Below are 69442 nucleotides of genomic sequence, written 5' to 3'. Positions count from 1 at the left end.
TGGTAATGACCCATTTTTCTCCTTACTGCGTTTTGTTTTACCTCGTGTTACGTTAAATTTAATAATGCAAACCACCATAAAAACGGTTGAAGAAATTCGAATGCACACGGCATGAAGCATTTACTACTTCCGCTGTTTTTATGGACTACTTGATAATGCAGATTTGGCCTCTCCCTTCCCTACAATTCAATTACAGGAAATTCCGCCTCATGGCGTTTCCCGTGACAACGTCATCGTAGACTGTTGCTTAAGTACTAGTCCACTTTAAGAATTTATCAATTTAAAAGTCTTAAAATCTTTTAAAATTGATAATTTCAACATGGATAGTTTGAAAAATTTAGTACGTGCATTCTTAAATTATCTTAAGATTGGATCATTGATAAATTTATCGACGATTCCATTGCAATTTAGTTACAAAAATGTACATTTCTTTGGGATCTACCCAAAGTCACCGTATCTTAACTGAGGTTAACGGTAATAGTAAGTGTAGGGAGCTGTTGGCTCGCGTGGCATGAAGGGCTTGCCACCACCCTCCTACGCATTGTAACCCGGCTACCTGAATTAAAGGCAATAAAAGTCGCTATGGTGGTGCCTTGGGTATTAGCCTAGCTGATTATTATTAAATTAACTAAGGATCGGATCATTGAAAAATTTGTCGATGATTCAAATTCAACAAATAATGTAACTATCTAATCAAACAGTTAATTTGGGACTTACCCCAAGTCACCAACTTCTTTAATTAACAGTTCTTGAGAATTTAAGTCAATTACTTCTTAAATTAACTAAACAAGTTACGAATCAATCATTTATTAATTTATCTCCGATTCAATTTCGGTAAATATTTAAGGAAACACTTCTTTGGGGTTTATCGCAATATCTCTAAAAATCCCCTCCCCCCCCCCCTCCCAATTTTTTAACCTCGAATTTCGGGTCCTAGAGTGCACCCCCTCCCTCCGGAACGCACAATACTTCAAAAAAAATTCCCAAACATAAATAGGTCCGGATTCTTAGAAACTTTATCATATTTCGTATATCTTAATGGTGGGAACTCCCCTTATGGCATCATATAAAAGGGGTTAAGTACATGGTGGTAATATAAAATCACAAATATTAGTTCCGATTTCGACGTGTTTGGATCCTCTAGGAGTCGATTTTTCGGTGAGACATAAGTATAAAATTTGCATGAAAAACGCGACCTCAAAATAAGCTTCGAAAGTGCCGGTTGGTTAAAAAGAGGAATTCAGGATTGAAGCTTGCCTCTCAACGGAGCAACTGTTGAAATTTGAATATATTACGAGCCCCGTAAGTCTTAAGTAGGTGACCCACAGCGTTCGAAGACCCGATACTTTCTACGCACGCTACTATTTGGTTATTTGCGAATGTGAAACCACCCCCATCACTAGAGAGAATCTAGGTGTTTCGCGTTTTGGGAAAACCACCGTCTGATCTAGGTCGGTGAGAATATTTTCTAAAATTGGTATCGTCAGATCGTAGGTTCAGTTCGTCGCTTTCTTTGCTTGGGTTTTAGATAGTTTTCCCCCAGCCGCGCTGTAAAATAGGATGTTGAAAATCGTGATTTTTTGTAACCTAAAGAACCGAACCGGATCTAGTAACAGGTTAGTTTGAATAGTAGCCAATTATTTGGGTTTTATATTATATAATTTGTTTGTTTTTTTTATTCGTTTAATCGTGGTTTTAACAAAAGGTTAGTGTAGGGTGTTTAAATCCACGAAGATAATGTTTGAAGTAGTAGTGCTGGTGTGTTTACGCGAATTTCAAAAGCCAAATGAATTCTTCAATATTAAACACACATCCGCGGTTTTTGCGGGAAAATCGTTTGATACACTTTCGATTTAATCTATGGCGAAACACATTTCTTTATATAATATCTATATTACTCATCTATTTAGATAATTTAACGTCAATTAAATTTTAAAAAATGACGGATATATTTAAATTATTACCGTACATTTGACCTTCGCTGGGAAATATTATTTAGATCCGTTATAACTATGTTATAATGAGAAGGATTTGACCCTCAGAAAATACCACCAGATGGCGCACGCTTGTTTCAGATTCAAAAAATTGTACTCCCAGACACATGGAATAAAAAAATAAAATGTTATCTAATTAGTTATCTATTAAAAATATCGCCCGAAAAAAAATTCTCAAGGTGGTTCTCGACAATTATTTTCAATTTTCAACCCTCGGGTATCATTGTAAATTCTAATTTGGAAGATAATAATATTTTTCGAATTGGTACGTATTTTGAGTACGGGTACAAAACCTTATAATTTTTGAAGTATCCGGATTACACACCTTTCTGTTTATAGCCGCTGATTGGTAGTCGGAAAAAATTTGGCGTCTTCAAGTCTGTTTTTACCTATCAAGGTCATTTTCGCGTTTTGTTAAAAGATCTGAAATTCTTTAGAGCTTTTTAAAAACCAAGCGTGATACGGTTGAACGTTTCCCGCTATAGGGTGTATTCTCGTGACGTCATCATCGCTGTAGTGGAAGGCTAGTGTCATCCCCCTTTTCCCCATAACTATCTACCTTAGAGCAATGGCCGCCATCTTCTCGTGAATACCACCTTTTAGATCATTGTGCCGTTTTGTCAGAAAATGATAAAAAGTTGCAAAAAATTCCATTTCCTTCATTAATTCACGAATGTTGCCAGACAAACCCGCTGAAAACGCCCTCCGAAACTTTCCTGTACTTTCTCTGTAAAACTAAAAAAAAGAGTTCATCGTATTGAATCCCGGAAGCCGTCAATTAATCTAGGGAGATGGCCTAACGGTTTTAATAACGTCATTTCCGTCAAATTTCGAAATCGTCTTATTTTTCGGTGAAATAATTCTTCCTTCCTGATGTTGGTCGGCCGGTTGATCATCTTATCTTCCTAATTAGACTAGGATTTTATGTTCTACATGTACCATCGTTTTATCATGGAAGAATTCCATGGTTTTATATTTTTAACGGTAGCTGTGGATTCAAACTTTCGCAATGCTTGAGTACCCCCAACCGACTAAACCAGAAGCAACTTTTCGCGCCTTTTTTATGGGGGGACCAGTTCTTTTCAAATTTAACGAGGATAGAATGTGCATTTCTATAAATAGGTCCCTGAACCGAACCAATTTAAGCGAAACATTAGGGTGAAGTTCAATCCGGAACTAAATTACGGTTGATGTAACGCATTAGGTACCATGGGAAATTGTTTAATAACACTGACTCTTTTTTGTTTTTGCAGAATGTCATCTACAAGAATGGCCAGTATATTATGGAGTCTGGTGGCGCTTATATCTCTAGTCCCGTTGGTCACGCCTCAATGTTTGACCTCGGACGATAGCCCCAGATCGCCGGAGGTGTTGAGGAAGACGATGGAACAGCTGATCAACGGAACCCATACGTTCTCGTTCGATTTGTTACGGCTGCTGCAAGAGGAATCCGGCTCCGACAGCCAGAAGCCAGGTATCTTCCTTAGTCCCTTCAGCATCTGGTCGGCCTTGGCGGTCACCTACATGGGTGCTAACAGTTTGACGGAACAGGAGTTCGGTTCTATCCTGGGCGTGTACGGCGCGGACAAGGTGGCCGTCGCCAACTCCTTCGACGCCTTGCAAAAAGACATCAAATCCCCAGCCGGAAGTAACGGTACATCCGAATTCGTCAACCGACTTTTTTTTCACCGATTCCTCGAAGTTCGCAAATGTATGGAGAGTCGTTTCTCCAACAATATGGCGTACGTCGATTTCACCAACCCCGAATCGGCCCGTCTCGGCATTAACGCCTGGGTGGAACAACAGACCGGAAATAAGATAAAGAACTTTCTGCCAGCCAGCAGCGTCGGTTCAGCCACTAAAATGGTCGTCGCCAACGCCGTTTACTTCAAGATGGATTGGCTGAACCAGTTCAATCCGGTCATGACCCGACCCGATCGTTTCACCGTCTCCCTGACTGAAGAATTAGTCGTCAACATGATGAGAACCAAGGGCAACTACATGTACGGAGTCAGCGAGGCCTTGCAATGTACGGCCTTGGAAATCCCTTACACCGGAGAAGACTTGAGCATGATCGTATTGCTCCATCAAAACCGCGTTTTCGACATGAATTCCTTTATTCTTCAACTATCTCACGAACGAATAGTAGAATTGCTAGAATCACTTTTCCCCATCGAAGTCTTGGTTTCTCTGCCCAAATTCAAGATGGAAGATTCCTTCCAGTTGGCTTCTCATTTGAACAAGATGGGTTTGAAGCAAGTGTTCGATCCGGCTACATCCGATCTGTCGGGTTTCACCGGCAAGAGGGAACTGTCCATTACCGACGTCCTCCACAAAGCCATCATCGACGTCAACGAACAAGGAACCGAAGCCGCCGGTGTCACGGCCATTTTGGCTTCGAGGACAGCTCGTCCCGCCCAACCCACGTCCTTCGTCGTCAACCGACCTTTCATCTTCTTCATCAGACATCGCAAGACCAACATCATTTACTTCTTGGGAGTTGTCAACCGACCGACACCAGCCAGTGAAGAATAGCCCGCTCTTTCATTGACGCATAATGACTCTTATCCAAAATTATTTTCCCAAAGATTATTAAGGACGCTCCTTTGTAGATAGCTTTTGCGTAATTACTCGCCGTCTTGTCCATTTTTGTCGTCTGCGCGTTCGTTTCATGATTTCCTTTCATCACACTTAAAAAAATCTTTATCAAATCTGAATTGGACTTTGTTAGAACGATGATGGTGTAATATTAATTTAAATTTAAGACTTATTTGAAGATAATTTTAGTTCCACTTTTGTAAAAATACTGTCATAATTACGATCGTGAATGTTTCCTCATAATGTAATTGATTTTAACTAACGTGTTTGTATAAACACAATTTATTGTAGGTTGTATAAAATGCTGATATATTAAACTACATTAATTTATAATTTCATGCTTACTCATTAATTTCCTTACTGCACCGTTTTCAGGGCCCCTACTAAAATCTTATTTTTTTTAAATAGGAAAAATATGATTATATTGCTAAAAATTTAGGACTTTATAGGGGCTATATATGCTATTTCATTTACTAACTTTTGGCATTTAAAAACAATATATTTAGTGAAATAAATCTTTGATTTTCACTTAAATAGAAACTATTTAACCATTTTATCACCAAAATATACTAGTAGCTAACCATGTTAACAATAACAAAAGTATAGACTAGAATGACTTTGTATAGGCCAAGGACGTATATAAGGGGGGAGGGGTTTAGGGGGTTCAACTCCCCCCCTTAGGACTCGATTCCTTTCTTACGAAAGAAGCGCAACAATAAGAAATAAACAGTAAGACGTAAAAATGAATTTAAATATCCGCAACGCAGTACAGTAAAATATATTAATATATTAAATATATTAATAGGATCATTAATATTATCATTTTCTCGCAAATGTTTTAAAAAACTTCGTTTGATACACGTGCGGAAATGTCATTGTCACTCGTCCCGAGTCTAGCCAGTTCTTTAAATATGCGTTATTGCTAACGAAACATTTCGCGCTCGCGATTTCATCTGGTTGTGTTATAACCCGTCCCCCCCTTAGACTTTCTATATCTACGTGCTTGGTATAAACATTTAACTTAGAGCTAAATACACTGACAATGTGAGTGGCGGGATTTGAAATGGGCAAAATATCAAAATTATAGGAAGTTTTGGGGATTTTGCTAAAAATATAGGAATTACAGGACCTCTGGGAGCCCTGCGTTTTAGATATTGACCAACGGTCATTACATTACAAATCAACAGACAAGCGAGCTGCAAAGTGTTATAGAAGATTGCACTTAAAGGAAGTAACAAATTGCATTTTTATGTTGTATCAACTATTTTTAAGTTTTTGCCACCAGGCTTAAGACAAACTAGGGATTATTGGCGCTAGTTACGTTAAAAACCAATTAAGAATAACGTACTATCATCAATGAAATCATAGAAAATTTAGAAGAGGGATAACAACAAGGTCTCGTGGTGCAAGCGACGGAGAGTATGGCGAGTGGTACAAGAGAGAACAGCAACTGGTAGAGAATTCCCTAGATCGATGGTTCGGTGGGAAAAATGCCATTTGCGCAGGGTTGTCTTGGTCCTCGGTATAAAGATTTTGGCATCGTGTCCTCGAGTGTGATGTAGGGAGTCAAATCGAAAGAAGGAGTTGGGGACTGATGAGGCGCCTTTCAACATACTCCAGAGTTGTAAGATATCTGTGTTTGGGGGAGTCGAGTTGAAGTGTGGTGTCACGGTCATCGGGGGAGTTAGGCCTAGGAAGGCCGATGCCATCTAGTTTGATGGTGGTTGAGGGATTATGTTTACCGAGATAGAGCGCACAACTCTTCTGGATGTTAAATTACATGCAGAGATTCTTCGCCCAGGTGGAAACGGCATCAAGATCTTGCTGGAGGAGAAGGGAAGGGTGAAGGAAGACAGTTTCATCCAAGAAATGACGAATGTGTACATCCGCAAGTCGCTCAGAGGTTCGTGCAACATGGCTAGTATATATTAGCAATGAGTCTGTAGTTAGAAGGGTTGGTACGAGTCCCGGCCTTGTGGATTGGCGTGATAGTGGTTTGTTTCCAGGAGCCTGGCACAATTCCCGTACTATAGCTTAAGTTCATTATTGTGGCGAACGGGTGGGAAAGATATGGGGCTAGTCGTTTTAACAGGTAGGGGTGTAAGTCATCGGGCCCAGCCACTTGGTTGTGGTTCAGCAGTAGGAGTTGTCGAAGAACGGAATCACCATCACAACGGAATTCGGTAAGTACTCTACTTGTTTCGCTGGTAAACGGGAGTGTGGTTGGTGACAGAGAGGCCTGGTTATAGGATACTGCGATAAAGTGTTGGTTGAGGATATCAGCAGTAGCAATAGCAGTAGCAGTGGTACCATCAGGAGCTGTCATTTCGCTCATAGTGAATTTGGTATTACGGAAATATTCACGTGGTTAAAGAAAGCTTTGGGATTGGCGGCGATTTGGTTCGTAAGGTGGATTTCAAATTTCAGTTTAGCTTTACGTGACGCATTGGTAACGGCGTTGTGACGGTTGTGGGCCTTCTTATATTCATTGTGGGTAGACTCTAGTTGAGGAGTTTTATATTTTTTCAGGCAGCAGTTTTGAATTGGTGAGATTTGGCGTACCTGAAGTTAACTAGGGTTGTACGGGATTGTTTTTGGCGACGGAAGGGCACATAGAGACTGATACCGTGATATAAGGTATAGTGAAAGCATTCCAACAGGTTTCGACATCATTGTGGTACAGCTCCTCATTCTAATTGATGGATGAAAGGTAGCTCACAAAATTGTCACGACAAATACGTATGGGTTGAAAGGTGGCTTGATTGGTGCAAGCCAATTTAAACGTTATTATATTATTGTCACTTTTATCAAAAGAAAATGAACCAAAGTTATCAGACTACTCCCCATGTTGGAAGCGTTTTCCTTATGAAGTTACATTTTGACCTCGAATTTGGAATTTTGCACGCTCCTATGTCTAATAAAAAACGTTTTTGTTTTTATGAAACCATTTTTTATTCATAGAAATAGCTATACCCACCATTCCCAAGGGAAATTTATTGCATCAAAAGACGGGGATGGAAATTAACTTTTATTTGACTCGATTTTATCATAATTTTCATAAGGAAAACGCCCTCCAATTCTGAACGCTTTTTCGATAACTTCGGCTCATTTACTTCTGCTTTTATCTAATGGTGGATGTTGGAGAACGTCGTAGATTAGGTGCAGGTGGGGTCAACTGAGAAGACCAAAACGAGAATACTGGGTTTCTGGGAGATATGTCCAGTTCTGGTAATTTCGTGAACGGATTGGATCAGATACTGGCTGTGGATATCCTCAAGAAAGTTTTTGGTGGCACTATCGGCTGTGGGTAGGGGAATCCCCAAAGGCCAAGAGATATTGCGGTAGTTGAAGTCTCCGAGAAAAAGTATAGCATATAGTTATTAGAGGTACAATACATTAAGAGGGGAAGGTGTACTGCACTGTCAGGATATCAAGACCAGGGAACTCAGAAAAGTTGTTGGAGACTGATGACGGGATGACCTCCACATGGTTGGGCAGACAGGGTGGTTGGAAGAAAGAGCGCTACACCACGCACCTTTGGTTAGACCATGGCTGTCACGTCAGAGGATGTTGAAATGTGGAAAATTGAGTTCGCTATCCATGCCCTCGGGTTTCAGGGCAGTTTCAGTAATTGCCAGTATGTTAGAGTTGGTGGTGTTAACTACTGCAGTTAATTCCAAGCGCTTATGAGGGTGCTAGCGTTTGTCATTAGGACAGTTATATCTTCCGAATGGTTGGGTGTGGCATTAGTTGAATAGAGACAAACGAGTCAAGTGAACAGGCTGGTCCGTGAAAGTTAGTGACCATAGGTTTGTATTTACAGTATTTACAATATTTACAGGTGGTGCGCGTGGGTCAGGTAGTACGAGCTCCTGGCGCACTATTGGTTTTTTTGAACTGGAGGAGAGGCACCACTGGTAGCAAGGTCCGCACGAAACATCACCAAGGATACTGCATCACATTGCCATTAGACATATAAATAAATTAGACCAATGCTGTCATCTATGTATTAAAACTGACTTCTGTAAACTATTTTATTTATCATAAAAATTAAAACATTTAATATTTAAATCTAAAACACTTTCTATTCTATTAATATATGCGCTATTTTAGCTGCTTCAAATTTAAATTTGTTCATAGATGGCATTGTAATGTTTATTTTTGACGATTTTTTCAAAGGAGGCAAACGTGTTTTTTTATTTCGATGCGGATCGAACCTCCTTGATCGAACGATGGCTGAGGAATATCGAGCGAGGTAAACCTGCTTTTATATTTTTTATTTGTAAATATTTTTTGTAATATAATTTATGTAGTACAAATAGGTTCAAAAACGATATATCGAGAGAGGTTTGATTGTTTTTCTAAGTAGACAATAGTTAAATTTAATGTTATGAAATTGGGCCTTGGGTTTAAGATCCTCCCCTCGGTGGTTTCTACCTTGGAACCTCTCAGGGCAAGGGTCAAAAAACCCACCCATCAAGGGAATGCGCTAATTTATTTGATTTAGTAATAAAATCCGCGTTTTAAAATTTTGTTTTTTCTTCTCTTTCATGAACATTTATAAAATGGAATTGAATGTTTGTTTTATGTTATTGTACTTATTAAGAATGCATAATTTTTATTACTGAGTTCAATAAACAAGTGTTATTATTATTTTTATAGTGTTGATCCTTATGGTTTTGAACGAGGGGAAGATTTTGATCACACTACCTACGATGAATTTGTTGCCAATTACTTGAGGGTTTTAGCCAGAAGAGCCCATAAATGGGAGTCTGTTATTAATCAAAGCAAACACACTAAAAAGGGGAACAAAGGTACTCATTCCCCCAAATTTTTTTTAAATATCGCAACAAAACATTTATCTTATAAATTATCACAGTCAAAAGGTATTGTCGTAAAGGAATTCCCCGAGAGCATAGAGGTTTAGTATGGATGACAGTCTCCGAAGCGGATGAGCAAAGGGAACAAAATCCAAATCTGTACACTCAACTTTTAGAAGGTCCAAAAGACCAAGAGATATTAGAAACAATTAAAATAGGTATTCGTGTCTAAAACGTTTCCAAAATGTAGGCAACTCTAACTTGGTATCATTTTACAGACATTCCACGAACATTTCCTGATAATATTCATTTTCGCGAAGTGGCTGATGGCAAACGAAGGCCTTTATATAATGTCCTAGTTGCTTTTGCCCACAAAAATTTAGAAATTGGTTACTGCCAAGTACGTAACTTTACATTTATAAATAAATGATTGGCTTTGTAAAACTTCAGATCTGACAACTTAACATTTTATGTAGGGTTTAAACTTTATCGCTGGCATATTACTTTTAATAACCGAAGACGAAGACACCACCTTCTGGTTACTAGATCGACTGACTTCCAAAATTCTGCCTGATTATTACGCTAAGGAAATGCTAGGCCTTCTAACTGATATGGAAGTAATGGCCGAGCTTGTTAAAATCAAAGTTCCTCAAGTTTATCAACATCTGAAGAATCACAATGTAGCCTGGCCGCTAGTGGCCAGCAAATGGTTTATTTGCCTCTTTGCCGAAGTTCTACCGATTGAGGTAATAAAAAATTTTATGCTCAAAAGGGAGGACCAAAATAGGCTTATCGTTGTTACTAATACCATGTGTTAATTTTCATACTAGAAAATTAATTTCACTGTGGGGAAACTAATTGGAATCTTGTGGTTTGGTTTTTAAAAGTTGCATCATAGATTGCTTTAATTTCTTTCCTTATCGGTGGTTATATTTTAAATACCTCTACGTATGGTAATAACCAACGTAGATATTATCTCTAGTGTCATGGCAACTTTGTATTGCCTCAGCTGTTTCCTATAGTCTTATCCATTATCATAAACGGGAATTTTTTCATTGTAACTTTGGTACTTCTACAAACGTTGATAAAGAATACGGCTCAAGTTTCATTGTTCTTGTTAGATTTCGATCACCACCCTTTGGTGATTCGTTTTGCGTCATCATGCCGGTACAAGTTTTTCAAAACTGCAGATAGAAGAGATATAATATTGACTTGCGTTTTTTTGAGGGGGCCCTTTTATTGCAATTTGATATTGGTTGATAGGCCGTTTCTACTTGTCAAGAAGTTCAATCACTGTTTATTTTTAGGTACAGAATAATAAACTTATATCATGGGGGTGTATTTGAGTAGTAATTCTTGTATGATATATCAGATAAATACAATCCAAAAAACTATGACGTATAAGATATTACAAAATTACGTAAAAACCCCTTGCGCAACATTGGGGTTGCGCTTTTTTTATGAAAGCCCTCTTAATTTTTAGTATATTTACTATATTATTAATCAAATAGATGAAATTTTAACTGATGCGAACACAAATTATTTGCTTAAGAACTTGCTAAGAATTATCCTAAACTAAGTTAATCAAGGCATTAAATGTTAGAAGATTCATATCAAAATTAATACTACCTAAAGTTAATGAACCGAAGTTACCAGACTGCTATACTTCCCATGTTGGAGGCGTTTTCCTTATGAAGTTACAGTTGACCTCATATTTGAAATTTTGCGTGCTCCTAGGCCAAAAAAAAAGTTTTTGTTTTTATAAAACGAGTTTTTATGCATAGAAATAGCTATACCCACAATTCCCAAGTGCAATTTATTGTGTCAAAATATGGGGATGGAAATTCGCTTTTATTTGACTCTATTTTATCATAATTTTCATAAATAAAAAGCCCTCCGATTCTGAGCGCTATTGCGACAACTTCGGTTCTTTTACTTCTGGTATAACATATTGCAAAATTATTTGTAATTGTGCTTTTGTTTATGAAAGCCCTCTTAATTTTTAGTATATTTACTATATTATTAATCAAATAGATGAAATTTTAATTGATGCGAACACAAATTATTTACTTAAGAACTTACTAAGATTTATTCTAAACTAAGTTAATCAATGCGTTAAAAATACTACTAATCACTTATTGCAGACAGTCTTGAGGATTTGGGATTGTTTATTTTACGAAGGCTCAAAAATTTTATTCCGTGTCTCAATCACGATGATTATGCTGAACCAATCTAAGATCCTAAATGCTGGTAACTTTGCCGAAATTCTAGAAGTGTTTAAAGGAATTACGCATGACGAGAAAGTTATGGATTGCCACACATTTATGCAGGTAATATTTTACTTTTATACTAGTCTGTAAGCCCACATCACATTTTACTCAATAACTTGCACTAGTTTTGTTTTGGCAAAAATGATATTGCGTACACATTTTTAACTCCCCAACCTCCATTGTAAATTTGCAAGGCTATCTTCAGAGAACCTGGATCATTTCCAATGGCTCAAATTCTAAAGTTGCGTGCTCAGTGCCGTCTAAAAATGCAGCTGGAACAGGCAGAACACAATAAACAGGTTAAGGAACATCAGAAAGTAGTAGAAGAGCAGCGGCAAAAACGTATTGAATTGCAAAAACAGAAAGAGAAAGAAGAGGCTGAACGCAAAGAACAAGAAGAAGAGAATAGAAAGATGCAGGAAGCCGAGGATCTCTTATCGAAAGAAAGAGGTGACTATGATCAGAAAGATGAGACTGTCGAGGTTGCGCCTGATGACGCTGCTAGTGACCAAAGGACAGATAAAACCAAATTAATTGAATCACCTCATTTGCAAGAAAGCCAATCGTCAATAAAACCTTCCAATGGTTTAACCAGCAATAATATCTCTAACGGCGACATAAGTAAAGAATCTACGAATGAGCCAACTACAACACAGTTAAAAGAAATTGAAAAGTCTACGTAATACTAAAGATATGTTATGGTTAGAAAACGTTTTTTACCTTTTTTGGTATATGGAGTTAAACGAGCTTCCAATTTAAACTTTGTTAGTAGATTTTCGAGGTTTAATTTGTAGACGTTGTTATTATTACTTTGATAGTTGAAATCTTATACGAATAACCATTGTTTATGTTTCTGGTGGTGAATGAAAAAACTGCTAAACAATCACTAACGAGGAAGTTACTAACATAGTTGCCTTTTTTTAGTTCAGTGTCCATAGACGGAAACTAATTTTAGTTGTATTTGTTCAGTTTTTAATACTTTTACAATTTAAGGAGTTGGTACGGATATAGTTGAAGGCTTATTTAACAACAAACATAAATTTAAAAACTAGCCATACTTCTCCAGTAGGGGGTAATAAGTAACAGTATTGAACATGGGTTTTTCTACACATTTTTTTAACACATAAATCAAAGATTATCTTTTTACCTGAATCACTCGGGAGGAACATCATTCAAACTGTCGAATATTCCAAGAACGAGTCTTATTTGTAGTTTTTAGCGTGCCAATTAAGAAAATGCTCAAAATTCCTTAGCACACAGTGAATCTATTTAAATTGGGATTTTTTAGACATTGTTGAGGTGTTAGCCATTTTTATTTAATCCTCAATATGAGCTAAATAGGGTAATTATATTTTGAAGGTTAAGAAAGCATTCCATATTTTTGGACTCTCACAAAGAAGGAAATATTACACGGAAGTGAAACATTGTAGCTATATGCAAAACTGAAAATGGTGCTGCTAGCAATATATATATATATATACATAATTTTTAATTTTGATTTGACGTTTATACATAATTCAATTTACATAAAATTTTTTCTAAGAGAAAACCTTAGACTTAATGACAATAAGCTCTTTGTGTGATAATTTTCATGATTTTATGAAGTTCCTTGACTTATTTTTTTTTTGTGCTACAAGTATAATTTTTTTTGGTAGCACAAAGTTGTACTTGAATACGCATTGCGAGTAAGATAAACAAGTACAATATATATTTTTGTGGTCAATTATCAATCTTATTTACAATAATTTGCTTAGAATTTGAGAAAATTTAAATATATATGTATTTTTTCAGTTATTATCAATTTTATAATATACTTGTACTATATTTTATTGCTATATTTATTCTAGTCAATTTTTTTTGTACATAATTACTTTTTCATCAACTTAAAAAATTGTCCATTTTGTTTAATGCTAGCTTACAAAATGTAAGTTTATAAAATTTACATTTTGTATTTCGTAATCTAGCATTCTTTCTTAGTTTATATTTGTAAATAACAAAGTTGTGTTTTTAGTTAATGTAAATATAGGTACTCTTAAATTTTGGCTAGCAAATTTTTTGCCTACTTCTGTTTTATTTTTGTCATAGACAAATATAGTATATAATAAAGATAAAATTTGCTGGCCAAAAATGGAAAAGGCAAAAATATACTTTCAGAATTAAAAAAAAACTCCACCCAAACAACGAAATAAAAGTTCATAAATACGTTAGGTAATTTTCTGTTATACTTTAAAATTTGTTACAACATTATTAAGCAAAAGCTCTATTTGTAAATAAATAGGCTTTGTTATTGTTCTTAATAGTACGGTTGACTCTCCAAATTTAAATGAGCGAGAAACTAAAACCCAGGCTAATCTTATTAAAGTCACAAGCAATATATAGCTCTTTCAAAATGGAAAAGAAATACTGAAATACAAATATCAACATTTCGTGTATAAGAAATTTATAGCTTCTGTGTTTGTTCAGTCTAGAATGTGTATATATAGTCTCGTGACAAATGGAAAACATTATCTAAAAATATGATAAAGCCATTGTTTTTGTAGGTTATACTTTTGGGTTTCATAGGTCCTCTATTTATCTAAAGATAAACCAGAAATCAGTTGTAGATAGAGATTTCCAATATCATTTATAGTTGCGCTTAATTGAAAGTTCTAAGACAAACCTAGCAATGATGAGTTTATGGTCTATGAAATGTATACAGTACTTTGGTTTAAACATATGTTTGATATGATTTTGAAATAGTTTTTTCTCTCTCACTAATGAGGACAAAATTGCCTTAACACCAATCAATATCTCACCCCAAATAATTTGGTGTTATCTTTTGACATTTTTCATTTGTCCAATAAATGAACCGACTTAATTTTGAGTATGTTCAAATGTATGTTAATAAACCGAGCATATAACCCACTAATATTGAGTTATACAAATTGTTTAGTGCTTCCCTGATTACTTTGAAAATACAAAACATTTAGATATAAACTAGCTTGTATAAAGTTGTCTTATATGATAAATAGTTAAAATATTATTTTTGGGGTTAAATGATGCGATATTACCATAAATGTAGAGAAGTAAATATTAATTTAGGCTTTTTCTATTTTAATTATCAAATATGCAATGGTAATGGATTCAAAATAATCTTCAATAAAATCTGTTCTAGAATAAGTGGAACAAGGTTATAGGAATGAATTTCCCTTCAAATCAGCTTAACCCTAAGGCAATTTTTACCCCTCCAGTTTTAATTGTCGTATCATAATTTAATATACTCTTGATGTGTATCACTGATTTTATAAAAGTTTAGTTCAATAAACTGTGTCAAAGTAAAATATAAAAGGTCCCAGTAATTTTTTTAAAGAGAAGTTATATACATATCAAATAACTTTCCCAAGTTGTTATCTGAATTGTTACTATAAAAAAATATTTTTTAATTATGTTTAGTTTTAAGAAAATTCCAATTAAAAATATTCCATTGGTTTTGAGCCGTATTTTACTTAAGTTTCATTTCAAATATGCCTATAAAATTAACAAAGTTATAATGCTAATCGTTCAAATTGTGAACTAGAAGTTAGAAATCCTCAAAAGCATATTTAATATAGGCCAATTAAGAAATTATTAACAATTTTTGGATAAAACTAACAATACTATAAAACTTCCATTCCAAACTTAAGATTAAAGACAACTCCAGTCTCGTTTACCCTCTCTGTCAAAAGTTATCATTAGTGGATTATGGAAAAATATCGTATTTCAAAATTTACTAAGCACTTGGTACTCGTACTTTGTTAAATATAATCAGTATCTCAATCTCAAGAACTAAGATTATCTATAGATAAAGGTAGTAACTCCTAAGGCATTAATTGTAATATTCCATTGTGTAGAAGGGGGAGAGTCAGTTTGGGGTCATCTACATCATCTTCCTGATGTAGATTAATTAGGCTATTAGCATTTAAACAAATAAATCATGAACATAATTTACATAGCATATTTTTATTAAAACTAGCAAAATTCTTGTTTGTTACAATGATGTTTGGACACTTATTAAACTTGGGGAATAATTTTTTTAATGAAAAGAAACATTGCATGTTTTTTACCCAGAAAGAGGAAAATTAATCATTCTATCCTACATTGAGATTTTCACCAAAATAATAAAAACCACAACAAAAAATACATATTTACATTAAATTCTCGATTCCTAGCTTAGTTGAAATATCACAGAACATTGTTTGAATGTTCTTTCTGAACCTTTAGTTAACATTGTAATCAGTATAAAGAAATTATATAAACCAAGAAAATACCAAACCATTTTTTTTTAAAGAGGAATAAGTACAATAGGATATTTGAAACATTTTTTTTAATTACTAAAAAAAACCCAAAAGGTTAACAAAAAAAACTAGAAATTGGTTTAACTCCGTAGTTTTACTATGACTTGAGTTAAAGTAGCCAATTTAATAAAATAATGTCGTTAAACTGCCGTAAATCCAGTTTTTATACTAGGAAAAATATCTTGGGTTGTTTTTTTACGAGTTGATCATAGGCCTTGGCTTCTACGAGAGACATCAACAGTGAAGCAAGAAGTATCCATAAACACGGGATAATGACAAACGAGTAAATGAAGAGAAAAAGAAAAAAGAACAAAATTTTAGTTTATCGCTTCATGACATCTGGATCTTTCTTTTCTTAAACACAAAAGTACCCCACTCCAGTTTTTTCTACTTTATTATTTATTTATATAAAATGTTTTGCTCAAGATTTAAACCGACTCGTATCCACGTTGGCGTTTGTGTCTCCTTCCAACCAAGTAGGCTATCAAGACAATCACTACGAGTCCAGCCAAGGCACAGCCCACTGCGATAGGCACAATATTACTGACATCACTGTCACAGTCTTCGGCTAAAATTTTATTTAAAAAATCATTACAAACAAAATTAAGAGCGCAATTTCAAGTTTTACGCATGCTCAACCAATGAAGACATCGTTTCAAAGGCAATGAAATTAGAAAGTTAAAAGACCCAAACCCGAAAATAATTTAATTCCCCCTATCAAGGCTTAACAAAAATTTTCTACCCAGAGAAAACTTGTCATCAGTTGTGCTTCTGAAAGCTTCGATTTGCAAGTCGGTGAAAGAAATGGAATTTTTATCATCAGACGCAATATTAGTTTTGCTGCAGAAAAAAGAGTGTCCACTAGTTGCGCTGAATTGAGTTAGATTTCCCCAGTCCAAAACTCTCCCTAAAATCAATTTTCCACATGGTTAATAAAACTTACTACCTTTATAATTTATTGGTGTTTTAAGCCTTGGCGTGAGGATACTGGGTGTCTGATCTTGGATTAGTAATAGGACTACTTATTATTATTAATCCAAGGTCTGATCTATTGCAATGCTTGATCTTTTGATGGATACCAAAAGCCAAGGCTATAAATTGCTAATTAATGCAAACACTTTACTTTCAGTTTTTGACTCTGGGAAAAACTGCCTAAAATTTGGAAAATCCATTTTAATTTCATTTAAAATGACTTTGTCTCCATCTTTCTTGAAGGTTAGAGTTAGGCTACTGTCATGTACGAAATTCAATACTAAAACTTGAGTGTCGTTGCCGCAGCTGCTAGCTGTTTCATTTACAGTAGCGTTGCTAGGTAAATCAATAACGCCATTTTTGGACTAGGGATAATAAATAATTTAGTACCCACTTTTCTAGAGGAGATTCTGTAACTTCAAACATACGGATTTATCTTCCAAGAAATATTCAATATTCATTTGCGCTCCAAATTTGGCCACTATGCACACATCACCCGATTGGTTTACAGCCCACGGTCCAGACTTTGGAGCTTCTGTTGTTGTAGCAGGGGCTTCGGTTGTTAAAGGTGGGGTAGTGGTTTTGATAGTTGGTTCAGTGACGTTTGAAGGATCTAATGTAGAATCGCCAGTCTTTGCTGTATCTGAATTCGCAAGATCAATAACAGTCGAGTCTGACTGTGAATCTAAAATTAAGATTAATTTTGAAATTACATGAAATTGGGGGATGACTTTGCTAAAATCGTATCAATGTAAACACTATGATTTATGACTTTAACCCTAAGCTTATGGTACTTACGGACAGTTCCGACGACAACCAAAGTTAACGCAACTACACATAACATGATCTTCATTTTTATTGTCAATCGCGTTAGGAGCAAAAACCGAATGAATAGTTAATAAAGTTAATATAAAACCTGATAATTTAATTAAAACCTAAAGTTATCGTTTCAAGAGCGTTGGATGGAAGAACAATATCTACTGCGAACTTGTGATATGCGAAGTTTCCAGAGAAAGAAATAAACGCCCGTTTAGCGGCCTCTCTATCATGTGACAGTGAGAACTGAGAAAGGTCCTTCCGCCCCCCACGTTTCTTGTTTATAAAAATATAATTTTTTTAGTTTTATCTATAACTTAGCCTGAAAAAAGACAAATAAATTTGTAAAAAAATATACTGTTTATCAAACTTAAGTGTATTTTTAATATTTTTATTGGTATTGGTATTTATATTTTGTAATATGAAATATTTGCTGTGTATCACTCCGCCGTAGCTTATCAACTCCCCCCTTCTTGACGTTTATGTCTAGAATTATTTGCGCAAATTAATGACAATGACATCTAGCGGAATTTCAGGCGCATTTTAGTGACCTTTAATCTAAAGAATATCTTAAGTTGCTTAATGTAAGTCTAATTTTAAATTTTTGTACTGGAACTAGTTTTTTTGTGTGAAATCTATGTTATTCTGCTTTTAACGGTTAGCTTAGATTTATCTTAGGCAAAGCTTTGGTTTTGCTGCTACGTATTGATATTTTATAAACAAGGCTTATTTTTGAACATGGATGAGGATGACCAGGGCTCGCCAGAGAAGGTTTTTTAGACAGTGTTGTCATAGTGTAATTTGTCCTTGTCAGCTTCACTTGGCCTTAACAAACATTATGCGTCGAATTAATCGAGGGTGCCAAGTGCAGTTGACATAGACAATAATCTGCATCATTCTGATGCTTCCAATTCCATTCATAGCCACTGCCTAGATTGTCTCAATCAAAAAGCACCAGTTTAAAGTATGAAAATGTAGGTTTTATTGGAACCTCCAGAGTTGAAACCAAAATATATGGCTTACCTAGACCGTCTAAGGGGTATTAAAAGGTTCCTAATTTAAATTTTTACTGTTTTAATACTCTTAAATTATTTTCTCAAAGGCCAACGAGTATGGTTAAACCAGGAACAATAGTAGGTTGGTATCCAACACTTTTCTACTGAAATAACTTTTATGTAATTTCTGTACTTTGACCTTGATAGCTGATGAGATGTTCCCCGAGGGTGCAGGGCCTTACATGGACTTGGAAGAAGCTGGCGGATCTAGTGGACTTTTAATGGACTTAGCGGCTAATGAAAAATCTGTTCATTCAGATTTTTTCAATGGTAATCTATTGGGATGGTTAAAAGGCCATAGATTTGTTAAAATATCACTAGTTTTCTGGGAATAGGGCTGGAAAATGATTAGTCGAATCTATTCAGCTACCTGAAATTGGGGCTTAATTTTTCAAATGATTCTTTGGCTCTTTAAACAGCCCTTTTTTTAAATTATAGTCAACTTATTGTTATAATGATTTGCTATAGATTTTGATGATCTATACGATGATGAAGATCTTCTGTAGTTTATTTTCTGTTGTACAAAAATATTGTGTAAAAATAATTTTATAAGTATAACATTTATCCATTTAACAAACAAAATTTGGTGACAATTCCAAATTAAATATTGATCTGAAACTGAAATTTTTAAATTATTTAACATAGACTTTAGTTAAACATTAACTTGTAGTTTTTTCTTGGGTTTCTTTAGTCTTTCATCTCGCAATAAGGGAATAAATAATGTTAGTCCTCCAAGAGAAATTAAGGTTCCACATATGTAGAATCCAACATCATACGATTGAGATATATCGTACAACCAGCCTAATATAAGAATATTTATTATAATTAAGAAACTTAAGTATAGAGAGCTAAATTTAATATTTTCGAACCTGTTAATGGAGGTCCTATTAGACAAGCGATTCCTCCTAGACCCGATAGTATTCCAAAAGCACTGGTCAGTTTATCCATGCTTAGAATATCAGCTAAAATAACTGATATCAAGCTAGCATAAGCCCCTTTAAGGAAAAATATCTGAATTAAAATAAATTTTTTCAATATTCTCAAGGTAGTTGTAAACTGTAACTCTGTAATATGTAAGCCATGCCAAACTTCGGGTGAGATTTAAAAATATTACGGAGTTACGTTAGAGAACTGAAGAGTACCTGAAGTGATGCCCATCACGATGGCATACGCAATCAATGTTTCGTACGTTGTGCAAAAACAACTGATAATTATACTGCCACCACAGACAATGAGGCAAACATTGAATAGAAACAATCTGTTACACCAGGGTCTGTCCGATATGAAGCCTAGTACAATTTTACCCACCATATTTCCAAATCCCATTATCGACAACAGTACGGAAGCTTCGTACTCTGATAGTCCCAGAAGCAGAGATCGGTCCTTGTTGTAAACGAAAGGAACAAAAAACCCGATACTTCCCATGAAGTTTGATAACAAAAACATGTTAAAAGTTGAGTCTTTAAACAAATCTACATCAAATAAATCTGAGCACCGGGTCTTTTTACTTTTTTTCATAACTTGCAAACTAACCATACTGGACACTCGTACATTTAAATAACCTATGCCATTCTGCGTTTGTAAACCGTTCTTAGAGTTTGTCATGTTAGTTAACAATTCATCTTCCGGAGAAGCGCTGAGTTGAGTATTTGGTATATAGTTCACTTGGTTAATTTGATAGTTGTTCTTTTCGTTGTTCAGGGTGTTTAATTTAATTTCTTCAGTATTGTTCCAGTGTGTAACTTCTGGAATTTTGTCTAGTTTTGTAGTTAGAGGCTGTATGGTGGGTTTATATTTCTTTGGCATGTGTTTTTCTACTGGTCTAAAAAGACAACCAAACACGCAACAATTGAGAACCATTGCCCCCAAAAGTATAGAAGCACCTTTCCACGTGTAAATATCAACAAGTTCTTCTGTCAGAGGGGAAAAGAGAAAAGTTCCAATCCCAGCTCCGCAAGCTGCAATGCCCACTGCAATTCCTCTCTTTTTATCAAACCAGCTGTTGACGGAAACTATGGCTGGTATATATATCAAGCCAAATCCAACTCCTGAAAGAAATTTTCTTATTAAAATATTCAATCTTATTTCAATTTGAAAGTTTGTAGGTAAGTGTGCCTTTAGTTTTGTTCTGGCCTTAAGCACGTGTATTAATTTTATTATACATCCATGGTGCCCCAGTCTATTGAAATTTATAGTGAAATTCTTCACTGCTCACATAGGGTACCCTGGTTGTGTATTAGTTTTACCATAAGTAACATAATAACTATAAGTACGACAATTAACGAGATTTACAACCAAACTGATTTTCATAGGTATTGCGTAATCAAGAGGTTTTCTCAGCACAGAGCCCTCTAGTGTCTAAAATATGCGAGACTTCCGCTAAGCCGAAATATCTGGTTTCCGATAGATAAGCCGAATATTAGGCTAAAATGATAAAAATTAAAAAAGTTTTTCTCGGTGCCACGAGCTCATGTTTATTATCACGCGTGATTCGCACGCGGGGTTCGAAACAAAGCCAAAGCCCCTCGCGACTCCAGAACGTTCTCTCCGATATGAGGCTGAAATTTTTATCAAAAAGTAGTCATCCAAAAACGGTAAGTCAGAGCATAGATATAGGAAACGTATATAAAGGTCTAGATAAAATATTTCAAAGGGAGTGAATACGGAGGTGACAGCTATAGTCAGTTGCAGGCTAAGAAAGACAAAATATATAGTACAGTCGGCGCAAGGATACCTCAGACCATTTCCGGCCAGTCGACCGCGCGTAATTTAAATTTGACCACTTTACGGTCAATTTCAAATTTCGTGAGTTTCATCGTTTTTTCGCGCCATCTAGGAACCGAAATAGGAATCTATTTTTTAATTTCATGTTGTCATGAGTTTCATTACTGAATCATCTGAATGCAGCTAAAGAAGGTTCGATAATTGAAGCTCCAAATATTTTAAATAGCCCAAGAGGTTTCTATAAAAAGCATGATAAAGGTTTATTGTTAACAGGTAAAGATAAAAATATAATTTTAAACGTCTATAGCTCATTAAGACAGCGTTACCCCCAAGAAAGCGTGGTAACTATTTTAAAAGAAACTGCCGATTTAACTGGTAAGACGTAGAAATAAATTTACAAAATTAAATAATTATACATACTATTTTAAATTTAAGAATGATAGGAATGCCTTATCTTTTAAATTTGCTCGCCACCACAATTATGAAATTAAAAAATTAAGATTCCAATTTCGGTCTCTAGATGGCGCTAAAAGACGACAAAAAGAGCAAAATTCGAATTTGACCGTAAAATGGCCAAATTCAAATTTCGCGCGGTGGAATGACCGGAAACGATCTGAGGCATCCTTGCGCCGATTGTACTATATATTTTGTCTTTCTTAGCCTGCAACTCACTATAGCAGAAACGCGTAATTTCTGCAGGCTATCCTTATAAGGCGCTATCTATCGGTAAGAAAGCTCGTGCTATCGTCGCGAGAGCCATTGTCTCCTGCTTAAAAATTATACTAAAAGTCACCAACAGATGGTGTCTAAAGACTACGGCCTGCGGAAAGGTCAAGCACTTAGTACTAAAATGCTAAGAGAGCTCGCGCTCTTGTTCGCGTGCCTTCCTCGGTGTCTGCTAGGTGTCAATTCCGTATTTTATGTTAGGCTTAGACGCCCCGAAATTTATCTAGACCTTTATATACATTTCTTATATCTATGGTCACGAGTCCAAGTCACAGCTTGAAGAGAAAAAAAAGGTTCGGTTAGAAAATTAGCATTAAAGCAATAGGAAGTGTCATCCTTATTGTTATTATGTTACTTATGCTTTTACCATAATAACATTATGTTACTTATGGTTTTACCATAATAACATATTATGTTACTTATGGTTTTACTGATATCGGCAGATTTCCTACACATTACTGATGAGCCCCAAAGGGCGAAACCAGTCTAGTGTTGGAATTTCTGGCTGGAATTTTGAGTTTTAATTTTATTGCTAAGTTTGCCAATTTTAGTGTTTTTTTTATAGATTTTTTGGCTTTGAAATCTACATACATAACTAAAATTAAGTACAATTTCTCTGAAAATTATATTTTTGATTATCCCATAGCCTATTCTTGCTGCGTTCATAGCAGTGGCGGATACAGAACTCAAGGGGGCCGGGGGGGGGGGGAGCGCTAAAAGACATCTTGAGCTATGGGTGATGTAAACCTTTTAAACATTGTTATACTTTATGTAAATCTACAAGGGGTGAAAACCGCGGTCCAAAACGGAGACATGGCAATCATTTCTGATATCTGTGCTATTATCCGCGCGGCCAGTATTTTTTAAAGCGCAAGTAGAATACAAAGCAGACATAAATAGTCATTTTTTTGTTAAAAACACAACGAAAAAAAGGGAAAAAGAAAACAGTAGAAAGGACTGCCAACTTTTATCTTTCTGTATATATATTTTTTCTTTTGTTTTTGAGTATCTGTATCAGGGTGTGTATGGTGCGAAGACCTAGTTGTCATGTGCACCAAAATAAAGTTTATTATTTTGGAAAAAAAAGGCTGTACTTGAACACGTTACTAAAAAAATCTTGAATCTTGGTGTAATAACAAATCGTTTGTTCAAGTCACATGCAAAGCTTAATCGTCAAGGGGGGGGGGGGGGGCGTGCCACCTATATGTATCCGCCACTGGTTCATAGTAACATCAAAAAATTCAATTTTAAATGAGGTATTTAGTCAATTCGCGTACGTACTAAATTGATTTTTGAATTTAGTATCCATCATTGAATTGGGAATAGTACCGCTAGAATGAAAAAGGCTCGTTCGGGAGTCGTGGTTTCGCGAAACAAATTTTGAAATTTCGAGGCGCACTCAGCCGTCAACTCTATCATTATACAGGGGGCGCCATCTATCACTTTCAAAGTAAATTAGTACTATTTGTTCAATTGTATAGGATATAGTTCCCGCTGCTAGCAACGGATGGCGCCACCAACAAGAGTTATCAATTTTGAAAAATTTGTTTCTTTTCCGGTTATTCTTCAAACGTCTAACTCTAATAGCGATATAGGATTTTATCTCGATTATTTTCGTTTGTGTTATTATTATAATGGGATTTTTTATGTGGTAAACAACTCTTGGTTTGTTAATGTCAAAGCTCCTTTTTGGTTAATGGACATTCTGTTTGAAATATTGATCCTTGTGGACCGGGTGATTTAAATGTTGTTTTTGGTGTACAGGGTGATCGTAAGGGATTTTAACTCGTCAATAGAGAATTTTTTAGCATGCTCAAATTGAACGAGGAATAATGAAGGGCGATTTTCATGTTTACTTTCTATTTTAACTCCAATTATTGCTAACTTTGATCACTAAAGTCTAAAGTCTTTAACACACAGTGTTAAAAATATTAGCTGCACTTAAATGGTTTCAGATTCATTTTTGTAAAGCAGAAAAAAACGCACGCTATTTAGCTGATCTTGTGCACTACAGTATAGTATTGTTCAAACACGTATTTATTCCTCGTGTGTCCTTCTTTACCGTATTTCAATTTGAGACTACCAGTAAAACAACGAATTTGGCATCGGCGTTACAGTTGATAAATTTTAATGGTAGCTAAAACTGTTTAATAACCTCGGGAGTGCATTACTCGAATTTCATTGGCTAATTTATCTACTATGAGCTATCGCCATCTGTAATAAAAAGTTGAATGAACGTTAATTTTGCGGCGCCATCTTTATATTAATTCCTAAAACCACTATTTGGCAGACGACAAACGACATTATTGATTGGGATCGGTCACAAGATTCCAACAAGCTCCCTTAGAATGTCCCAAAGGACTAAATATGACACTTCTTAGCCTGCACGTGCGAAAGCCTCGGCTATACCTTTACAATCTGAGAAATCTTAGCCTTCATAATGCTAAAGTTAGCTAAACCTACACAATCTCAGTCATAAAGAAGAGGCAACTCCGCCTTTCACGTACGAATGGGGATTTTTGAAATGCCACGCTAACGCCATCTATCCGACTTGCGTATAGGCTTAATATATTTTAGTGGCGTCGGCTATTAGAGAAAATATTAAAAATTTGGAGAGTAGATGAAAAATACACAGGGTCATCTCGTTATTTTGCTAATAAAATAGTTTTAACAGTGCTAACAGCCACTTGAAATGGGTTGAGTTGACTCTCCTTACATTTCCTCCAAGTCTCAATTAGCTTTTGTCAGCGCTTGGCTGTAGGGCGATTATCTTTGTCGTCACATCACTCTGTGAATAGCTGTTAGTAGAGTTGTAAGTCGGAAACGTTTCCGTGGAAAATTTCCAGTTAGGAAAGTTACCAGGGCCTTTTTTCTGGAAAATTTTCCGTTTTGTTCGTAAATTTAAATTTCACGGCATTTTCACCTCATTTTATTGTATCCAAAAGTAAAACTAAACCCTTAAAAATAAAAAGTAATATATGTTTAAATTTTTCATTTTTCCGATTTGCGAAACATTTTCTGAATTTAAATTTTACGGAAAATTAACAACTCTAGCTATTAGCAAGAATTAATTCAGTTACTTAAGAGAGTGGCAGTGCAGAAATTTTAAGCACCGAACCTCGCGAAAGTTCGTCTACTTAAGATATTTCGTGACAACCTTTCTTAGTCTATGCTTTCAAAATGAAACACGCCATTTATGGTTACGTTTTCAGACTAAATAGCAGACGAACTTTCGCTCTGAAGTATACGAGTGTGATACCAGAGGTTAATTATATTAGGCATAAGTACGAAAATTAAATAAACAACGCCTTACCCGAAAGGAAAAAACTTAATTATTTTAGTAAGGTATTTGTTTGTAAATCATTTTACACGGAGCTTTCAGATTTATTTTTTTTTAATTGAGCTTTAAAATGAACCCAAATGTTGAATATTATACAATTAGCAAACATTATCACCAAACTTATTTTTAGAGTTATTGCGCAATCAAGGTTTAGTTCAACACAGCTCCCTCTAGTGTCTAAAATATTCCCTACCCGAAATCTACTACTAAAAAAGACGATAATATACTACTCAATTCGATTGCAAGTCCAAGTTGGAGCTAAGCGAGAATCTCAGTGTCGAAAAAAAGGTTCGGACTGGAAACAATAGGAAGAGTAATACTTATGCAGGAATCCAAACCTCTACTTGGAATACTTATTCTGCCGTATTGCGTATGGTAAGATCACTCTGACGGCTTTGGCCCCGCCTACGAGAGAAATATTCCCCCCCCCCCTGCGCGCGCTCCCCTCTCACGTTGTTGTTTGTTAAGTTACCATAGTGACGTCAAAAAAACCGTCAGCCACATCGAGACGAAAATCTGCCGCGATAAGCATTCCAAGTAGAAGTATTAATTCCTGACTTATGTTATTACCGCATATTCCTAGGTACCCTGAATCCATTCTTGCTGTTAGCTAGGAGCAACAAACACAAGGAGAACGCAGCTAGCCTTTAAACACGCTAACGAAGGGTTGTGTACGAATTTCATTGGACGAGCGTCACGAGCCTTTACGATGAACGTTTTACGGGCAGGGGGGAAGACAATTTACGAATTTTCCCCTTCCGACGGCAGCAGGCGCTAAAGCGTCTAGCCAATGAAAAACGTACCCAAGAAAATCCACGTTCTCCTTGTGTGGGGTGTTTTGTTTGTTGCTCCTAGCTGTTAGTAAAATATTTCGCAAAGAGAATGCTTGGAAGGCGACAATAGTTTCGATATCGAAGCGCAATTTAGAGTACACTAGGAATCTAGGATATAAATATACGTACCGGTGCATATCCCAATGGAGAAGTACAAGAAGTAGACATTGGGAGCCCATGCACTGACTATTAATCCCGCTGCTGCCAAAAGAGCGCCTATGCATGTGCATTTAATCGTTCCAAATGCGTTGACTATAATACTTACAAATGGACCTGTTCAAAAAGACGAATTGTATTGGAAATTTGCCTATATAAATGTCAGTGGGTTAAAATTCTCTTCCCTACAAAGTCATAACGTCGTCTGCTCTGTCGTCTTTCCTTCCACTCTCCAGGGGTGCGTTTAGTTTTTCAGAAAATTCTAACTCTGATAATTTTCATTCTGAGAAACTAGACACTTCTTCTGACCGGAAATAGAGTCATTGGTTTTTTATCATTCTGGGGTAAATAGTCAGAAAACTCAGAATAGTTTCAAGATACATTGCCGACAGAAATCAAAATGGCGGGGTGTAGTGCTGCTGATATTGATATGATATCAGTGGCGTAGTTAGGGGGGGGGGCAGCCCGCCTCGGGTTCCACCCTTTGAGCGTGATTTGGGGGTGACACCCGACAGTGGAAAAAATAAAAACTTACACAAACTAGAGACTAGTAAGTAGCATACCATGATATCCGCCCCGGGTGTCACATCATGCTATGATATCCGCCCCGGGTGTCACCCATGCTAGCTACGCCACTGTATGACACTATACGATCCCGAAACCGTGGGAATACGAAAGAATGGTGGATGGTAAGTAATATTTCGTCATTATTGGTCATTGATTTTTAATGTCTAACAGTTATTTCAGGACCTACTCATTTCAAAATGTGCTCTAGAGCCAAGGCCTAACAAAAACATGTGCTTTTTTTGTTTTGATTTTTTAGATGTATTTTATGACGCAAAGAATTTTTAGTAAAAGAAACGCGTCTGTTTCGTACCTTATGCTAAGAATTTTTCTCACTCAAAGAAAATCTTCTTGTCAGAACACAGCATGAAAAACTAGACGCACCCCTGAGCTTAAAAGACAGCTTAAATCGAGCAAGACTCGTAATCTTATGTAGCCGTGGCGAAATTCTACTCATCGAAACGCCGATATTTTTTAAAAATCGGGTGATGCGACATCTGTTTATAGTTTCTATAATCTTTGAAGGAGCTTCGTAAATTAGTATTTATTTAAAATCCTAAATATTTTACGAATAATAAAGGTTTTTAATAAATTAATATTTAGTAATAAAATATTTATTATTTAAAGAATTATTATTTAAAAGGCACCTTTTAAGTTTACACGATGGCGCCACCTAAATTTATCTACTGTCATCCAGTTACCAATATTTTTTAGTGTGGCGTTATGTGTTCCGTTGAATATAATTTACATGGTCTAACGTTTAACAGTCGACGTTATGACGTAAGGAAGTGAGTCGTCACGTAATAGGGGAAATAAAATTGAGTGTTGTCGTCTGATACGATTTTGAAAACTTGTAACGTCACAGCTGTAGTGGTAATAGTGGCCGCCATGACAGTTACCGTTTTTTATCAATAGGCAAATTACAATGGTGACGTCGCAGGGTTCCAGACGACAACACTCTATTAGCTTTTCAGTTTACATAGAGCCACGTAGCGGCCAACCCGATAACTTCTGGATTTGCGTCCGCTAAGCCACGGCCAACTCGCGCCATAGCGGCAAGCCCATTCTTTGAAGTTTCTATGATAACCTACGAACAAAAATATCTCTCGACGTCGAGCGCCCCTAGCGGAATTGTTTTTTAGAATAGTTTTTGCATTGAAGCCAATATAAAAACGAGCGTGGGCAATAGTTTATAGCATGGTTTGTAGCGGGGAAATCCTTGTTCATGGAATTTTAGCGAATGAGTTGATCGCTATTGCGCGAGTGTCAAAGTTGGCCGTGGCTAAGCAGTCGAAATATCAAAAATTGTTTTCTTAGCGGATAAAAATCCAGCAGTTTATGAGTTTCTGAAAAACCCAGTTTAGGTCGGTTTGAATGCCAGTTTTAACCACCGACGATAATTCTTGGTTCACACCAGGCTGAGAAATAAGGAATTTTTTTAAACTGGACCTGTGGCCAGTAGAGCCTAGGTAGTTTAATTAAAAAACCGGCCACTGACCATTTTTATTCATGTTATCTTCCCATAGACGCTAATACAGTAAAAGCCTGTTGTTTCCCTATAGACCCGAACAAGCCTACTGCTAACTGCTAAATTCACTTCTATACTGCGTGTAGAGTGTAGAGTAGACAGACTCACGGCACGCAGTCACCCACCCATACACTCAATTGACACAAGGCCAAGCACACAGCATAGAAGCAAAGACCAAACAATTTTAGGGATTAATATAGTATTTTAGGGATTAATATAGTATTTTTTAAATGAACTAAAATTATGAAGGGAAAAAACTTATAATTAATTAAGTGGTCACCAGGGCCACTAACACCCCAAGTATTTAATTTTTAAACTGGCGATTGGCCTGTGATAGTGCCTTATTTAAAATTATGACCAGAATTTTGGAAATACTAAAATGTATCCCAAAACAATTAGTTAATCATAATAATCAGCTAGGCTAATACCCAAGGCACCACCTTAGGCCTAAGTCATCAACCGACTTTTGAAGCCTTTAATTCAGGTGGCCGGGTTAAAATGTGTAGGAGGGTGGTGGCAAGCCCTACATGCCGCGCGATCGAGCCAACAGCTCCCTACACTAACTATTACCGTTAACCTTAACAAGTTTTTATGTTTACTATACATACAGTAATATTGTTTGACATTATTTCGAATTTTATTCCCATTGTTTTTGAAAATACGAGCAAATTTACTTCCCCGCCTTGTCGTTTTGAAAGCGATTCTAAGCGAAACGACTTGGACGAGTTGCTTCCCGAACCAACAAGAAGCGATTTCTCACCTTGATTTTGAAAACTAGTTATCTAAAACGAAGCGATTTTAGGGGTGAGTTTGAACCTGGCTTATGTAAACTGAAAAGCCTAATTGGTAGGATATAATATTTCGCAATAGCTATACAATAAAAATTTAAATATATTAAACCAACTATTATAGCTTCCATATTATATTATCAATTATATGTTGCGAGAAATAGTTTTAATCTTACCAACAATGAACGTCACTGAGGTCAGTAGCGAGGCGATCCAAGCGGTTTCCGCTTTGCTGGAGTTAAAATAGGCCAAATACTCGACGTAAAAAATGCCCGTCGTGTAGATGATACCATCGGTGAGGGTATGCACCATAAACGAGGAAAATACAACGACCCAACCCCAGCCGCCATCCGGTAACCTCTCCTATCAGAACACCAAACTTCATCTCAAACTGATTAAAGAAGACTTGCATTTATAAAAAGCACCAACCTCATTTTGTAAATCCTCCGAACTTTCAAACGTTTCCGCAATTTGTTTATGGTCATTTTCGTGGTCCTCTTGACCTTCAATTTTGTCCACGGGCATTTCCTGACCTTGAAATAATTTTAAACGTTGATCTTCGGTTTATAAAGCGCGTTAATTGTACAACGCGGCCGCTTCCAAAGTCTCTTCGCGGGCCTAATAAAAAACCGTCGCTATCCCCAACAGCCACGACGTGTCATACGGGTAACCGCGAATTAAATGTATAATTTGGAGAATTTAAAATTCAGAGACGTCCGTATTTTGTTGCACCCCCCTTTCCCCACCGAGGTCATAACTCCTTTAATGAATCTTCCACATCGTTTAAATGTTTCGCGGAATTAACATGAAATTGGATTTTCTAACCAACTTTTTTCTTATCCCCGCTGCGCGTCTCGGTCTTACGTAAATTCGCAATAATTTAAATCGAATATTGGACATATTTTGCTGGCGTACGAGCGAAATTTTAAATTTACAAACACGTACTCTCAATAAATATTTCCTAGGTTTTCTTCTTCACGAACGGGTTACCATCTTTCGTTTCTATTTTTAACACCTTCCTTTCGCCGAAAGAGAGCCTCGACCTTGCGTCATTGGAACGTAAAAATAGCGGTTTTCTCGACGCACTCGTTTTTCTCGTAATTTAACCCGTCTTTTCAGAAATTGTGTCGCTAAGCCTTTGACAGACTGGATTACGGTTAATGTTTGAAATTGGAACCTCTATATCTTTAAAATGTATTTGCAATAATTATAAGGTGACTTTTTGGCTAGTACCTGTCGCGACTACTCGTTCTAAAATCTAAAATCGACCCCTGATATAAGCGTATCCGATATAATAAATACAATTTAAAACTTATCATACGTCGTCTGGTAGCACGGTAATTGTGAAGGAACCCCGCTATAAGCGTAACCGAAATTATGAATTCTAACCTTTCGTGCGTTGTCTGGCAGCGCAGTAATTATTAAGAAATCTGGCTACAAGAATGCATTCAGGTAACTAAGAATATGGGGGAATGGAGATTCTAAGCTCCTACCTTTGTACAATTTGTAGCGAAAGTTCGTCTGCTTTCTATTTTCCGTGACACTCTTTCACAGTTCACACAAGCGATCGCCATCTATGTTTTAGTTTTGCGATTGTAAAGCAGACGAACTTTCGATACTAGGCATGGGATAATTGTACCAAGGGCTAATGCTGTATTGCCGTATTCTCAGGTAGCTGAATCCATTCTTGACATAACATACTTTCATCAACAACGATTAGTGCCTGTTAATTTTATACTTTTGAATCCAACGGGATAATTATGAAAACCGGTTAGCGCGTGCTTAAAGTTTAATTATCCGATTTTACGTGTATTCAAGTGCTTGGATGACAGTTTATACTCGAGACAGTAAAGTGATCACTCAAAAAACTGAGTTTAAATTTCGAATCTATCATAAACTAATTTCCTTACCGTTAAAAGATAAACAAGCCGTCGCGCGTTGATGAAGGTTTTCGAAAGAAATTTGATATTCTTTCAAAACGATATACCTAATTAAAATACTTATCAAAATAGCTCCTACAATTATCATACAATAAAAACCTTCATATTACGCAAATTTTTCAAGATAATGAAAAACAGGTCAAAATACAATTAAATCATAGGTACTAGGATTTCGTGCCTAATAATTAATGGTCTTTTTACTAGAAAATGTCCCGAAATTAATTTGATGACCCACTAAACAAGAATATTGAAATTCTAGCAGGCTAGATAGTTAATGAGTGCTTATGTTAATGCTCTTACGATTTATAATAATATAATTGTAAACTTGTAGATTCGTTACGTTACGCGTTGTATAATTTAAATTAATTAAATTAATGGTTTCAAAAAGTCGCTTGATGACTTAGGCCTAAGGTGGTGCCTTGGGTATTAGCCTAGCTAATTATTAATTTAGGTTTCACTCACCTATTTGAACGAGTTGCTGAACTTGCTGGAACGAGAACGTCTAACCGTGTTTCCTTCCGTTCGGCTTTTGTCGTGAATGCCGAATAGGCAGATGCTAAAAGCGTCAGACCGGAGTCAGAAATGTCATGACTTTATAACGAGAAAAAAAAACGTCAAATTTCTAGAATGTTTGGCTAGCGTTAAAATATTCCGTATCATATTTCCGTTAAATAGTTATTTAACCATATATATATATAACGTAAGCGAAGAATAGCCGCATTGGCTGGAATCTTGAGTTCCATTAGCAGGGCTGGCTGTAGTTAGGAGCTCTTCTATATTTTATTTTCAATTCCTGTTGCTATGCCGACGTGGTAGCCTTACGTCATCATTAGGTCGATCGCTCTGGGAAACGGCGTAACGCGCACCGGGAGGAGCTGGAAGGTGAAACAGACTATCCCACCATTATAACTCTCTTTTGCTTGAGGATGATGGAGCTTAAATGCTTTGTAATAGGACTTGGTAGCATGACGTCACGCCGTACCTTGTGCTGGGTGACGTATTATCTAATTCATGCTGCCAAATTCCTATTCGGTATCTTAAATAAAGTTGGATGAAAATAGGATGTATTTACGATGTAAATTTGGGAAATTAAGGGGTTTAAGTACGTTCAGTATTTGGGAAATTATCGGGTTTAAGCACGCTGTTCATTTGGGAAATTAAAAGGTTTAAGCACGCTGTACATTTGGGAAATTAATGGGTTTAAGCACGCTGTACATTTGGGAAATTAAAGGGTTTAAGCACCCTGTATATTTTGGAAATTAATGGACTTAAACCAGACTGTACATTTAGGACATTAAAGGGCTAAAGCACGCTGCATAATTGGGAAATTAATGGGCTTAAGCACGCTGTACATTTGCGAAATTAAAGGGTTTAAGTAATGATATCGTGAAGGGTAGGGTTTTCCAGCGATGATGCCAGCTAATGTTTTGGCTCGCGTTAAGCGCCAACATGTCTAGAATCAGGTTGTTTACGTAAAAATCTATAACAGTTTACGCAATTTGGTTGACCGTCATTTTGTTAGGAGTTAGAAATTAAATTAGTATGATTTTCCAATAAAATATGTAAAATTTAACGCCTGTAGAAGTGTTCCACTGACTGGACATCGGTGTATTGAAAGAAGGCGACCACCAGGGTTTTGGCCTAGTAGTAAACTAGTAATTAAATTTAATTACCATTAATTTACATTTTAGTTTATCACCTAATTTGTCAAGAAAAAATGCACAAATTAAGCTAAAAATAAATGAAACTAAAAATAAATTAAACTAAAAATAAATGAAACTAAAAATAAATTAAACTAAACTAGAAATAAATTAAACTAAAAAATTAAGTTAATCATAAGATTATTGTATAATAAAAAAATAAAAATAATAAATTTTAAAAATAAAAAATGAATAAAAATAAAAATGAGTAAAAATAAAAATGAGTAAAAATAAAAATGAATAAAAATAAAAAATGAAATAATAAAAATCAAAATAAATAACAAAAATTAAAATGAATAAAAAAATGAAATAATAAAAATTAAAATGAATAAAAATAAAAAAATTAAAATAAAAAGAATAAAATTTAAAAAGTAAAAATAGTAAAGATAAAGAAATAATAAAAATTAAAATGATTAAAATAAAAAATAAAATAATAAAAATTAAAATAAAATAATTAAATAAACAAATTCGATTTAAATTAAATAAATGTTTTTTTTTATATAAAAACTACTTGATTTTACTACAGGGGCTGCACTAAAAAATACCAATTTAAGTTTCAACGAAACCAAAAATGACAGACAAAGATTTGTAGTCTATATTCAACAGCATTTCTTTCAATTTTTGAAAAATAAAAGGATCTGACGGTGCGTGTGTGTGAGAGAATACAATTTACGCGCTTTGAATGTATTATTCTCGCAGCAAATTTATTCCGCGATAAGAATTCCGCAAAGTTCGGTGATTTATTAATGAACGCGTTTTGTTTGCGTTGCCCGCATCTGGGCTCCATCCGTTTATACTGTAGAGGCTGAATATACATCCGATGTTGGTTTTTTCGTTAAATTATTATCCCGGAGCTTTCTGAGAACAGTACTTAGCCAATTATTATTGATCATCTACTTTCCACTCTTTTAAGAGCGCCTGAGGAATTTTTTAATTTATAATTTAGGTAGCTCAAAGCTATAAAATTCTTAATTTTAATTATTCATTATTTTGATGTAAAAATATTTTGAATAATACGATTTAGGCTTAATTTTAATTTATTTAGCTCAAAGCTATACAAAACTTAATTTAAACGTATAACAAATTTTAATTATAATTATTTTATTTTACAAATACTTTAAATAGTACGATTTGTTTTTTAAATAATATTTATTTAAATAACGTTAATTTAGTCTTATAATTCTCTCGAACATAATAATTTAATTTAAACTTACTTGGAAATTAAGCATTTTAAAAAATATGAATATTTTTATAATAAATATAAGATGACTATCGACCCTATTAACCTGGGTAAAAATGGCGATTAATTTAAATTCCAAAATGAAGAATATTTAACATTTCCTAGGTATAGTATTAGACAACAAGATGTCACGGACATTTAAGTACACACAATCCCACTGATGTATTAACTTAATAAACCCAAGAGGAATGTTATCGGAAAAGAATTATTCGAGTTACCTGGTTTTGAAAATAAGGTAGCGAAACGCGAACACGTTCATTTAAATTAATTTGTATAAAAACCAAGCGTTTCGAGTTACCTGGTTTTGGAAATAAGGCGGCGAAACGCAAACACGTTCATTTAAATTAAGTTTTATAAAAACTAAGTTTTCCGAGTTACCTGGTTTTGGAAATAAGGTGGCGAAACGCAAACACGTTCATTTAAATTAATTTGTATAAAAACCAAGCGTTTCGAGTTACCTGGTTTTGGAAATAAGGCGGCGAAACGCGAACACGTTCATTTAAATTAAGTTTTATAAAAACTAAGTTTTCCGAGTTACCTGGTTTTGGAAATAAGGTGGCGAAACGCGAACACGTTCATTTAAATTAATTTTTATAAAAACCAAGTTTTTCGAGTTACCTGGTCTTGAAAATAAGGTGGCGAAACGCGAACGAGTTAGATGGCACCTTTATCAATTGGCACGAAATTCAAATATGACAATCGACCAAAAACACTAAAGTGGGCAAATGCCCCACTTCTCGGGCTCCGATCCCAAAAATTACGAAAATCCCGTCGAGGCTATAATAGTGCCTACCGATTGAGATATCAATCGCCTTTGTACCACTAACATACCGCAAGTAATCGTGTGTACGGCAGCTGGTCAAAAAAATATTTAGTGGCACACTTATGCTTAACTTCTGGGCATAACAAATATTTAGGGTCACACTTATTTTTTACGCGCCTGTTCATACGTTATTCTTATTGCAGGCAGGCTTTCAATGGAATGCGAATATAGCTTCAGCGCGTAAAGAATTCAGGTATGACGCGAAATGGCTAATTAACTCACTTAAAATTAACTTTTTCCAACGCGGCTGCAACCTAAGCTGGAATAGGCCTAGAAGTAACAAAACTGGTGATTTTTGATCAAATCTTACTTACCTACTTCCTGTCGTACGACGTGCGTAAAAAGGGCGTTAAACGTGCGTAAAACGTTGGGGGTCACACTTATTGTTACTTCTGGGAACACGTTGAAAGCTCGGCGCGAACGGCCTTGAAAAATGCGAGAGGGAAACTGGCGTTTAGAACTCTATAGACACGCGGATTTACCATGTCGGAGGTTGCGGGGGTCCGTATACGCTGTCCAAAAAACCTCACTTAGAATTAAAATTAAGCAACGTAATTGCAAATCTAGGTTTAAGGGAAACCACAGCTATTCAAAAATATAACTCTCATGAAAATCGGACTTAAATTAAAGAACGTTATGTAGACTTTTAGGCGAAAATATAAACCGCGAAAATTGGGGTCCCGTAAATTAACCAGGAAACTATACTTAAATTTAATATTTACTGATATAACTGAAGTTGTATATCCGCTGAATCCTAACCTAACCAAAAATATTTTTTTAACGTTATCGGACTTAATTTTAAATAAAATATCAACCACACAAAGCGAAACCACAAAAAATAGTAAATTGGGCATTTGCCCAACTTCTCGGGCTCCGATCCCAAAATTACGAAAATCCCGTCGAGGCTATAATAGTGCCTACCGATTGAGATATCAATCGCCTTTGTACCACTAACGTACCGCGAGCAATCGTGTGTACGGCAGCGGCGGCGGCGGCGGCGGCGGCGGCGGCGGATACACAGTAGGTGATCGTAATACACACAAATCCCCAAGGATTGTGTGTAAAAACCCGAGGGGTAGGTCACTTCCTTGATAAACGACGCACCCCTCAAAAGATTAAATCCGATTTAATCGTGATTATTTTGATTAAATTCAATTTAATCACGATTAAGTTGATTAAATCACGTTTAATCATGATTAAAATGTTTAAATCTGATTTAATCATGATTAAACAATTAAATCTGATTAAAATGATTTAATCTGTATAAAATGATTAAATCCTGATTAAAAAAATTATATCGTGAGTAGTATGATTAAATCGTAATTTAGTTTTGATTTTAATGATAAATTCTCGATTCGACCGATTATATTGATTAAATCGTGATTAAAATGATTAAATCTAATTAAAATGATTAAATCTAATTAAAATGATTGAATCTAATTAAAATGATTAAATCTAATTAAAATGATTAAATCTAATTAAAATGATTAAATCTAATTAAAATGATTAAATCTAATTAAAATGATTAAATCAAATTAAAATGATTAAATCTAATTAAAATGATTAAATCTAATTAAAATGATTAAATCTAATTAAAATGATTAAATCTAATTAAAATGATTAAATCTAATTAAAATGATTAAATCTAATTAAAAATGATGAAATATAATTAAAAATGATGAAATATAATTAAAAAGATTAGATCATGATTAGAATGATTAAATCTCGTTTAAATGATTAAATCCTGATTTAAAAGATTAGATCATGATTAGAATGATTAAATTTCGTTTAAATCGTGATTAGGTTTTCTAATCTTGATTAGAATGATTAAATCTCGTTTAAATCGTGATTAGATTTTCTAATCTTTATTAGATTTTTTAATCTTGATTAGATTTTTTAAGCACGATTACCTGATTTAATCATTTTACCATGACTAAGACGCACCCAAAATGGAAGTGACCTGCCCCTTGGAAAAACCTCATTTGTTTCAGAATTCAGCTTTTTCTAGAGAACTGCATATATTATACAGGGTTTTTCAAAAGGTTATGCAAAAATTTTAAGGAGTTCTAGGGGGTGAGTTGAGAAGTATGTCTGTTTTTCCCCATTTTCCTTCCATGAGTTAAAAGAGCACCAGAGAGCTTCAAAGTGTGGCCTACTAGCCCCTGCAAGTAGGCTGCAACAAGCGCAAAACCAAGCAGCGTGAAAATGCGAACATTTAAGTTCTACAAATTTGTAGAAACGTTTGAGAACGGCGGCGTACTCGCCAAACATGCCGAAACATGTACCGTAAACTTTATAATTTTGTTTTTAAAAATAAAGTGTTCTATAGTGTAACGTCGATATATTTTCCAATTTTTCGGAAATTTTGTAAAGCGTTCCCAAATTAAAAATAATACTCGAAAAAATTTCGCAACTCTAACTCTTGTAAATTTTGAGAAAAATTAACAGTGAGAGCAATTCCAGACACCCTGTATATTAACATGGAACAAACTCCATGCTGGAAAATATGGACATCGAGTTTGGTATGACCTAGTGTTGTAAGTCGGAATAATGACCGGATAATGACCGAGGCCTTTTTCCGGAAAATTTTCCGTATTTTTCCGAAAAAAATAAAAAAAGTTTTAATTCCATGATTAGTCTAATATATTGTTTGCCAATTTAAATAAAGCGGCATTTTCGCCAAATTTTTTCGAATCTGAAAGTAAAACTAAACCTCTAGACTAGTTTAAACTGATTAAAAATGTTACACTATTAATGATTTGTAGTATCAAGAATGTATTTATTTATACCTAGGGAGAATGTCTATGTCGAGACGGTTTTTAGCCTTTCTCTCAATCCACCCGTTGGTCCCCCCAGTACGCTCCTCCACTTAAAATAAAACGAATAGTCCCGGTATTTCATTGGCTGCTTAAAATTTACGTCACCTAACGCGATGGAAATCAAACGCCGGTGACGTTTTGTCTGTCCCCCCGTGCGAGACGGGGGAAAGGCGTTCAACGTGCCAGGCGATTGTCGCAACATAATCATTCTTCCTAAATATAAATAAATACATTATTGGTAGTATGTTTACTTTTATTAGACATTTTACATCGATAAAAAGTTAATAACATTAAAAACCCTTAAAAAGTAATTTTTGTTTAAATTTTTTATTTTTACGATTTGCGGAAAATGTTTTGGAAATTTTTCCGCATTTTATTTTTTCCGTATAATTAACAACACTATATGACCTAACTTATAGCCTATAGGACACGAGTCTAGGGATTCTGGGACTGGGACTGGAATTTTATAAGGGTCCCATTAAATATCGAATTTAACACCTGCTTTTCTGTAAAATTTTCTAACATCGCAGTGTTGCATTTTCTTCAGCTTTCCATCCATTAAATACATGAAAGTGTGTGTATTTGGGAGTCCCTTCTCTGAGCCTCAATCATTTCCTCCTTATCCAAAATAACAGATGTCTACGTCTCAAATCTTCCCAGCTACGGAAAACGTTGAGAACATTATTAACACCAAAATCCATCAAGCCCGGGATTTAATTACTAAAACATTCTTGCAAAAACACCTGGATCTATCGAAACATCTCGTTAATTAAACGTTTGAAATAAATCAAATAATACTTTGATCGCGGCTGGGCCCCCATTTTGTCACGGGTTTTTAAACAGAACTCGGACCAAAGCAGACTAAGAATGGGAAGTTAAAATAGTAACACAAACCCATCGGCACTATTGGCGTTATCAGGTAGATAATCTACGTTTTTAAACGGTTAAAGTCATTTAGGGATAGGCTTACAATATTTGCCCGTAGCAAATATTTCTATTTTGAAATTTTTATCCAAAAACATGGCCTTCGGGTGCAACGGCAATAATAGGTCTATTTATTTTGTTATTTTTGCCCGATAAAATTTCAGTAATAATGTAATTTTTATCCTATAAGTCTGATATATATATAGCTTGGGGATTTTGTACTGTTTTCAACTCTTGTTTGCATAGCATAAAGCCAAATAAAGTTGAAGAAAATTTCATTGAAGTCAATTTTTATTATTTATATGTATATAAACTATTAATTAATAAAACATAACCCGGACTAATTATTCACTTATACATTTAAAAAAACTTAATTATTTTTATTATTGGTGATATCACAATGCTTATTTGATTCAATTAAAGTTTGTTAAATCCTTGCGTTTTCTATTTATAATTTATGTTGTGTGCTATCAGGGTTGTTCAAAATGCTTTTTTTTTTTCAAAATGCAAAATGCAAAATACTTTCTCCATAACTCAAAATGCCCAATGTAAAATGCAAATTATTTCTCCATAACTCAAAATACAAAATGTAAAATGCAAAATACTTTCTCCATAACTCAAAATGCAAAATACAAATTATTTCTACATAACTCAAAATACAAAATGTAAAATGTAAAATACTTTCTCCATAACTCAAAATACAAAATGTAAAATGCAAAATACTTTCTCCATAACTCAAAATGCCCAATGTAAAATGCAAATTATTTCTCCATAACTCAAAATACAAAATGTAAAATGCAAAATACTTTCTCCATAACTCAAAATGCAAAATACAAATTATTTCTACATAACTCAAAATACAAAATGTAAAATGTAAAATACTTTCTCCATAACTCAAAATACAAAATGTAAAATGCAAAATACTTTCTCCATAACTCAAAATAAAAAATGTAAAATGCAAAATACTTTCTCCATAACTCAAAATACAAAATGTAAAATGCAAAATACTTTCTCCATAACTCAAAATAAAAAATACAAAATGTAAAATACTTTCTCCATAACTCAAAATACAAAATGTAAAATGCAAAATACTTTCTCCATAACTCAAAATACAAAATGTAAAATGTAAAATACTTTCTCCATAACTCAAAATACAAAATGTAAAATGCAAAATACTTTCTCCATAACTCAAAATACAAAATGTAAAATGTAAAATACTTTCTCCATAACTCAAAATACAAAATGTAAAATGCAAATTACTTTCTACATAACACAAAATACAAAATGTAAAATGCAAAATACTTTCTCCATAACTCAAAATACAAAATGTAAAATGCAATTTACTTTCTACATAACTCAAAATACAAAATGTAAAATGCAAAATACTTTCTACATAACACAAAATACAAAATATAAAATGCAAAATACTTTCTCCATAACTCAAAATACAAAACGTAAAATGCAAATTACTTTCTACATAACACAAAATACAAAATATAAAATGCAAAATACTTTCTCCGTAACTCAAAATACAAAATGTAAAATGTAAAATACTTTCTCCGTAACTCAAAATACAAAATGTAAAATGTAAAATACTTTCTCCATAACTCAGAATGTAAAATGTAAAATGGTTTTTGCAGCTCAAAATAAAATTACAAAATGCATTTTGAAAATGGTTTTTCAAAATGCAAAATGTTTTTACAAATGCACTCGGTTTACTTTTAATTAGTCGCATACATTTACAATTTATTTATTGTACACGCGGAGAACATTGATAATTACTTATTAATTATTATTATTAATTAGTAAATAATAATCACGTAGAGATTTCCAAACCATCCTCGCAGCCAGCGTCTGCCATGAGTAAGTGAGTAACTGAGTATCGCCATCTATGATTACTTGGGAGTAAATAGCAGATAAACTTTATCTACAAGAGTTACTTTGATGGTACCAGAGTAAAAACATTTTGAAAGTGTTTTTCCACATATCAAACCCACTAAATGCAAAATGTAAGATACAAAATAGTTTCCTAGAAACTCAAAATGCAAAATAACAACGTAGATAAGTTCATAAACTGCTTGATTTTATCGGCGACTAAAAAAAAACAGTTAGGCTCTATGTAAACTGAAAACGTTAATTACTTGGAAATACTTTTCTTTAATTTTTGTTAAACCGTAAAGCGTCAAGTGTATCTAACAATATAAACATTAATGTGTAATAATTTTCTAATTACATCATACACCTTTCATTTCATTATTGTTATTTTGTTGTGGGTTGCCATTGAATTCGCTTCATGATAGCAAGAATTCCTTTAAGTGAACAGAAAATGTGTGGGTTATGTGATTTCCGAAAGAAAAACCACGCCCCTCCGTCTGTCCACCTGCAGTGATGGGTACCGCTCCTCTCATTGTGAGCGCTTTTGTTATTATGAGCGAAATTGAGCGGCAAAATGTTTTTTTTTTTAAAAGAGCGCGAAACGAAAATGAGAGGAGTGTCAATTTCTGCGCTCAAAATAGAGCGGAAAGAGAGGAGCACTTATTTTACCGCTCCTAAAAGAGCGGAAAGAGAGGAGCGCTGATCTTACCGCTCAAAAATGCGCGAGCGTGAGCGGATATTATGCTAGCGAGTGCGAGCGGTGAGTGAGCTGAGCGGCTCTTTGACGAAAATGCCCAACACTGTCCCCCTGTAATATCTCCCCATTTCTGCTGGTAAGGGGGGGGGAGACACTCAGGTATATATTCTTTGTTAACCTGAATTAGTCCTTGCAAATACGTAACTGGTTGCAATTGAGAGTGTTGGCCCTCCCGTTGGCTTGGGCGTTGCTGAACTCTAGTCTCAGAAATTTCGGTCATCTGGAAAATGGGCTCGCGGTGTCCAGTCAACTTCCCCCCCCCCCCCCCACTTGGGTGGCTTCGGGTACTTATAAACTTAATAAATTTAATATTGTTTATTTTACCTTTGCGCAGGTGGTTCGCTTTTGTACCGTTGAATTTAATAATAATAATAATAATCAGCTAGTCTAATATCCATGGCACCACCTTAGGCCCGAGTCATCTAGCGACGTTTAATTCCTTAATTTTGATCGGGTGTAAAACAATCATTTTTTTCCACTTTGAAAAGTAGCTTTTAGTTTATTAACGCCTTGGGGAAATGTCTTTACACGAATAATCTAGCGTCAGCTTTGTTTGATGCCGTTGGCGGATGTTTTTTAGAATTGCAGCTAAGAGCAATGACCTATAATCATTTGTAACATTTGTTTATTGTTTTTGCTGGAATTTTAAATTATTTGAAGGTTTTCGGGATGTAAATTTTGTATCTCTTAAGATTTATTTAAGTGAAATATGAACCTTCGCCGGTTCGAGATACTTTTCGATGGGAGCTATTTCCCTTTAAACTAGAGAATCGCACATCGCTATAAAATTTGTATTACTCCGCCTAACGATGTAAAGTGCATAAATTACACTTCGTAGGGATACTTAACTATTTATTAACCATATTTATTTCAGGAAATAGTTTTAGAAATAACCATTTATTCTTCCAAAACGTGTTTTGAAAAATCTGAGTTAGACTGCGCAGATTAACAATTTATAATAAATTCTTCTGATTAAGAGATATATTATATACTTATATATTATATCACTATAATATTATTATATTATTATATTATTATATTATATATTATTATTATATATTATATATTATATATTATATATTATATACTTTTAGAACTAGTGTTCGGATTTTGATTAATTTTTATCCATGAATAAAATAAGCTCGGCGATATTTAAATTATATTTATTTAAATAACTAATATATTGGTTATAGTTGAATAAAAATTGTAAAATGTTTAAATAATCGAAAGTAAATAAGCCTATTATTTAAATAAAACAAACAATTATTTAAATAGATGCCACTTTCATTCAAATAAATGCTTGGTTGCGTAAAAAACATACTTAAATAAGTTAAAATTATATTCTTTTACCAACGTTATTTAAATAAATCTGAAAATTTGTGGATAATGAATAAACAATTCCGAGCACTATTTAGAACGTCCATTTAGCTTTGGTCCCATTCGATTGAAATCCCATTCGTTCGAAAACGATTTAACATTGAGTCCCAATCGATCGAAAATACCCCAATTGTGCGGATTACAGCCCAATTTTGCACGTTTATATTATTTTTTATAGTACATCAAATTTCGTTTTTATGAGACGTTTTTTAAATAGGTTTACTTCTTATATAAATAAGTGTTGATAGTCTTATTGGAGCCAGTTAGCTAAAATGGAGAAAATTGCTCACAAAGGAGGGTTTTTGTACATTAAGAATGATTATTTGTTTCGCTTAAACAAAACGGTAAATAAATCTAGTTATTATTGTATTCTTGATATAAATAAAAAGTTCAAAGCATAAATATATTTATAAAAGCGCGCCACCCTAGGGAAGTGAGAGACTAACCTAACCTAACCTAACCTAACCTAACCTTACCGTTAGTACACCTGTAGCAATTTTGTTTAGGTATAACGTTTTTTGCGTACCCTGCTATATCTCGGGGCAGAAGTAAAAAACAAAACAAAAGGTCACAATGAACCGAATCCGCCTTTTGGGCTATATTTCGGAAACATATTGAATTCGGTCGAATGGGATTTCGATCGAATGGGAATATACTTCCTTTTATTTTAATTACCTTTTTTTCAATCGAGTATTGCTTTCGATAAATAATTAAATAAGTGAGTTTTTAAAATTCGGAAAGAATTACAATCTTGTTAATCTATCATTTTCAATCTACAAAGATTTAATATTTCTTTGTTTAAAAAGGTTGTTTGTGGAAGTCTCCACATTGTACCGGAGTTGCGGTGGCCCTTTGACTCGATATTTTGAACTAGTTTTCCACTAGCGCCCCTCCTGTAATTATTATTCTTATTCAATTATATCGAATTGTTCGGTGATACGGTGAGTAGTTTTGTTTGCTTTCTATAAAGGCTCGTTCATACTTGCAAGAATTTGCGAATTTTTCCCAATTTCTTTGTCTGTCAGAGCATAGAGATAAAATACTGGCCATGTGAACAAGGCTTATCAGAGCGTAGAAAGTAGAAATCTGGTTTCGCAATCACTTATTCTATTATTATATCGGTAGTTGCACCATGAAGGCGCTTGTAGATATGTGTGCCAAGGTTATGGTGCACGGACACAGGCGGTACTTGGTACAGTTCCATTATCAAAAATGAAAATGTCTTAACCCACCAACCTGTTTATTTGATAATGACCCAACTTTGAGTTAAACATTCCCGGTAGATTTTAATATAAGAAAACGAATATAAAAAGTTTTAAAACAAACAACTCAAGAAAAGAAGTCTTAAAACGAACACCACAAGATAAAAGTGCTAAAACGAATAGTACGAAAAAAAAATTTTAAATGAAGGCCACAAGAAAATAAATCTTAAAACGAAGACGATAAGAAAATTAATCTTAAAACGAAGACGATAAGAAAATTAATCTTAAAACGAAGACGATAATAAAATAAATCTTAAAACGAAGAGTACGAAAAAATCTTAAAATGAAGACCACAAGAAAATAAGAAGACCACAAAAATAAATATTAAAACAAAGACCATAAGAAAAAGTGTTAAAACAAAAACCATAAGTAAATGTGTTAAAACGAAGAACACAAGAAAATAAATCCTAAAACGAAGAACACAAGAAAATAAATCCTAAAACGAAGAACACAAGAAAATAAATCCTAAAACGAAGACCAAAAGAAAATAAATCTTAAAACGAAGACCAAAAGAAAATAAATCTTAAAACGAAGACCAAAAGAAAATAAATCTTAAAACGAAGACCACAAGAAAATTAATCTTAAAACGAAGACCAAAAGAAAATAAATCTTAAAACGAAGACCACAAGAAAATAAATCTTAAAACGAAGACCACAAGAAAATTAATCTTAAAACGAAGACCACAAGAAAAGAAAACTTAAATCAATAACCACAACAAGAAATTTTCAAACGAAGACCACAAAAAACGATAAATAAAGTTTATTTATTCATCAAAACGCGACATTATTAAATAATGATTAAAAACGATTAAAATATTAATATACATATAATTAAAAAGTTCGCAAAGTTTTTAAAGATTCACTTTCATGGCAACAAGGGATGGGTTAATATGGCAATTCCATAATGAGGGTCTCCAATTAGAAAAACAAAGCTTTAAATATAGTATTCGTACACACCGATTTAAAAGGTCTAGTTCTTAACCCATGTAGCTATAACCAACGCCTCCTCGTGCGCTTCCTGGCACGTAAGCGTCCGCGGTACTGGCCACTCGTTGATATCTCAGATTGGCCGCGTAGTCGTGAACTGGACGCGCTATTCGTCTAACGGCGGGGTAGTGTGGTCTGATGCGTCCGTATCCGGCTCCGATGTGTCCGTATCCAATATGTTGCGAACTGACCACGGCCAGAAAAGCCGCGATGACGATGGCGGCGATCTGAATAATCCCGGGAAATCCTCGGTTAAACGCCGGTTAAACAAATCCTCGTCGCGCGGATTAATCCAAAAACTCACCTGTTTCACTTTCATGATGACGGTGGGAATTTTGCGACGTTAACCGGTCCGAGTTTCTATGTCAAATATCAATACGAGTTTGGTAAACGGGCTTTTATAGACCCGGAGGCCATAATGGACCGGAGAAACTACCCAATATCATTAAATTTGGACGGGAAATTAGCATTCATATTTTTTGGTCTTTGCTCGTTGACTGAGGCCAACCGTATTTATTCTCTAGCCGTTCCTGGCGACTTCTAAACGCCACTAATTCCGCCTTCCATCACGCTTCGTAGCGTACGAGTGGCCAATAAGGACGAATGCGGGGATGGAGAACGTTACGAAGTTTCCGACAGTGTTGTTCACGATTGGGTGTTAATAGTTTTATTTTTCTCAACCATTTGCGTCTCAAGGTTTTCAAAAATAATTCCCTCCCCAAAAGCCTCGTTACAGATCCTCGAACAACCGAGCCAAACTTTTACTCTTTGGGAGAAAGTGTTGCCGGGACATTTTTTCCACGTTTTATTCTTTAACGATTTAAAATGGAACTTTAGGGGTCAGAGAAACTAGGCTATGATAGCGTACAATCGTTTCAAGATAAACTCGGATTTTCTTTTAATGTCTTTATTGTTTACGTTTCCTTTTTTTGGCTACTATCTCGGAGTGGGTTTTATACGTACCTGTTCGTACCTTGTTTTCAACCTTTTTTTTTGCTAAAGAATTTTAATTTTTACTACCGGAATTTGACACAAAAATGTCAGCTTAGAATCTTTGTACTTTAGTTTATACCGCGTGTTTCTGATAAGACTGTCACAAAGTCAGGGACGTTTTCGTTGAGATAGAATTGTGTCTCTTAAATTTGGTTTAATATAGAAGCGCGTAATATCATTGCCACGTGACTTGACGTCACTTAGGAGGTTTTCCGTCTAGTTTTTGTGGCTTCTTTTTTTGAAATGAATAAATTTAATACGTATATTTATGAGGGTTATGAGGATCCGGAAATATTATTTATTTAGCTTACAGTATTTTTGTAGAGGTTAACGGTAATAGTAAGTGTGGGGAGCTGTTGGCTCGCGTGGCATGAAGAGTTTGCTACCACTCTCCTACGCATTAAAATCCGTGGTACCTGAATTAATGGCAATAAAAGTTGCTAGATGACTAGCGGCCTAAGGTGGTGCCTTTGGTATTAGCCTAGCTGATTATTATTATTATTATTATTATTATTATTATTATTATTATTATTATTATTATTATTATTATTATTATTATTATTATTATTATTATTATTATTATTATTATTATTATTATTATTATTATTATTATTATTATTATTATTATTATTATTATTATTATTATTAGATTCTATTCGGGTCTTATTTTATCTCGGAAGTATTCTGAAGGACAATGAGTACATTGCGTAAGGTAATCAAGGTAATATTTTTGTTTCGAGATTTGGTTGCGGCACCGTGTTCAGTTAGTCTATTTGCAACACAAGTGTTCAAAATAAAAATATGAAATAGATTTTTTTCTAAAATATCCTTGAAGTAAGCGGTTATAATCGAGCCAACTTTATTTCAATGAAACGAAAAATTAAACGCTCCTTCCAAATTATCTTCCACCAATTAGTTAAATCTCTTACGCAATATTTAGTTTTACTTTCTTGTAATTGTTTAACGGAAAGTTATGACAATGGAAAAGTGGTCTTTTGAAGAAAGTTTTTTTTAATAAACTCCTTAAAACTATCATCCTTGATGGGAAGGGACGAACTTAAAACTATATTAATGATATCGTAATTAGCCGTTTACGTCGTTTAAAATTTCCTAACTTTCAGTTTCTTAACTTGGTTTTTTAAGGGTGGAGTTTTTTATTGCTGAACTGCGGTTTCTGTCGCAAATGTTGCCCTGCTTTTGACTCTTAAAATAATAAAACTTTTTATCTATCACATGGCAATCGACTAAAGCAATCAGGTGTAAAACAAATATGGAAATAATTATAATTAACCGTAAAAAAACAAAATCACAGAATAATTTGTAAAAATAAAATAAAATAACTGGAAATCATTAATGGTTTTTAAAAAGAAATAGTTTCCAAAATGATACTTAAGTATGTATTGTGGCTCCATCTACGGCAGGTTTTCAAAAGTAGACATTTTTTTAAATTTTGTAGAAACGGAAAAAGTTGTTCTTTTTCTAAAGTAACGGGGCCTGCTTGTTTTAATGGGAGTCTTACAAGTCTACGAGCGCGCGCTAAAGTCGCCAGAGGAATATAGGTTTTTCTCGAGCGCGTGCAAATCGCAAGACCACTTTTTACACACAATCCTAAGGATTTGTGTGTATTAGTCTCACGTACAGTGTAGCCGATGCCGATGCCGATGCCGCCGTGTCGCGCATACCTCTTCAACGGTTAGGGCTAGAAGAGTAAATGATATCTCGTTCGAGTGTACATGCATCGCCATTGATAGCCTTTCATAAAGTTTTCAAATCGAAGCCCAAGAAGTTGGGCATTTGCCCAATTTACCGTTTCCGGTAGTTTGGCTTTGTGTGGTTGATATTTTCTTTAAAATGAAGTCCGATAACGTTAAAAAAATATTATTGGATAGGTTAGGATTCAGCGGACCTACAACTTCGGTTATATCAGTAAATATTAAATTTAAGTATAGTTTTCAGGGTAATTTACGGGACCCCAATTTTCGTGGTTTTATATTTTCGCATAAAAATCTACCTACAGTTCCTTAATTTAAGTCCGATTTTCATGAAAGTTATATTTTTGAACAGCTGTGGTTTACAATAACCTAGAATTGCAAATACGTTCCTTAAATTTAATTCTAAGTAAGGTTTTTTGGGCAGCGTATACGGACCCCCGCAATTTCCAACATTGTAAATCCGCGTGTTTATAGAAATCTACTCTCCCGTTTCCCTCTCGCGTTTTTCAAGGCCGTTCAGAGTGGGCCGCGCTTTCAACGTATGACCAGAAGTATCAATTAAGTATGACACTGATCGACCTAGTCTTCGGTGTATGACCAGAAGTAATAAGTGTGACGCTCAACGTAACAAATAAGTGTGATCAGAAGTAACAAATAAGTGTGACAAGAAGTAACTAATAAGTGTGATCAGAAGTAACAAATAAGGGTGATCATAGTAACAAATAAGTTTAATCAGAAGTTACAAATAAGTGTGATGAGAAGTATCAATAAGTGTGATCAGAACTAACAAATAAGTGTGATCAGAAGTAACAAATAAGTGTGATCAGAAGTAACAAATAAGTATGAAGTGATCGAACTAGTCTCTGTCGTATAACCAGAAAAAATAAGTGTGACACTCAACGGCTGACTAGTTGTAACAAATAAATGTGATCAGAAGTAAAAAATAAGAGTGACACTGATCGAAGGAATCTTCGATGCTTTCAAAGTATGACTAGAAGTAACAAATAAGTGTAAATATGTATATATGTGTGACCGTGAATAAATTTTGGTTGTGATACCGGTGTTGCAGATTGCTGTGAATAGCTCAAACAAACGAGGGGCTAACCACTCTTAGAAAGTGTGTACACCGGATTACGCTTAGATTAGCACTGCCAAAGGCAGGGACTTCAAAGATTACGCGTAATCTCATTAGGACAGTCAAAGGTACGGCTCTGTACACCGATTACGCGGAGTGATCAGCCCCCCGCAAACAAACTTAACACATTAGAAGGATTGTGTGTATTATGACCGTCGTACGTCTTGTTATTTCATAAAATCAACTATAGCTCTTTATATAAAATACGAGAGGTCACGTGATTACGTTAGATTCATCGTGCAGTTAAAGTTAAAGAGCACGCGCATATTTTTGTTTTTGTTGATCTCGCGCGAAAACGCACGAGACCCTCTACACGGAAATATTAGGAAGCGCGCGCTCCAAAAAATAACACTTTTTATACATGTTTGCGTATATATTATTTTATAGAAAGAGCTAATAGGCGCTTCAATAAATCATCATCTAGGAAATCGCCAAGAAGCAATATCTCCAAAAGTCCGGACCTGCCAGCTAGGAGCAACAAACACAAGGAGAACGCAGCTAGCCTTTAAACACGCAGCGGTCCACATAACCCGGCACAGCTGGCACCGGATATGGGTCCGCCGTGCCCTCATACGGAGGCCCGCCGCCCCACAGCAGGCTACTCAATCCGCCGAGGCGGCCAGTTTGCCTGGACCTTCTCCGTTAGGCTGAGCCGAAGCTCAGTTTCCAGTCCAAACCTGACCGAAGTCGGAGGTGGAGATAGGACCATTTGATCAGAGCTAACATCTCCCAGTGCGCCACCGCCCTTATGGGTTACAAGAGCCGGACCCCGACTCCCCAGTAAAGCCACCAGTTATTGCACACTCTAACCCATTTAGGGCCTTCATTATTTCAACTAGCACTATATAAACAGTAATTTGAAGGTCCTGGCTCTCGGAAATATTTCTTCTTGGTGATTTCCTTGAAGATGTTTTATTTGTAAGATCACTTACAATGTTCGAGCAAGAATGTATTTATTTATACTCAGGGAGAATGAATATGTCGAGATTATTTTTAGCGTTTCTTTAATTCCACCCGTTGGGGCCCCCGGTATGCTCCTCCGCTTTAATAAAATCAAATAATGCAGCAATCTCATTGGTTCTTAAAAGTTACGTTTTTCGACGCGATTAACGCTGCTGCGAGGACGCAAAAAATAAGACCACCCCCTTTTATCTCCCCCCCCCCCTTAGCGTGACGGGTTTAAGGCCTCAACGTGTCCGTCGATAGTCTCGACATAATCATTCTCCCTGAGTATAAATAAATACATTCTTGGTTCGAGTAACTATTTAATTATTCCACGAATACTATACTAAAAATAATAAACCTTTTAAAATTGTAGTTTTCTTTAAAATGCTTAAAATAGCTAATTTTAAAAAAAACACACACATTTTACACGTAGTAATTTATATACTTATGTCACGGTTGATATCATCCGAAATTCAGCCATGCGTGAACGACACATCGTAAATAGGCGCTAGCATAAATAGGTGATTCTGAAATATAATATCGACAAGTACATTTACAAAAGAGTTAATTCTTTGGGCGCGCGCTCTTGATGTATAAGTAGATTGTGGCTCGCGCGATTTCGCACGCGCGTTGAAAATGAAAAAAGAAACGCTGGCTCACATACTTGAACCATACGACAGAAAGTAACCAAATACCTTGTGACCAACTAGGAGCAACAAACACAAGGAGAACGCAGCTAGCCTTTAAACACGCTAACGAAGGGTTGTGTACGAATTTCATTGGACGAGCGTCATGAGCCTTTACGCTGAACGTTTTACGGGCGGGGGGGGGGGGGGAGAAAATTACGGAATTTTCCCATTCCGACGGCAGCAGGCGCTAAAGCGTCTAGCCAATGAAAAATGTACACAAGAAAATCCACGACTTTTGACGGGTTGCGTTCTCCTTGTCTGGGGTGTTGTGTTTGTTGCTCCTAGGTGACTTATGTCTTATTCAACTTGTTAAAAAGTTCCACGCGCGTCTTGATATTTTAGCGTAAACGGGCTCGCGCATTTTTTATTTCATCGCTCGAGACCATTTACGCTAAAATATCAAGACGCGCGCGGACCTTTTTAACAAGTTGAATAAGACATAAATAGAGCATATACCAAGAATTTAAGAGGACTCGCTGTTTAGGCGTTAATACCATAGATCTAAGAAATGTATATAAAGTTCTAGATAAATTTCGGGGCGTCTAAGCCTAACATAAAATACGGAATTGACACCTAGCAGACACCGAGGAAGGCACGTGACCAAGAGTGCGAGCTCTCTTAGCATTTTAGTATTAAGTGCTTGACCTTTCCGCAGGCCGTAGTCTTTAGACACCATCTGTTGGTGACTTTTAGTATAATTTTAAAGCAGGAAACAATGGCTCTCGCGACGATAGCACGAGCTTTCTTACCGATAGATAGCGCCATATAAGGATAGCCTGCAGAAATTACGCGTTTCTGCTAGCTCTCACCTCCGTATTCACTTCCTTTGAAATATTTTATCTAGACCTTTATATACGTTTCTTATATCTATGGTTAATACTGGGAATAGGAAAATCATGGTTAATAGCTCTTTGTATAAAATACGAGAGGTCACGTGATTACGTTAGATTCATTGTGCAGTTAAAGTTAGAGAGCGCGCGCATATTTTTGTTTTTGTTGAGCACGCGCGAAAACGCGCGAGACCCTCTACACGGAAATATTAGGAAGCGCGCGCTCCAAAAAATAACACAGATCATTTACGCGTATATATTATTTTAAAGAAAAAGCTATTTTTGTTTCGTAGAGAAGCTGGAACGTTCAATTTTGACAAAATGGCGCCGTTGTTGTCGGTTAAATGATTAGGCTTAGTAAGTATTGAACCTTTTATTTGGGAAATTGGTTCTTAAAAAGTTTAAGTAATGGTAAGTAACCATCGTGTTAAGTAAAAATAACCAGTAAGCCGCGTATGGCTGAATTTTTTATATCAAATTAACTGGAATGCATTTAATTTCTTAAAGGGAATATAACCTCAGGTATTTGGTGTGGAACACAAACGTTTGCAGCTCTGGCCGCTCTTGTCTTTGGCTCTATAAATTTTTGGCGCCACTGTAAAAATTGAGGGGGTCTTCCGTAAAGATTGCTTTGCAGGTTATATTCCCTTTAACTTAAAAAAGTTAATGAACTAAGCTTAACCTAACTTCCTCGCACGTACTGCCACCTAAGCCCCGACTAATTTACTAAACCTCTCGTAGTGATAGTTGAACCGAAATCTTGAGGCGCTTCAGTAAAAACTAATACCCAAAGAAAAGCACAATACCTTGGTCCAAAACTATATAACATTTTAAATACTTATATATTATATATCATAATATTATTATTATAATATTATTATATTATTATTATTATAATATTATTATATTATTATTATTATATTATATATTATTATTATATTATATTATTTTATTATATATTATTATTATATATTATATATTATATATTATATATTATACATTATATATTATATACTTTTAGAACTAGTGTTCGGATTTCGATTAATTTTTATCCATGAATAAAATAAGCTCGGCGATATTTAAATAATATTTATTTAAATAACTAATATATTGGTTATAGTTGAATAAAAATTGTAAAATGTTTAAATAATCGAAAGTAAATAAGCCTATTATTTAAATAAAACAAACAATTATTTAAATAAATACCACTTTTATTCAAATAAATGCTTGGTTGCGTAAAAAACATAATTGAATAACTTAAAATGATATTCTTTTTACCAACGGTTTTTAAATAAATTGGAAAATTTGTGGATAATGAATAAACAATTCCGAGCACTACACCCGATCACTGTAAACCTATATTGTCGATAACACCATGATTTTATAAGCAACATTAACCCCCCTTCTAAATACAAGCTATGCTTAGGTAGGAGGGGTCACATGCTATATAATTGTTTTTGTCAATTACTAATAATGTATGTGAATCAATAAATAATAAAAAAAAAAGCCTTCCGATTTAAGCCACGCCTACCGTGTCAAAATCTCGGGAGCAGTGAGTCCCATTAGATTCTTGGTCCATGAATAGAGTTTATGCTAGAGTCTATTAAACTCAATATAGTTTCGTACGATAATAGCGTTAAATATTTCAATTTAACACGTTTTTTTTACTATCTACGACTTGTATCTTTTTTCTTTTATATCAGTCACGCTTGTTTGAAACGTTTAAGGAAATGCTCCACTGCCGGTAAGTACAACTATACAAACAATCAGAAGTAAATAAGATATCTCTTACGAGATAAGTATCCATTCCAAAACAAAACATGCACCTTCTCAAGCTCGAGGTACTTAATCGTATAAATTTATAAAATAGAAAATAAATGATTTTTAATAGGAGCAGATTTTTTTAAAATTACTAAATGTTACGTCACATATCATAATTCTATAGCGGAATCTAAATCATACTTACAATTTAGTACTGGTTTTTCTCATTTATAATAGTATTATTATTTTGGATAAAACAATACATAAATTTTATTTATTTCGAAAGAAATTTAATAGTTTTAAGGTTTATATAATTATTATAATTCGGGGGTTTGAGTATAAGGACGCAATCTATTTGGAAGGGGTCAAAAAAGTAATTTGTGAACAGCTTCAAATCGTTGATGTGTACATTACATCACTCTACAAATCGCACTGAATGTATTACTCCGCTTAAAAGGGAACGGTCAAGTTCTAACCAGTTAGATAGCCCTATAGCCCATTAACTAAAATTTATGGCGAAAACCGCATAAAAAACATTGAGTGGTTAATTTTTAATAAAATAAATAGAGTAAATCGGCGAGACAGAAAAACAACATAAAAGCGCGCGCTGCTGAAGACGCGAAAGATTTGTTTTGCACGTGCGGTGCGTTCCAGTTATAAGTTAAAAGTTAGGATAGTTCGCAAATCGCTCACTAAGGTGCTGCTGGCGCTGACGATACACATTAAGATGGCGGCGAAAATTCAAACCCAAATACTTGGCGCAGTGGCGTAGCGTGGGGGGGCAAAGGGGGCCATGGCCCCGGGCTGCATAGATGTAGGGGGCGGCCTGGCAAATTGAAACCAACGTGGCCGGCCGATATTCTGGGTCAGAAAAGTGACATTGGCGGCAGCCGCTGGGAGGCGACTATTGCAGTGTTGTCACAGGCCCTTAAGGGGTTTGAGTGTTCAATAACTGGTGGCTTTACCGAGGAGTCGGGGTCCGGCTTTTGTAACCCATAAGGGCGGTGGCACACCGGGAGATGTTAGCTGAGATCAAATGGTCCGATCTCCGACCTTCGACTTCGGTCAGGTGTGGGCTCGAAACTAAGCTTCAGCTCAAGCTAATGGAGAGGGGCCAGGCATCCTGTCGCCTAGGCGGATTTGGTGGCCTGCTGTTGGACGGCGGGTCTCCTATGAGGCGCTGTGGCCTGGTTTCCCGGCTTTGTGGAGCCCATTGGGATCTACGGTGCCGATCGTGCCGGGTTACGCTGGACCGCAGTGTGCCCGTTGTCCCACTTTAGTCCACCTTTTCTTAAGGGCTTTGGCACCTCACCTATGTAGTTAAGGTGCTGGCTTCCGATGCTAGAGCCCCCGCTCATGTAACCCACTGCTGTGTGCGAAGTGGCGAATTGGTCAACCCATTGTTGAACCTTCTGCTGGCAGAGCGGCTTGCGACCTTCAGTAGTATTGTACTACTACCCATGTTGGTTTTGTCACCTGTCCGGGCTGTGGACGCTGGCGTAGGGCATTATGATGATAGGCCTCCGGTGGTGTGGTACTCTTGTTACCGGTACACTGGGCTATAAATTCTGATACTAAGCAGTGTTGTCACACCGTGCGCTGTGTTTATGAGATTTCTATGCCGTCAACAGAACAGTCTACGAGTCTAGCCGGGCAGCGCGCGGTGTGGCAACACTGCAACAACCGCCAACAGAAAACAGTCGACGAGTCTAACCGGCTCGAACGAAACGTCAGTTATTGTTATTGAGAAGCGCGGTGCAGTTACTATTTAAAATCTACAATGTCGTTCAGATTAACAAATCTGGGTATCGTGGCAATCGAACAAGAGGTACAAATTAATATTGACCATTGCATTAAAGAGTTCGCGTTGCAAAAAACACGCAGAATAAAATTTTAATTTTTTAACGACTTGAATCATTTTGCAATCAACAGAGTATCACAGAATTTTTGACTACTTTTGGGGGGGGGGGGCGGCAAATTTAGGGATGGCCCCGGTGGAAGAAATGCACGCTACGCCACTGACTTGGCGTTATTTTGCGTTTAAACTTTTTAGGCCAAAAACTATTTTTTCAAGACAAAATAAGGTACGTGTAAGTATATTGAACGTCTCGTTGATCTTTTGATACGCAAATAAGGCGATATTTGGCAAAGTTTGGCTGTTCCCCTTTAACGATGTAAAATGTAAAAAATATTAAATTATTTATGAACTATATTTTCTTATTCCCCTAAGTTTTTTTCCCAAAAAACTCTTTTGTAAAATCATTGGGAATAGCATTAGTATAGATCGATTTACAATTTTTAAGGGGCAGAGACAACTTTAAAGGGGTAAAATTCATTCGAGGTAACGTGGTGATGGCGTTATTTGTTAGTAGATGGCGCTCTGATAGCAACATGACGTCATAATTTTGATTTTAAACTATTGGTTGAAAGTTTTCAGTTTTTAGTGGAGAACGGTTTTGTCGAGATTTAAAATACAAAATTATCTTCCCTGATTGGATAGTTTAAAATTGTATTATAGTGCCATCTATGACGGAGAGTGTTAACTACTGTTAAAATTAATTGTTAATTTAAATTACAAAATTATATATTTTTAATAAGAATTGAAAGTACTATAATTTAGTAATTAACAAATAACTTTTTAAAAAAAGTTTGTTTTTCATAAACTTTATAGTGTCGCCATCTACCTCAAACATTATTAAATAGGAAGGTACCTCGGGTGGATTTCGCCCCTTTTTGCATATTTCCCTGTAGGCAATATGTGAATACGTCTATATATAATATACTTCAGAAAGAATTAAAAGAATATGGTCATTGTTAAAGTTCTTGGAAATATCCTAAATACTATTTCACTTGATGGTACCAAAGATAATTTAAACTTCGTACCCTAGATTCGAATACTGAGAGCTTTCCCATTCACGGTTTTGTTACGAAGCGTTTACCCTCTTCCGGCACGTGATCTCAGAAAAATCGGCTCCATCGGTTGCGGTAAGGCGCCATATTTAGGCCTAGATTTGTTTTATTTAAAACAAGAGTATTTATAGAAACACGCTTAATTGTAAGTCATATATTTCCAATAAAAACTTACTTTAACAAATGGTAATTCTGGTGCTTGAATATCTTCTTTCGGTAATGATGCCAATCTTGAAGAATTTCTAAAATTTCAGGCAAATATTCCTTAAGAATGTCGATGTTAAACACGAACCCTATTAAAATGGTAAATGAAATTGAATGAACTATTAAGTTTAGTCAAATTATGCTTGAATCGCTTGTAAGATTATATTACTCACCTTTAGTAAGTCTAGGTTTTTTCTTTCGATTTTAAACTTTTTTAGTGCTATAATTGTGGTCCACCATGTTTTAAAACTTCGAGTTGAACGCAAAACGCGTCAAATTACGCACCGCAATTTCCAAAAAAAATTAGTTTCTATCCCTAGATGGCAGTAGTGCGCCACCATTGGAGCGAATTATTTCTGAGTTCCGGCGGGAAGTGGGTAAACGCTATCGGCAACGCGCGAGAGAGTGATTTCGAATCTAGGGTACGAAGTTTAAATTATCTTTGATGGTACTAAAGGAACTTGTTCAACAGGAATCCTAAATTGGTTCCTTTTGTTTCGAACAATGTTTTTTTCCGAATAACTTCACTCGACGTTTGGTTATTTTGATAATTAGAAATACTTTTTATTTATAATAAATACATAGCGAGCTTTGTTCCATTTACAAGAGTAGTTAGCTTCTCTAAACCGCTTCTAGCTTTACAAAAGCCATATTTACATCTCGTCTCGATCGACCCGTCAAAAAAACGGCATCTGTAATATTAATATATACGTCATTAAGTATACGTTATTAGAAGCAAACGCTATTAGATGTATAAGTTGTAACAAGTATAGGTCATTGCAAGTATACGTTATTGCAAGTATACGCTATCAGAAGCATACGTTATTAGAAGTATACGTTATAACAAGTATACGTTATTAGAAGTATACGTTATAACAAGTATACGTTTTTACAAGTATACGTTTTTACAATTATACATGATAACAATTATACGTTATTACAAATAAACGTTATTACAATTAGTATACGCTATCAGAAGTATACGTTATAACAAGTATACGTTATAAAAAGTATACGTTATAACAAGTATACGTCATAAAAAGTATACTTTATTACAAATATACGTTATAACAAGTATACGTTATAAAAAGTGTACGTTATAAAAAGTATACGTTATAAAAAGTATACGTTATAAAAAGTATACGTTATAAAAAGTATACGTTATAAAAAGTATACGTTATAACAAGTATACGTTATTAAAAGTATACTCGATGTCTTTGTTCAATCATAAACTCCAAAACCTTACATAATTTAGTATCCACCACCGTGATGATGTCCGTGATGATGACCATGATGGCCGCCATGATGGTGTCCGTGGTGATGAACCTTAACGTGGTAGGCGAAAGGACGACCGTGATGGTGATGGTGATGTCCGTGGTGATGACCACCTTCGCCACCCTCGCCTCCTTCTCCGCCACCGTGTCCGTGATGAGAATGATGGTGGTGATGACCAGCCATGGCAGTGGCCACCAACAAAGCGAGAACGACAACGATCTGCGTTGAAACGAAAAAAGGCCCGTGTCACAAAAGTAATCCAAAATAAGAGACTCGAGTGTTTCGGGGAGCTTACCAAGGAGTTCATTCTGGAGGAATGGTAGTTGACTGGGGAAAGTTGCGAGGGTTTGTGTCTTTTCCGTCGAGACGTCCACCGTTTTATACCCGACCGAAACGATTTCCAGAAGTGGGAAGTCTATTTTTTGCCTGTCAGGTGTGCTCCGTTTTTTGCGTCTTCTTTCGGTATATTGGTATGTAATGGCGCCATATCAATTCGTCGGGAGAGCGATTGGTACTCGTAGGTTCCGCTGGTCAATTTTCCTCTTGGATTCACACGGGTTTGACCCTCTTTCTCACTCTCTCGGCGCCGGGCTGTGTACAAAATGGGCGTTGGCTTGGACCATCAAGGTCCCCCTCGCGCGGCCACCGCTTTCGCTTCCTTCCCTCCCACGTTTATAATGTTTGCTAATTATCGGTTTGGAATCTGCCCAGGAATTTGACGCCAATTTTGGCCATACCTTTTCGGGACGTTACCGCTTTCATTTCCCGCTTACCTTAACGTCTGATACACGATTTATTTGAGACACTTTTATTTCAATATTTTTATCTTACTGATTGTACCGATTGTATTTATTTTATCATAAGCCTATCATAAGGTCGCCTAAAGTAAAGTTCTAGCATAGAGCCCCATGTTTACGGCATTATTCATGCGAGAAGAAAAATAACGTACGACTATAGGGCAGTAGCGACATCTACTTTTTACAAATTTCTACATCTAAAATATTATCTAACTTGGTAGAGCAGCCACGCTCGCGTCTAAAATTTAGACGCGAGCGTGGCTCTAAATCTCAAATTTGAAAATTAAATACCTTCAGAAGCACAACTCTTATTCCTATAGCCAGTTTTAGGTTCTGATGAATCTTTTGCAAAGATAAGTGTTAATTTTAAGTGTTAAAGTGATAAAATTGCGAATAAGCCTTAGCTACGGTGCTAAGGGCTCGCGGCGGAGATTTCTGCCGCGTGGTTCTAAGTTTAAAAACGTTCGCGCACGGCTTGCGCGCATTCATCATGCATTTCGCGAAATTTATTTCAGAAATGCATAGTTGAGGACGTAGCCACTAGGAGGTGCAGATTTTGAATACCTACCTCTTAATAACGGGTATGTGATCGTCAAAAATTTGGCCTAGACCTTTGCTTATGATAGGCTTATGATTTTATATAAAGTCAATTTTATAATTTTGCTCATTTGGCAAACTGAAATTATGATATGATAAAATGAAATTTTGGATGGCCTTTATCAGAAGTGCATAATATATCTCTTGCGATAGAAGTATTCATCTGTATATCCTGGTAATGTTAAAATAGTACGATAAAAAATAGTGCGGTACGAAATGCATTATATAGAAAGTTTCTATAACTGTTACATCGATAAAATGATTTATTAATTAGTACATATTCCTACTAGGATAGTTTTTACCTCTCCGAGGGGACAAAGTCCCCTAGGAGGGGTTATACAACGACCGTGTCTGTCTGTGGGTGGGTCTGTGGGTGGGTCTGTGGGTGGGTCTGTGGGTGGGTCTGTGGGTGGGTCTGTGGGTGGGTCTGTGGGTGGGTCTGTGGGTGGGTCTGTGGGTGTGTCTGTCTGTCAGGACTGCGAACGCGTTCGCATTTTCGGTGCAAAGTGTAATCACTGCGTACGCAGTTTCTCAAAGGGTTGGCAAAACCACCGTGCGACGGTGAGCGTTAACGGATGCATTTGCGGTTTGGTTTGGATGGTGTTTTTTCGCTCACCGTCGTGACGGTTTGGTGTATTACGTTTTTGTAATGTTTATGCGTAGGTTGTGAGTGTTGAATTTGTTGTGTTTGTCTTCTGATGGATGTGCATGTTGAGTCTGTTGTGTTTATATGGGCGTTTTCTCTCCAACTTCTTCTTAATGACTTTGGGACGGACCGAGTGCTGAGTGTAATGCTACCTCTCAACGTTCAATGGCAGGGTTTCCACCAGTTGTACACGGTATTCGTCTTAGTATCAATTTGCGATCGCATCGGGCGGGATTTGAACCCGAGACCTCCTGATTGACAGGCGGACGTTCTACCACAGAACCACCGACACTTGTTACGCCTTATTGAAAATTAGACCTTCAGCTTTATCGGAAGCGTATTTAATAGAGTACGAAATTTTGGTTTAATTGAAATAGAATTGAAATTGAAATTATTGCATCGAAGAAATTCTACTTTAGCGTTTCTCTATTGATTAAAAATAAATGCGCCACCCAGGTTTCGAACCCAGACCATTCGGCTTGGCAGTCGAGCGCTCTACCACAGAACCACCGATAGCTCCTTAGATTCACTGAAATTAAGACAGGCATCGTAAGCATAATAGGTAATAAAGTCTTTTTTTATTAATGAATTTATGAAGGCCTAATCTGGTATTTTTTAAAGGTTACATCTTGTTTTAGCGCAGTCAGCCGAGATTAGAGGGTTAAAGGGTAGACCCTGTGGGTGGTCCACTTTTTTAACGACCTATATATAGTTCTGTTAATTCAAAGGAGATAATTTAACGTTAATTGCTTTAAGAGCTGGCGGTTCGTCAAGTGGCTCTCTGTGCTTTGTTGATGGTAAGGTTTTTGCTTCTTGTAAATACATTTGGTGTGGATATTTGGATATCTACGATTTCTAACGCAGTCAATGATTTCTTGGGTGTGCGAGTCATTATATGATATTGGAAATTGGACGGCATTGGTCTTTTTCATGTGGTATGCGTCACAACGTCAACAGGAAGTGAACGAGTCGTCCACTACCAGATATCTACGGTATCTTCATCAAGGGCGAGTGTTGAAATGAAATGAGCGTTAAAGATGCGGCAAGTATTTCGTAAGCGAGTAATTCCAAAAAGCCTTTGTAGATATTTCATTAAAATTTGCTTCGTATTATATTTAACTGATAAACTTGTTCTGTAAAAGGGTTTAATTCAATTGTGCATTGTTATAGTACGTCTAACTTACTGTTGTAACTACTTAACTTATGATATTCTGAATAAATTAAAATTGGTCGTTTCGTCTCAATTATTTTAATTATAATTAAAATTTTATACCGGGCGGGATAGAAATGGGTTAATATTTTTAACAAATAACTCTAAATTGCGGAGATATATCTTTAAGGGTTATCTCGAGAAATTAATACCACTAGGGACAATTCTTCCGAGGAGAGGTATATTTTGGCTTGCCAACTTGTTACCTCTCCGAGGGGACAAAATCCCCTAGGAGGGGTTATACAACGACCGTGTCTGTCTGTGGATGGGTCTGTGGGTGGGTCTGTGGGTGTGTCTGTCTGTCAGGCCTGCGAACGCGTTCGCATTTTCGGTGCAAAGTGTAATCACTGCGTACGCAGTTTCTCAAAGGGTTGGCAAAACCACCGTGCGACGGTGAGCGTTAACGGATGCATTTGCGGTTTGGTTTGGATGGTGTTTTTTCGCTCACCGTCGTGACGGTTTGGTGTATTACGTTTTTGTAATGTTTATGCGTAGGTTGTGAGTGTTGAATTTGTTGTGTTTGTGTTCTGATGGATGTGCATGTTGAGTCTGTTGTGTTTATATGGGCGTTTTCTCCCCAACTTCTTCTTAATGACTTTGGGACGGACCGAGTGCTGAGTGTAATGCTACCTCTCAACGTTCAATGGCAGGGTTTCCACCAGTTGTACACGGTATTCGTCTTAGTATCAATTTGCGATCGCATCGGGCGGGATTTGAACCCGAGACCTCCTGATTGACAGGCGGACGTTCTACCACAGAACCACCGACACTTGTTACGCCTTATTGAAAATTAGACCTTCAGCTTTATCGGAAGCGTATTTAATAGAGTACGAAATTTTGGTTTAATTGAAATAGAATTGAAATTGAAATTATTGCATCGAAGAAATTCTACTTTAGCGTTTCTCTATTGATTAAAAATAAATGCGCCACCCAGGTTTCGAACCCAGACCATTCGGTTTGGCAGTCGAGCGCTCTACCACAGAACCACCGATAGCTCCTTAGATTCACTGAAATTAAGACAGGCATCGTAAGCATAATAGGTAATAAAGTCTTTTTTTATTAATGAATTTATGAAGGCCTAATCTGGTATTTTTTAAAGGTTAAATCTTGTCTTAGCGCAGTCAGCCGAGATTAGAGGGTTAAAGGGTAGACCCTGTGGGTGGTCCACTTTTTTAACGACCTATATATAGTTCTGTTAATTCAAAGGAGATAATTTAACGTTAATTGCTTTAAGAGCTGGCGGTTCGTCAAGTGGCTCTCTGTGCTTTGTTGATGGTAAGGTTTTTGCTTCTTGTAAATACATTTGGTGTGGATATTTGGATATCTACGATTTCTAACGCAGTCAATGATTTCTTGGGTGTGCGAGTCATTATATGATATTGGAAATTGGACGGCATTGGTCTTTTTCATGTGGTATGCGTCACAACGTCAACAGGAAGTGAACGAGTCGTCCACTACCAGATATCTACGGTATCTTCATCAAGGGCGAGTGTTGAAATAAAATGAGCGTTAAAGATGCGGCAAGTATTTCGTAAGAGAGTAATTCCAAAAAGCCTCTGTAGATATTTCTTTCATTAAAATTTGCTTCGTATTATATTTAACTGATAAACTTGTTCTGTAAAAGGGTTTAATTCAATTGTGCATTGTTATAGTACGTTTAACTTAAGGTCTATTCACACGAGCCAACTTTTTGATCCAACTAGATGAGTCAACTTTGAGTTGAGTAAACTAGTTGGTTCGTGTGAATAAAAGTTCGATGAGTGGATCCACCAAAAAAGTACGCGAGAAAAAAATGGATCACTGATCCATTTTTGCTGACTCAGCATTTTGATTTGAAAAGTTGGTTCGTGTGAAAAGGTCTTAACTGTTGTAACTACTTAACTTATGATATTCTGAATAAATTAAAATTGGTCGTTTCGTCTCAATTATTTTAATTATAATTAAAATTTTATACCGGGCGGCATAGAAATGGGTTAATATTTTTAACAAATAACTCTAAATTGCGGAGATATATCTTTAAGGATTATCTCGATAAATTAATACCACTAGGGACAATTCTTCCGAGGAGAGGTATATTTTGGCTTGCCAACTTGTTTACATTTTACATATAGTTATTAAAAATAATACGAGCGGTAAATTGTGATTCGTCATGCGGTGTACACATCCGCCGTTTGGCGGGAAATTAACTCCCAATGGAATCTGCGTTAAGCCTGCTATAAGGTACTTGTTTCATTTCAATAGCCTAAATGGATAAAACTGTATTGGTGAGCACCAGAAATTTTAAAACCGGAGGAAAAGCGGCGAAAATATTTTTCGATATTTGCAGTCAGAATAGCTAAAAAATCATCGTCTCTGTAGTCCCCCTACTGTGCCCCTAATGGCAACCTAATCCAATTTTGGCCAGAGATAAACTTTATCTAAAATGTTTTTTTTTTATTTTAAAAACTAATAGTTGCTTTAGTCCCATTCGACCGAAGGCGGTTTTTGAGGTGTCCCATTCGACCGAATTCCGCCGAAACGTGCGGTTTTTATGTGTCCCATTCGACCGAACGCTTTTATGTGTCCCATTCGACCGAACGCTGCTATATAAATTGGCTTTTGCTATGTTTTCAATTTAGTTACTGAAGTCGTTTGCAATGGAGCATGGAATGAGCATGAATTATATTTTTATCTTCACCTAGTCAAGAAAAGTAACTGAACCAAAACCTAACCAGATCGGAAAATATTTCTGTGGTGGCACGGGCCTAATTTTTTTCATCCAAAAATTCATATACTTAAAACTTAAGGACGAAAATGTGCAGCTCTAAATTTTTATTACTATACATATTTTTTAAAGCGTTTTTTTAATATCTCATCCGTCAATGAATACATTGATAATATCGAAATTAATTTCACGGTTATATCATCTTAACGCTACTCGCATCTGCAATCTCAAAATAGCTTCTGTAAAAAGACTGAATTCGGACCCAAATAAAGGCAGTGAGATAATAAATATTTCCCTGGTTGCTATTTTTCCTCAATTTTATTTCTGTGGGGGCTCAGCCCTCGTTGGTTTTTCCCTGTGGGGGCTCGAGCCCTAGAGCCCCCACGGGATCGCCGTCACTGCCAGAGACCAGGATAAAGGGCTAATAACTCGAATAATACTCATGCTAGAGTATCAAAATTTGATAGACATACCCATCTGGTAGGGTGGTAGGGCGTCTTCTGAAATTTACAACTTGGATGACCTTTAACTCATGGTTCAAGGTCAGTCAAAGTTTATCTTGAGAATCAATGGATTTAAAGAAATTGTTCCAATTTGAAAGGTTTTTATCATGGTGTTTTGCATCGGGTTAAAGTCATTTAGACTTAAAATTTCAATTTACACACCCTATATTATCACCGTGTATAGACAGTTTGAAGTTTGTCTTCGATTATATTGCATGCACCGGCGGCCCAGTCGTAGAACAATTGCCTACCATGCAATAGGACCGGGTATGATTCCCGTCCAACACGAATGTATTCTTTTCTACCCAAGATTAAATTGATTTTTCTCATACATTCAATCGGTTCGTATGCCTCAATTTAACTACCAAGTTATAAGCTTCGGTGGGAAAATGTCTGAACTGCCACGCAGCTGACCCGCGTTCGAATCCCAATCGATGCTATTGGCCTTGACAATAAGACGCATGCCGCAAACAGTTGGTAGGAACCATTTGGATGTTGAGACATTTCTCGTAACCCTCAACACTTGGTCCGTTATTAACTTTAAACAAGTTTGAATGCCAAAATATACCTCTCCTCGGAAGAGTTTTTAATTTTCAGTGAAGCGTAACTGTATCCGTGGTTCTGCGGTAGAACGCTCACCTGTCGTGCAAGAGGGCTCGGGTTCGAATCCCGGCCGATTAAAAAATTATGCTACACCCAATGACAAAAAGGGGTACGCAGTGATTACCCTTTGCCCCGAAAATGCGAACGCAGGCCTGACAGACAGACCCACCCACAGACAGACAGACAGACACGGTGGTTGTATAACCCCTCCTAGGGTACAAAGGCCCCTCGGAGAGAGGTAAAAAAACAGTAACTATCAATGACACAAAAGCTACGTTCACACGCAAACGGTTTGAAATAGTGTTGTTAAATTTCCTGAAAAATAAAATGCGAAAAATATAAAAATGAAACATAATTTACTTTTTAACGGTTTTTAATTTTTTTAAACTTTTTATCGATATAAAAAGTCTAATAACAGCAAAAATTTCATCAAAACATTAATAGTGTTACATTGTTAATCAGTTTAAAGCTAGTCTAGAGGTTTAATTAGTTTTACTTTAAGATTCGAAAAAATTAGAAGAAAATGCCACTTTATTTAAATTTGCAAACAATATATTAGACTAATCATGGAATGAAACCTTTTTTTATTTTTTTCGGAAAAATACGGAAAATTTCCGGAAAAAAGGCCTCGGTCATTTTCCGCGGAAAATTTTCCAACTTTCAACACCGGTTTGAAACGATTTAGTATGATTACAAAATTTCTTTGAATCGATATGAATAGATATCAAGGCATAGTGTGAACGCGGCTAAACACACGCACAATACGAACACTCCCCACACAACACCCAAATACACCGTTTCTCGTATCTCAGATCACGTAATTAGAACGGTAATAAAAGTTACCTTTTCTACGTCTCTGGAAACTGCGACCACAATGATAACACATTGGCCCGGGTTGCCAACTGCGAACACCCTTCTAACACTTTGCCCCTTGACACTGTGACACACAGACAGACACCGCGAAGGCAATACCTCTCCGTAAACAAATTCAATTCGGAGAGGTAAAAACACTTAATCATGAATATAGATTTCATATTAAAGTTCAGTTGGTTTTCATTGAAACATTTCTTGTTCACTCATGTACAAAAAACCATAATTTGTGTTCTCCCAAAACTATTTAGTTATTTTTTTAAATAAATTTTAAATTTGATGAACTAACTCAAAACCATTCATTTTGACTATTTATACATCTATTACCAACTAGTGGACACTGTAAAAAGAGTTGTTTTGGAACAAATTAAAATTTCATTTCATTTCATTTTATTATGAGAATGGCTTAAGATAAATATTGTTTTATTTTGTTAAACTGTTCAAACTACATGTCCAATTTGGGCCCTCATTATTTTATAAAAATTATTTGGCGGCCATTTTAGTAGATCAATTCTAAATAGGCTGACCATTGTATCAATTTACTCTCGTAGTGAAAAGAGTAGCCACACTCCGTAGCTTTGGCCATGGTCGCCATTGTGGTCATATTTTTCTCCCCATGATAAAAACTATTGAAAAAAAAACTGTGACGTAGCACTGCCAAGTCCCTATACACCGGAACAAGCTAATAGATTGTGAGCCAGGGTAAATCTCATCTCCGGAATAAAATATTTTAGGGTTTAAAGAGTTCACTTTTAGTCCGAGAACAGAACCTAATATATGGATACTTCTTTCGGTTGTTCTGGAACGAAAGGGTGTACACCTTTTACGCTAAATTCAACTATTCGCTTGTTCTGGTGGAGATAATTACTCTATACCGTCAAGGTCAGCGTATTGGGGCTACACTTTTTACTCCTTCAGAAAAGGAGGTGTAAAGAGTGTAAACTAATAAAATTGTCCGCTTATCCAGAATTTATCTGATAAAATGGCCACAGGCAATCATTTTGAGAAGACTTTTTTACACCGACTCTAACTATTCGCCACCAAAGAATCAGAATAAAATGTCGTCATAGGGTTACTCTTCTTTCCTTTCTCCGAAATCCCAGAACAAGCGAAAAGTATCCACCCAAGGTCAGGCAGAGAAAATCTCATGATCCCAGAACAGGCGAATCAAACGATATAGAGTAAAAATATAGTGTTGTAAGTCGGAAAATTTTCCGCGGAAAATGACCGTGGCCTTTTTTTGATTAGTCAAATATATTATTTGCAAATTTAAATAAAGCGGAATTTTCGCCTCATTTTTTCGAATCTAAAAGTAAAACTAAACCTCTAGAATAGTTTACACTGATTAACAATGTAACACTATTAATGTTTTGTAGTTAATTGTTTACTGATATTAGACATTTTATATCGATAAAAAGTAATTTATGTTTCATTTTTTTATTTTTCCGCATTTTATTTTACCGGAAAATTAACAACACTATAAAAATACAACACTTTAGGGTTTGAATTCAGTCTTTTACCGAAGTTATTTTTAGATTGCAGATGCCAGTAGCAAATGATACAACCGTAAAATTGATTTCGTGTACCCTATTTTACCTAAAATACCTCCGTAAAGTATGTGGCCAAGAAAGGCTTAATTATCTAGTCATGTACACAAATATTTTTCGAAAGATATCGACTTAACTTTTGTGATCAATGTATCCATTGACGGATGAGATTTAAGAAAGAACGCTTTTAAAAAAATATAATATAGGAATAAAAATTTAGAGCTGTACATTTTTTTGCTTAAGTTTTAAGTATAGGAATTTTTGGATAAAAAAATAATGGACCGTGCCCCCACAGAAATGTTTTCTGATCGCCGCCGCTGGTCTCTGGTACATTATTTTCCTCACGATCTTCCGGTTTTGTCTAAATTCCCTAAACTGGTTTTTGGTCATATAAGGAATGATCAAAATTCGTTACACTTAAAATGAGAAGGGGAGCACTTTTCTAATTGAAACCAACTTTGTATCTCTAATGGTTCTCGAGATAAATTTTAAATGACCTTGAAGACATGGTTCAAGGTCATGGGAATTTCCGTTGTCAAGTGACCCCCTGCACCTTCTATGTGTTCTGAAAGTTTCAACTTCCTAGCTAAAATACATTTGGAGTTATTGTTCTTGTTTCGTTTTGTAGTTAACACCCTGTATAAGATCGCAATAGATCAACCGCCAGTGGAACCCTGGTCTTTAGATTAATTGGCTAGTGTCTTTGCAACTGAGCCACACGAAACAGAGAAATTTATTGGCATCTGTAAAGTGCCTCACATTTGGTATTACCAGAAGTAGGCTGATTTATCAAAATAGTGGGGGAAAAAATATATATATATCTATTTTCTATTACAATGGGAAAATATGTTTCATTAATAAATGTATATATACCGAAATTTTGTATACATTTTGCATAAATTTTTAGCTATTTATTAATTATTTATTTATTTATTTATTTAGTTATTTATTTATTATGGTTTAATTTACCCTTCGGCACTAGAGGGGGAGGGAAATGTGTCACAGGCGTGCTCTTAAATCGCGTCGGAAAACGTCATTTTTATGGAATCAATGAGATTCTGAGTTGAAAAGATTTTTTTTGGGGAAAATGAACTTATTCTTCCAGCATGAGAGCAAGCTAAAAATCGTGTCAACATAGTAATTTTCCCGAAGAAATAGTAAATACACATAGTGGGGTGGCGGAGTAGTTAGCACTTCCGCCTCACAGCAAGAGGAGCCGGGTTCGATTCTAGCTTGGGGCACTGGATGAAAACTCGGAACCACTCCTTCCGCGTTGAGTTTGTTTCCCCTTTCCATTAAAACTTGCAGAGTTAAGGGTAATAGTTAGTGTAGGGAGCTGTTGGCTCGCGTGGTATGAAGGGCTTCCCACAAGGCCACCTAGTTGTTTAAAGGCTTTACAAGTGGCTAGAAGACTTAGGACTATGGTGGTGCCTTGGGTATTAGCCTAGCTGATTACATTCTTGAAGCGGTATATGCTTCCACGGTTTAGCGGAAAATCCCGTTCATTCTTTCGTAAGATATATATTATACACTTAATCTTTTATTACTTACTCGAACACATTGAAATTACCTAACATTCCAACAAAAACAATAAACAATTGATTATAGGTCATTATATATGTGTGATGTAATGGCAAATTAACAGTGGAACCAATGGTCTGAACGTCACCCCGTACATTATTAATGATTTTGACCCTTCACGCAAGACCCTCGAGTTCGTTGTCATCCTCAACCGCAAAAGCTACTACGAAAATTATTAAATTAATTGGACCTATTACGAGAAAGGTTTGACCAAGTGTGACGCCTCGATAGATAAAGAAACAGAAATTTCTTATAAATAAAACTTTATTTTTTATAATTTCGCGACATTAATATATTTTTTGTTTATACAAGTTTGGTAGGAATATACAGGCGACCTCTAAGCTAAAGACTGTTCTTGCGAAACGTGTCTGCCAGCAGGACTGTTTGTTTATCACCTGAAACAAAATATGAACGTGGTAAGCAATAAACAGTACAGTCCCTATCCGTTCAACAGCTCAATCAATTAAACTTAAGTAATTTCAGGGAATCATGTTAGTAATTGGAAGGGTACTTACAGCGTTGTTTCAGTAGCTTAACCTTGGTATCCGCCGTATCCTCCGTAGCCTCCTCGGATACCTCCGATACCACCCAAACCGTATCCGTATCCGCCATGTCCGCCATGTCCGTGGTGGTGTACTTTGACGTGGTAGGCGTAAGACCTACGTTTATAATTAATTTATTATTAATGATTATTCGTCATAAGTTATACATTACTAAATATTACAATGAA

The 69442-nt window shown here is 35.7% G+C and overlaps 6 protein-coding genes and 1 long non-coding RNA gene across 15 annotated transcripts in view; 3 read left to right on the top strand and 4 right to left on the bottom strand.

Moving 5' to 3' along the window:
- Positions 1 to 4912, top strand: part of LOC149954285 (leukocyte elastase inhibitor-like) — a 6099-nt gene extending 1187 nt beyond the window's left edge. For both annotated transcript variants that reach the window (XM_090169035.1, XM_090169034.1), the window contains exon 2: positions 3248 to 4912. In XM_090169035.1, coding sequence (XP_090025161.1) covers positions 3249 to 4529 — 1281 coding nt within the window. In that variant the 5' untranslated portion in view covers position 3248 and the 3' untranslated portion in view covers positions 4530 to 4912. The remainder of the gene's footprint in view (positions 1 to 3247) is intronic.
- A 3815-nt stretch (positions 4913 to 8727) lies between these two features.
- Positions 8728 to 15079, top strand: LOC149954284 (growth hormone-regulated TBC protein 1). Of its 2 annotated transcripts, none has more exons than XM_090169032.1 (7): positions 8728 to 8847; positions 9255 to 9406; positions 9472 to 9630; positions 9691 to 9812; positions 9889 to 10158; positions 11557 to 11742; positions 11877 to 15079. In XM_090169032.1, the coding sequence occupies exons 1-7, from the start codon at positions 8744 to 8746 to the stop codon at positions 12363 to 12365; spliced, it is 1482 nt and encodes a 493-aa protein (XP_090025158.1). In that variant the 5' UTR covers positions 8728 to 8743; the 3' UTR covers positions 12366 to 15079. The 2 variants fall into 2 exon arrangements, with proteins under 2 accessions (XP_090025158.1, XP_090025159.1); XM_090169033.1 differs by lacking the exon at positions 8728 to 8847 and adding an exon at positions 8894 to 9169.
- A 565-nt stretch (positions 15080 to 15644) lies between these two features.
- On the bottom strand, positions 15645 to 18041 carry Lamp1 (lysosome-associated membrane glycoprotein 1). 4 transcript variants are annotated; one of them, XR_016479906.1, is made up of 6 exons: positions 17766 to 18039; positions 17396 to 17652; positions 17119 to 17332; positions 16738 to 16902; positions 16367 to 16563; positions 15645 to 16217 (listed from the first exon to the last, which is right to left on the bottom strand). XR_016479906.1 is itself a non-coding variant. In XM_090169030.1 (6 exons), the coding sequence occupies exons 1-6, from the start codon at positions 17818 to 17820 to the stop codon at positions 16202 to 16204; spliced, it is 834 nt and encodes a 277-aa protein (XP_090025156.1). In that variant the 5' UTR covers positions 17821 to 18041; the 3' UTR covers positions 15645 to 16201. The 4 variants fall into 4 exon arrangements, 2 of the variants coding, with proteins under 2 accessions (XP_090025156.1, XP_090025155.1); XR_016479907.1 differs by having other exon boundaries at positions 15645 to 16214; XM_090169030.1 differs by having other exon boundaries at positions 15645 to 16214; positions 16434 to 16563; positions 17766 to 18041.
- A 344-nt stretch (positions 18042 to 18385) lies between these two features.
- LOC149954282 (uncharacterized) lies at positions 18386 to 19456 on the top strand. Its single transcript, XM_090169031.1, has 5 exons — positions 18386 to 18554; positions 18707 to 18822; positions 18886 to 18920; positions 18986 to 19108; positions 19307 to 19456. The coding sequence occupies exons 1-5, from the start codon at positions 18522 to 18524 to the stop codon at positions 19342 to 19344; spliced, it is 345 nt and encodes a 114-aa protein (XP_090025157.1). The 5' UTR covers positions 18386 to 18521; the 3' UTR covers positions 19345 to 19456.
- On the bottom strand, positions 19336 to 32269 carry LOC149954281 (monocarboxylate transporter 9-like). 4 transcript variants are annotated; one of them, XR_016479905.1, is made up of 8 exons: positions 31900 to 32269; positions 29927 to 30030; positions 29674 to 29860; positions 26591 to 26734; positions 20147 to 20886; positions 19981 to 20054; positions 19708 to 19833; positions 19621 to 19639 (listed from the first exon to the last, which is right to left on the bottom strand). XR_016479905.1 is itself a non-coding variant. In XM_090169026.1 (7 exons), the coding sequence occupies exons 2-7, from the start codon at positions 30020 to 30022 to the stop codon at positions 19491 to 19493; spliced, it is 1608 nt and encodes a 535-aa protein (XP_090025152.1). In that variant the 5' UTR covers positions 30023 to 30030; positions 31900 to 32265; the 3' UTR covers positions 19336 to 19490. The 4 variants fall into 4 exon arrangements, 3 of the variants coding, with proteins under 3 accessions (XP_090025152.1, XP_090025154.1, XP_090025153.1); XM_090169026.1 differs by having other exon boundaries at positions 19336 to 19639; positions 19981 to 20886; positions 31900 to 32265; XM_090169028.1 differs by lacking the exon at positions 31900 to 32269 and adding an exon at positions 30887 to 30966 and having other exon boundaries at positions 19336 to 19639; positions 19981 to 20886.
- Positions 32270 to 44996: 12727 nt separating this feature from the next.
- LOC149954280 (uncharacterized) lies at positions 44997 to 45993 on the bottom strand. The gene is made up of 2 exons (XR_016480104.1): positions 45505 to 45993; positions 44997 to 45427 (listed from the first exon to the last, which is right to left on the bottom strand). It is a non-coding gene; the product is annotated as an uncharacterized LOC149954280 (long non-coding RNA).
- Positions 45994 to 68998: 23005 nt separating this feature from the next.
- The window catches only part of LOC149954279 (uncharacterized), an 11563-nt gene continuing 11119 nt past the window's right edge, over positions 68999 to 69442 (bottom strand). Inside the window, exons 10-11 of the mRNA XM_090169870.1 lie at positions 69228 to 69371; positions 68999 to 69107 (exon numbers count right to left, since the gene is read on the bottom strand). Of these exons, the coding sequence (XP_090025996.1) occupies positions 69245 to 69371 (127 nt within the window). The 3' untranslated portion in view covers positions 68999 to 69107; positions 69228 to 69244. The remainder of the gene's footprint in view (positions 69108 to 69227; positions 69372 to 69442) is intronic.

Source organism: Leiobunum rupestre, chromosome 3 (assembly GCF_980474605.1).
Source record: "Leiobunum rupestre chromosome 3, qqLeiRupe1.1.hap1, whole genome shotgun sequence".
In the NCBI taxonomy this organism is placed as follows: domain Eukaryota; kingdom Metazoa; phylum Arthropoda; class Arachnida; order Opiliones; family Sclerosomatidae; genus Leiobunum; species Leiobunum rupestre.
Note: the sequence above shows the minus strand (reverse complement) of the source record. Positions and strands in the feature narration are given on the sequence as shown.

Excerpts from the sequence above, each read along its gene's own strand:
- LOC149954284 (XM_090169032.1), top strand. The coding sequence starts at position 8,744 with ATGTTTATTTTTGACGATTTTTTCAAAGGAGGCAAACGTGTTTTTTTA. Across the intron at positions 8,848-9,254 it reads GCTGAGGAATATCGAGCGAG|TGTTGATCCTTATGGTTTTG; the intron begins GTAAACCTGCTT and ends TTATTTTTATAG. Across the intron at positions 9,407-9,471 it reads CACTAAAAAGGGGAACAAAG|TCAAAAGGTATTGTCGTAAA; the intron begins GTACTCATTCCC and ends AAATTATCACAG.
- Lamp1 (XM_090169029.1), bottom strand. The coding sequence starts at position 17,820 with ATGAAGATCATGTTATGTGTAGTTGCGTTAACTTTGGTTGTCGTCGGA. Across the intron at positions 17,653-17,765 it reads GGTTGTCGTCGGAACTGTCC|ATTCACAGTCAGACTCGACT; the intron begins GTAAGTACCATA and ends TCTTAATTTTAG. Across the intron at positions 17,333-17,395 it reads ATTTCTTGGAAGATAAATCC|TCCAAAAATGGCGTTATTGA; the intron begins GTATGTTTGAAG and ends TATTATCCCTAG.
- LOC149954282 (XM_090169031.1), top strand. The coding sequence starts at position 18,522 with ATGGATGAGGATGACCAGGGCTCGCCAGAGAAG. Across the intron at positions 18,823-18,885 it reads TTACCTAGACCGTCTAAGGG|GCCAACGAGTATGGTTAAAC; the intron begins GTATTAAAAGGT and ends ATTTTCTCAAAG. Across the intron at positions 18,921-18,985 it reads TAAACCAGGAACAATAGTAG|CTGATGAGATGTTCCCCGAG; the intron begins GTTGGTATCCAA and ends TGACCTTGATAG.
- LOC149954281 (XM_090169026.1), bottom strand. The coding sequence starts at position 30,022 with ATGCCCGTGGACAAAATTGAAGGTCAAGAGGACCACGAAAATGACCAT. Across the intron at positions 29,861-29,926 it reads CGGAGGATTTACAAAATGAG|GAGAGGTTACCGGATGGCGG; the intron begins GTTGGTGCTTTT and ends GTGTTCTGATAG. Across the intron at positions 20,887-26,590 it reads CTCCATTGGGATATGCACCG|GAGTTGGATTTGGCTTGATA; the intron begins GTACGTATATTT and ends AATTTCTTTCAG.